Source organism: Lepisma saccharinum, chromosome 24 (assembly GCF_977018435.1).
Source record: "Lepisma saccharinum chromosome 24, izLepSacc3.1, whole genome shotgun sequence".
Lineage (NCBI taxonomy): Eukaryota > Metazoa > Arthropoda > Insecta > Zygentoma > Lepismatidae > Lepisma > Lepisma saccharinum.
This window is the reverse complement of record NC_139252.1, coordinates 27,991,387-28,056,952: the sequence shown is the minus strand read 5'-3', so window position 1 is coordinate 28,056,952 and position 65,566 is coordinate 27,991,387. Positions and strand designations below refer to the sequence as shown.

The 65,566-nt window shown below is 38.6% G+C and overlaps 1 protein-coding gene across 1 annotated transcript; it reads right to left on the bottom strand.

The window, feature by feature from the left end:
- Positions 1-5,511: 5,511 nt before the first annotated feature.
- LOC145977959 (protein CREG1-like) lies at positions 5,512-39,248 on the bottom strand. Its single transcript, XM_083110302.1, has 6 exons — positions 39,101-39,248; positions 35,108-35,373; positions 19,252-19,406; positions 14,437-14,553; positions 11,549-11,630; positions 5,512-6,181 (listed from the first exon to the last, which is right to left on the bottom strand). The coding sequence occupies exons 2-6, from the start codon at positions 35,364-35,366 to the stop codon at positions 6,072-6,074; spliced, it is 723 nt and encodes a 240-aa protein (XP_082966428.1). The 5' UTR covers positions 35,367-35,373; positions 39,101-39,248; the 3' UTR covers positions 5,512-6,071.
- Between the last annotated feature and the right edge of the window lie 26,318 nt (positions 39,249-65,566).

Here is a 65,566-nt window from a genome sequence, read left to right as displayed (position 1 = left end):
ATATGCATGTGTTCTCCTTCTTTCACAACGCACTCCTATATTTGTGACTGGTCGAACTTCATTGTCACTAAGGTTGTAACTTGCCAGTCCTAAATCCCATAGACTATTACGTGTGGCGCGTTGTTGAACAGGACGCTAATCAACATTCCCACAATACGACTGACTCCCCAAAAAAGCCGCCATTATCCCAATAATGACCTACCTATTTGATTCGTGCATGTCAATCAGGTCAGTACCCAGGATTTTTTTGAGGTGCGGGGGGAGGGGGGGCAAGCCCGAAACCTTGGTGTTTTATATATATATATATATATATATAAAATTGTTATGAAATATGTCAATTATAAATTAATTAATTAATGTATATCTATATAAAATATATAAAAGAATTAATTTGCTACATTTATAAACTAGCAAATTAATTCCTTTAACGACTGGTTCAAAATGTCAAGAAATTATAAGATAGGTGAAATGTTTTAATAAATTTTAGATATTATTTAATTATTGCTTTTTATTAAAAATGATAATTACATTTTCATAGTTTTATTGTGTTATCTTTTTATAATGGTGTAAATCTATTAATGGTCTCTCGGAAGAAAATATTTCCTTATCAGAGTTGTAGCTAGAGATTGCAGCGCCCTAGGACGAGAATGATTTTCGTACCCCCTGCACCAAATTTGCACCACCCCCTACCTAGATGTAGCTGGCATACTTAGACATTGTAGAAATTTTATGAAAAGAAAACAGCATTGAAGAAATGTGGCTAATGAAAATACAGTCGGTTGTGTATCCCACACCATCTTCATTGAAGCAGTGTGTGTTATTGTTCACATCTGCAAAATCGATTCAGGTACCCTGAATGTGAGTGAAGAACATGTATGAATGTGAATTAACCACAAAAAGAAGACAATTTATCATCAAGACTGCAGTTCGAAAAAAGTCAAAACAGGGAGTAAATATGATGAACTGTGAACTGTCCCGACCAAATTGGAACATTTAGTAGCTCCGCATAAATGGTTATAAAACTAAAATTACTACATATAGTAGACAGCAGACTTCTGGAGTCTGCCTCTCTCCAGAGACAACCCATTCATTTATACAAGAAGAAAATCTAAATTCTTGCAAAATCTTAAAAATTATCCATGTTATTTTTGTAGGTTTGCATCAAAATATTTCATGGTTCGATATCCTTCAAATATAAGGATATCCTTTATTAAAAATGACAACTTGAAACCAAACTGGATTATATATATATTCTTGTTACCATGCCCCCCCCCCTCCCGGGTACGGGCCTGGTCAAACAACTGTTTTTGACTCGTAAAAAAATTCAGACAATTTTTAAAATGTACACAGTATTCTACAGAAAGTCCTAAATAATCAGTACAATGTCTGCAGTGGCGCAAGGGTCTTGCTTTATTACAAGTAGTGTCAGAGCCAAGACGGGGAAAGTTAGGACATGGATTGAAAGGAATGGACTTTCCCAACTAAATCGGGATGTCTGATAGCCTTGCATCAATGTGGGTATAAAACCAAAATTGTCAAATATTGCAGACTGCAAAATTCTGGAGCCCATTAATTTGTGCAAGAACAAAATCGAAATTCTTGCAAAATTTGAAAAATCATCAATGTTATTTTCATAGGTTTTTGTACGTTCAAATTAAAAATGTTCATGGCTCGAGTGGACCATGGCCCCCGTGCCTCCCCCCTTGGGTACGGGCCTGATGTCAACACTTCCGGCCACGCATAGAAGCACTCATTGCGGTTGAAGGTGGTTGCATCGAATAAACCTGTACTCCAATCATTACTGCATCTGTATACCGAATTTTGCATACATTTCGTTGTTCGTCAGATATGGTTTTTATTCGTACTGCCTCCAATGTGTCCTCAAATATGTTATGCACAGTGATGTGCTGTAGACTATAAGTTTACGTCTACATACGTTGTCTACACTTAATCCACGCGTAGATTACATTGGGTTGTAGTTTACATAGACTACGTAGACAATCTAAAGTACATTAAAATTAATTTTCAAGGGTTTCATGAAAGAAAAGTGACATTTTCAACTATATTGGTTCCTAACGAAATGAAAGCATCCGATATACAACAAAATTTCTCTTCTCTTCTATCATCAACTATGGAAGAAGATAAATAGTATGCAAAAAACAACAACAGATGGCATTTGTGAGGCAATAGTGGTCTTTTCCCCATAAAACACTAGAATATTTCCTATATTAGGTTTCTTCCTAGGTGAGAAATTGTTCGAATTTTGAAGAAAGAGTATGAAAAGTTATCTGATACGCAGTATAATTGTCTTTTTATTTCACGGCGCCCTTTGCTAAGTTATCACCTTTCGCCATGTTGTTTACATAGATTACGTCATCTACTTATATAAAATAGTCTACGTGTAGAATGTAGACTATCGTTGTTTACGCGTAGACGCACATCACTGGTTATGCACAGTGTGCGAATTAACGGGGCGATACCAGGGTTCCCCCCCAAAAAACATTTTAACCCCTGCAAAACAAAATTATTTTTAACCCTGTCAGGGATGTTTTTATCCCCCCTCAAAGAAAATTGAATTGAAAGCATACAGTATACCATTTCTTAACTGTAAAAAACACAACTAAAAAATTATTCGTTTCCATTAATTGTCAAGTCATCAAAGATTTCCATGCCGAAAAGTATGCAGCCTTGTGGATTGAAGAAGGACCATTCTGTACCTGACCAACCTCACAGAATATGTAATCAAGTGTCCACAAGAAACTTGTAGGTGGTTAAATGGACATTAAGTTTGAACCTGCCAATGGAAATTTAGATAAGTTGTCGGTGTTACTAATTCGATAGATCTTTTTGTGCACGAGTTTGGGTTCTTAGAATGTAAAGCGGCTACACTGTTTCTATATTATGTCATAAACGTATTAAGTAAGATTGAATGACCTAGATTAGAAAAAATATTCAAAGCACTTAGAATCGCAGGGCAATATCTTATTTTACTAACTAGTACAGGCCCGTAACCAGGATTTTTTTGAGGGAGGAGCCAGATGGCAGTTGCCCCCTACTTTTTTGGCCACTCTTGCTCTGTACTATGGCCTCTTAATGCTTGGCTCCCAAGAGAAAATAAACCTTTCTTGCAACGACATTCTCCAACTTGTTTACATTACAATGCATTTTGCACGTTAAAAGCAAATTATTAATATTGTTCTTATTGATTGATTGAGTTGGCGTAAGTCCACTTTATGCACAGTAAGGCTAACCGGGACTGGACCTACAGTTTAAAGTGGGATCCGAACCCGGAACCCCTTGATTACAAGGCGACTACGTTACCACTGCGCAACCAGGGCCAATATTGTTCTTGTATTTTAGACAAAGGTATAAATCCATACGTCTTGTGGTAAGTTGGTACACCGACAAATATACTAAGCCGAAACCAACTTCTGACACCTAGAGCTCGTGGACTGGACATGACACTTTTACACGGCCATCCACCTTCCACCCAGCCATGAATATTCGTCCGCCATAACATTAATATTCCACCAAGCGGTTGTGATGTTGTGGCAACCCCTGAGATTCATTGCTTGCAATCCGTATCCCGTACGTGACCAGAAGCTAACCCCCAGAGCATTTCCTACCCTCAATTGCTTTTTTTGCATCCGAAAAGAAATGGAAAAATCTGCATTGCAGTATAACCTTGCTGGAAGCAGCGCCACCTGCAGGGATTCGCACGGAAACAATCTTCAGATTTTCTCTCTGCACTGCGTTTACAGCGTGCGTTCTGCTAGAGCCAGATGTACAAGCAACAATATTATCTTGGTTAAGCTCGTTTAATGGGTGCAGCGACAATTTTATCCCAGTGGCGACCTTAGTGGGTCTGCCCAGCAACTAAAACTTCCCATCAAATAATCAGTTTTGCTTTTAATTAAAACATAGTGTGATAGGTGATTTTATCAAGTAATTACTTGCTTTCCGAACTAATAACAATAATAGTTTAACATATAATATATAAAATACACCATCCAGCCAACTCAAATTTTCCATTAAACGAATGTTTTTACTTTTAATTAAAAAAATAGTGTAAATGTGACTTGATAAAGTAACATTTTTTTTCGAGAGTGGTAAAGTGGTAAAGGCCTCGTCCAGTTGTCTGAAGATCGCAGGTTCGAATCCCTCGATCTCGCTCAACGTCTTCATCGAATAAAAAACACCTGCGTACGCTTTATTTTCGATCTGAAATATAGGGGCCATTTATTCGTTTTCTGTACAAAACTAAATTGGCTCAAATTAATTGATAGGCGAAAGGAACACAACCTCACCCTTCTCTATAGGGCAATCAGTTCAAAAGAACCTGCGTTCGCCATGATAAATAAGACGTAATAAATAAATAATAATAATAATAGTTTTACATATAATGAACAAAATATACGACCTAGCTAAGTCAAATTGTAAATGAAACGAAATACCTTTCCTTGTAATTAAAAAAAGTGTAAATGTGACTTCATCAGGTAACTCATTGTGTTCCAAGTTAATAATAATAATAGTTTAGCATCTATTATACAAAATATACAAGCTAGCCAACTCAAATTGTCCATAAAACGAAATACTTTTCCTCCCCGATGGCGTAGTGGTAACGTCGTCGCTTGTAATCAAGGGTCCCGGGTTCGATTCCCGGTGGTGGCCCATTGCAAGTCGTTCGGATACCAGTTTAAACTGTATAGTGGAACCACAAGCGCCTGCGCAGACCCGCTACTCCTGTGCACCGTACTCCAGCGTGGAGGGGAGGAGCAGAGTGGAGCATGCTTCCTTATGGCCTGAGTTGAACGGAAGAAGGGGGAGGCGCGCGGAGACTTTTCGCCGAAGGTTCTCTTGTTTGTTGTCGCTCTATAGGTGCAGTCCCGATGAGCCTATTTGTGTACAAATCAATAAAACCAAAACAATAGTGAAATATGTAAATTGAGACTTAATCAAGTTGTTTTCCGAACTGATAATAATAGTTTAATGCATAATGTACAAAATGTACACCTGCCCATGAGTAATGAAAAGGGAAAAAGTAAAAATATAAATGGTAGTACTACCTGGGGCACATCGCAACTGCCATGATTGGAGAGATATGAAGGTTGGTCCCCACATTGCTGAAAAACTCCCACCAAATCACCCACTCCGAACATAGGACACAGGTCTTCTGTATGATTGATTGATTGGGTTTATTTCTCTTCGCTTTTATGCCACTTTTGGCTAATCGCGAAGATGAGGATGAGGGATGAAATTGATGAAATGACACTCACAGAGCAGCCCATGCCCGGGATTCGAACCCGGGACCCCTGGGGTCGTAGCGCGTTGTGCTAACCACTCCGCCACGGAGATTGGCGCAGGTGAGGCATTCAGACGTCTAACGACTGGTCCAGCAAGGTTCTCAAAACTAAAACATACCAATAACAAAACGAGGGCAAGATAATAATGATAATAAAAATAACTGAAATAATAAACATAAAATATAATATTAAAAAGAAGAAGAATATACACAATGAATCCCATGTATTTATTGCGTTACATTATAGTCGCACTCACATTAATATTACCTGAGCAGTAATAATTCCTTCGGTACCATCAATGTATTCTCATCTTTAGAAAAGCGATATTTGTGTCCATGGTGAAATAATTTGAGTGTAACTTCATTAATGTTCAAAGTTATACAAACTTTGACAATTTATATGAACCAATGTCGATGTTAAAGTTCACCAATGTTCAGCCGGTAAAAAAAAATCAAGCATTTGATTAATTTCCTTCGAAAAAAAATATGAAAAGAAATTGGTGTTAAAGAGTTTGTAACAATGTGATAAACTTTTATGTACTTTTCGTCGAATAATACTGCATGATATGTACAAATTAAGGAAAGCTTCTTGGTGAAAGGAGAAAAAGCAGTCCACGATACTCAATTCAAAAACTTCCTTTCGAGAACTTAGTGCAGGGAAGAATAACAAACATGACTTTCAACAACACCGTCTTCTCACGTTGCAGCAACTGTGTACGGCTTCCTCGGAAACTTTTCATTCTTTCCCTGGACTTCCAAATTCGTTGCCTTATGGAACAGCCGCGAAGTAGTCTGGAACTGTAATGGTCTTTGGTTGTCCGTAGTCGTCCAATAACAAGAGTTCTTTGATCTTGAGCTTTGCGAAGTACCAATTGTGCTCTGGAAAGAAAGAGAGAAAAAACTATTACTTTCACCATCAACGCAAAAACAAGTTGGTTCACGATCAAGACCCTGCTGAAAATTCTATCTACTGTTTTCAGTAGAGTGTGTTGGTGTTTTGAAACATGTACTGTGTTTAGATTTTCAAATAGATATAAAAACGAGTTGTAAATCAAGACACACACTACATACAATACAGTAAAATCTCGTTAATCGGGACTCCGATAAGCAGGACTTCGCTTAATAGGGACAGGCAAAAGGCGAAAACAGAAGAAGAAGCAGAATGCAAGGTTTTAAATGTGGCTAGAAGTCAACAAGAGAACTTCCCAAAGAAAAGGCAGTCAACCACTGATGAAATGCTGTTTCCCGCAGACTTTGTACTGTACTGTATAGTGTATTAGGCCTATGCCCTTTAAATACACCATAATAAACGTGTTTTGTTGGTATAACCTGAGTTTTAATGCACTTTCTAATGTTCTTTTAGGCTATTTAAGTTAATCCGGAGTTTCGTTAAACCGGTCAACTTATCCCCCTCCCATTAGTCCGGATTAACGATGTTTTACTGTATTACATGCAATACTAAAGAGAATATTTCACTTGCAGTTCCTCTATTGTACATGTACCTTAGGTCTTCTGAAGGTGTTCAGTGGAAACCACTGAGTTTCATTAGATTTCTGAGAACACACTAGAGTACAATTGATAAAAGTAGTTCTGTTTTCTGTAAACAGTAGAAATTTCAAGCAAGGGTGGTAAAGAGGTACCTTGCACGCTCTAAAAGTTTTAGTAGGGGGGTACAGTACTTTCTCTAAAGCCATCAATAGTTAACCTTTATTCGCCAGTGTTATCTTCAAAAGCATAACTAACTAACTCTCTAGCCTTCTTGAACCCGAAGATTCATGGCTGCAGCAACACAGGCCTTCCATCTGTCCCTATCCTGAGCAAGATCTATATACTCTTTTCCATCTCTACCAATTTCCTTTAAGTCCATCTCAACATTATCCCTCCATCTTCGTCTTGGCCTTCCTACAGGTCTCTTACCATCTGGTTTCCCAACAAGAATCCTGTAAACTCTTCTTTCCTCTCCCATTGTGCCACATGGCCTGCCTACCTAAGTCTTCTTGATTTAATCATTCTCATTATATCTTGACATGAATACAAATTATGTACTTCTAAATTATGTAACCTTCTCCACTCACCTGTCTCCTCATCCCTTTTAGGGCCAAATACTTTCCTAAGGATCTTATTTTCAAATACTCTCAATTTATGTTCCTCTTTCAATGTAAGGGACCAAGTTTCGCATCCATATAATATTACAGGCAAAATTACTGTTTTGTATATTATAACTTTTAGTTAAAAAGAATACACATCCTATTAGGAAATATCATTCACATTAAAGAGGAACACTGGCATGTTTTCAGTGTAGTAAATTTTGTGTAAGAGATTTCAAGAAATCTTGAAGCTGAAAACACGCTATTTACTCATTTAAAGAAATGACAAAGTCAAATGAGCAGAGAACTTTCTTCATTTTGTTCCGGGTTATACCAACAGTTTCATAAATGACAGTTTTTCAATTGTGCATAGTATTTTGCAAGTGGAAGCACAAAAGGTTTGGCAAATTTCATAAGAAAAGAACGACTTAGGTCCAACTATTTGCTGATTCCCCATTCACCCTCTAGCATTGATAGGATATGAGAACTTTTAAAGTTAACTTTATCCCCTGAAATCAAAAGCGCCCCTGACTTTGTACTTCGTCGTAAGCAATGACGCAATGCCGGTAATGTAATGTATCAATAGAAGGCGAAATGACAATGTTGCAGTATTCAATAAAATGAACAACTGAATGCATGAAACACACCAGTTAAATGGAATCAAATATTTTTTCAGTCAAGTTCTACTATGCACGTTCTGGAAATATCGGCGCAATGGGAGATAATATATTTTTGATTTCGAGTCCACGTTGTGTGCAAATAGGATGTGTACTGAATCTGAAGGAAAATTGATTAGTGATTTAATGTAAGCAAGGAAGGATGCGGGAATGTGCAAGTGTTGGCGAACCGTGCTCGAAAGGACTCACAGTCTGTGGTGCTGGTGCATGCAGTTGAAGATAAGATTAGAGAGACAGAGCACACCATTCGATCAACCCCCCCCCCTACATCCCAGACTTAGCGCAAAGTTTGTTAACGTGTTCCTGCATCTGAAATGTATTCTTCTTTGCTAACCGTCCGTTCCGCGACGACAAAGAGGGCCAAGAAACCGTTGCATCGCAGGCGGCATCATCCCAGGATGAAGGGATACAAAAACTGATGCCTACCATACTCAAACTGATGACTCAACCATGTTCAAAAGTAGCGTACAGCATGCACATCAAAGAGCAATATAAATAAAGCAATATATTTTTTGTTTACGCTTAATGGGCATCGGAACTTACTTTCTGTATAACCCTCGTATAATACTATTAATGAAGATGTATACTTCAGCTTCTTATCTTATTCTGAATCTAAGAAAATATTGATGTTTGAAATTTACGATTCAATACTCTTCAAAATGGAGTTATGAGTTTTACTCACCTCAAATTTCTTGCAATGGAATCCAGTCTGGGTGTGAATTTCATTCTATAGGGTAAGTTACTGTGTATAAAGCCACATCGAAATCTCTGTTTAAAGGTAAAACAATCTCAGGCACATGGCCATCAGGTTACAGATATATGGACATCAGGGTCAAGCACGTACCCAGGTAATGCCCCCTCGAGACATGAAATATTTTGATGCAAACCTACAAAAATAACATGGATAATTTTTTTTTAAGATTTTGCAAAATTTAGATTTTCTTCTTGCATAAATGAATGGGTTGCCTCTGAAGAGAGGCTGAATCCAGAAGTCTGCAGTCTACTATATTTAGTAATTCAGTTTTATAACCATTTAGGCGAAGCTACTAAATGTTCCAATTTGGTCGGGACAGTTCACCATATTAACTCCCTGTTTTGACTATTCTCGAACTGAAGTCTTGATGAGAAAATGTCATCTTTTTGTGGTTATTTTCAAATTCAGACATGCTCTTCATTATAAGGATAATTCCACAGCTTTGGTGGTCACATTTAGGCTACTAATTCCCATTGCGGAAGGGGTATCTCCCACTTTCCCACCTTCCCACCAATGATCTTCTTCTATTAAACTTTTTCCCCCCATTAAAATTTTCCGAGGGTAAGAGTTTGTGTTGCTAACAACAAAGATAAGCAATTAGTTTGGACTTCAAACATACTTTACTAAGAATAACATCATAAACACATAGCAAGAAGGAATACCAAAGAATGATGTCTGTCTGTGTGTGAATATTGCATACATCTCTTGTTCTCTCTCTCTCTCTCTCTTTAGGGGTGGTAACAGCATGGGGGTAAAAACGTACTTCTACAGTCATAGATAAAATTTTAAAATTATATGAAATTGGACTAGTAAGAAATGGAGCCGTAGCTGTGAAGATGATTGTCATTGTCACCCTAGGCCTCTGGAACATAGATATTAGACCGACCTGTCATTTCTCCTCCATTTCTCACATAGCACTTACATGTTAATTTAATAGGAAACTAATGTCTTCTTAAAGTTTCTCATTTTTTGTCCCTCCACCTAGTTATCTTTAATTTGGAATCGATTTTGCAGATGTGAACAATAACACACACTGCTTCAATGAAGATGGTGTGGGATGCACAGCCGACTGTCCTTTTATTAACCACATTTCTTGAATGCTACGTTTTGTTTTCATCGGATTCAGCGGAAAAGAGTAAGTACATAAAATGTCTACAATGTCTAAGTATGCCAGGTATGTACATCTAGGTAGGGGGGGGGGGCTAAAATCGGTGCGGTGTTGTTTCGCACGGTGATGTTTCGCTTGTTCTCATCGGAATCAGGTTGTTTCGCACGGCTGCACCAGGCGAACAGAAAGCATAGAGGAATTAAAGATTAATGGAATGAACAGTTAGTTGTTTGTTTGGTAGTGATGATGGTATAAATAGGAATACTGCTGTCCTCCTTGGTTATTCTGCTGTGAGAAGGAAATGTGAGAAGTTCTCGTCGTCGCAATGGACATTATAAAATCCAAGAGAGGCAGTCCTGTCTTAGTGTTTGAGGGATATCAGTACAACCTGCAAGGAAGAACCTCGTATGGGTACGTATAACTTTTTTATTATTATCATTATTATTGATCTTACGTTTTAAAGAAATGAACTTGGCATTAATGTTTTCTTTCTTTGCAGTTGTGTATAGACAGAAGAAAGACGGGTTGTCCAGGTAGACTAAAGACGGAAATGAAATCCCAACCTTGGAGAGAGATCACGACTTCATTCCAGATGTGGCAGCTTGTGTGATCAGAAAACGACTTGCAAACTGCAAAAAGAGAGCGCGGGAAGAAATATTAACGCCGGTATCAACCATTTTTAAGGAGGCAATGGCTGTGGCCGTTAACCAGGGACTTGACTGTGATCCCCGTTCTAGTATACAGTAACCGCAAAGGAGATCTGAAAGATGTCAGGGGGAAAAAACTGGGAATACACCAAGAAACGCCTACCTCGGCCAATGTATCTTTCCCTCCCGATGTTCTACGTCTCCAAGTCTTTTTCATTTCCAAATTGAATAACAGTATTCATTAATTCTTTGCATCAAAGGGCTTATTAGTGCCTTTTTTTTTCTTTTGTGGTTATTTTCGTTCCTCATTAATTTTGATTTTCATTCGATTAATCTTTAATTCCTCTATGCTTTCTGTTCGGCTGGTGCAGCCATGCGAAACAACACCCTGATTGGATTGCGATGAGATAAGAAACCGTGCGAAGAAACACGAAATCACAGTCATGCAAAACAACAGGCAATCCGAAAATCAATCTCGTTCTGGGCTCTGAAATCTCTAGCTACAACTCTGATAAGAAAAAATTTCCTTTCGAGAGAAAATTTATAGATTTACACTTTTATAAAAACATAACACAATAAAAGTATGAAAATTTAATTATAATTTTTAATAAAAAGCAATAATTAAATAATATCTAACACTTATTTAAAACATTTCACCTAACTTCTAATTTCTTTACATTTTGAACCAGTTGTTAAAGGAATTAATTTGCTAGTTTATAAATGTACAAATTAATTCGTTTATATATGTTTATAAATAAATAAATAAATTAATTAATATCTTAGTTAATTGACAAATATTTCATGACAATTATATATATGTAACTAAGGTTTCGGGCTTGGCTCTCCCCTCAAAAGAATCCTGGGTACGGGCCTCATCAGGGTTGCAAAGTACTTGACACAATTACTAAATCTTGTGACTAAATTTGAATTCTTATTATAATAGATTTTAAAAAAATGTAATTATATTTCTTACCTGGTGGATAGCTTTTCATCTCTGGGAATCTGCTAAACAAAGCCTCTTCAGCAAACATCCATTCCATTGATCCTTCCCTGATCTGAAATTTAAAATATGTACAATTTCGTAAATCTTGAATTCTACCTTATGAACTTTAATCAATTTGCATATACGTAGTACATATACCGTGAGAAATTTGCTAATAATAATTGACTGCAGCATTATAAAATGCTAGTTCAATCACTCTGTTTCTTATGCCAGTTAAGACATCTGCATATATCCGGGTATATACAGGATGTACCAAAAATAATACCATGACTTTCCAGTGTTACGTATGATTTCCGGTTGTGTGTTGCAGGTTATATTGTAGTTTGTTGTTGAAGTTCGTTGCGTCAGGGATTAGCAGTTCTACATTTGGCCACTAGGAGCGCTGTTGTTGCTGTGTGTGGAAATAATGTCAATGCATATGACGTGGATATGTCATGTGATAATGTCACACTTGTGTTGGATTTAGATACCTTGAGTCAACGTATCACCTAGCAATTGAAATATGAAATCTGTGGTGTGAGTCAGAATACCGGTTTGACATTTTGAGTGCATACAGTGATTTAAAAAGACATGTCCCTTGGATCTGACAGAAAAATTTCAATTTCTAAGTACCTGTGGACCTAAGCTTGTGTATGTGTTTCCATACAGTAAATACCTGAGAACGTATGAAGTCACGGAATTATTTTGGAACACCCTGTATACACACGTTATACACACAAACACACACACACACACACACAACATTGACAAACTTTCACACTATGTAGAGTACACAAAGGGGACCAACTTTTCGACGCTTCAAGCCCTCGAAGAAATTACAGTTTTTGACTTATGTGTATGCAACCGCGCAGCACAAATTTGTTAATTTGATAAGAGAACTCATATCAAGAGCTGTAGAAAATATAAACACTTCAACCACATTCGTATTGCAGGTTTATATTCTGTTAGATCGAATTTTATGGTTCAAACCTAAGTAGTTTCCAAGAAATCAATATTTATAGATTGGTTTGTTGACTAGAATATTGTAATGGTAAGGCCAATCAATACTATAAATATCGCACGAAGTTGGTATTTCCCAGGTTTTTTTTCAGCTTACCAAATTTCATATTTTTATATCTCGAGCAGTTTCTGGGACATCACAGCATTAAAAATTAAAAGATTGTTGGTTGTATTTCATAGTACGTTGCTTTTCTAGTTACTCGCTTACATATTTTCAATATGGTGAACTTAGCGGCAGGCTGGGAAATTTTGATATGTTGTTCTAATGTTTTAATGAAGCTGTGTACAAAATTTCAGCTTGTTATGAATTAGTTCCTTTATTTCGAGAACTTGAATTTGTCCGCCAGTTTTATAATATGGCGGCCTTACCGTGTGGCTGATCGACAAAACACGTTGTTGTTGATGTTACCAGTGTTTATAGGAAAGATACATACCGAAATCTAAGATATTGTCAATTAGTACTGTTATTTTGTGAAAACTTTCATTTGTCCGTCATCTTTTCAATATGGCGGCCAAGCGGAAAGGTGATCGTCGGGGACTTTTTATACATTGTTATTAGTGCTATAAGGAAGTTATGGACCAAATTTCAGCTTGTTATGAATTAGTTCCTTTTTCTCGAGAAAATGTGTCTAATTTGATTACACTAATTTGCCATTCTGCTATTTAAATTCAGAAATTTGGTACACTACTTGACAGGAGTCCCCCCATTTCCAGTGGGTGTAATATCAGCAGATCTAGGAGGGCAGGCAATTGGACCACCTCAACCAATCAATCGTGCTGGAAAGTTGTGCAGGACACAGTATATCACAATCCTGGGTAAATGTGCTGGTGCACAATCTTGCTGGAAAATCCGAGAAAAGAACTTTTTGAGCTAGTGAATGGCAATATGCTTTCATGTGTCAAACAAAATTCTTGTTATTGGGATGTGAACTTGTAAACAATTTTTATGGAACCAATACTTTGAATGGCATGCCTGCAATGTAAATAAATTAATTTAACATTCATTCTCTTTAATGCACTGTCTTTAATTAAGAACGCATATGTGATATTAATTCTGCAGGTTACACTAATAATACAAACTACATTTACATAAGTACATTCATAATCCCTCTCGAATTTCAACATTTTATTTCTGCAAATAACAACATTATAACCGTTTGAATATATTTTGATAGCATATTTCTTTGGAACATAAGTACTTCTTGAATCGTTTTACTTAACAATCGACATCTATTGTGCACTTAGTGAAGTACAGGGTTAGCCTAAAAGAAATAGTTTAAACGTTTTATAAATTGAAATTTGTTTGTTACATCAGAAAGCATTTAGTACTGTTGTATAGAGAAAGTCTTCAAGTTTACGACCTCCGATTTTCATTTGTCTTCGTGTGCACGTCAGCATCACGTGTGCACCCTTGACGCAAGTCGAGCAGTATGGCCGCTAGCCACGTGGAGAAGTCTTTGTGCGTGATTGAATTTGCAAAAACAAATTCTGTTACTATCGTGCAGCGTTGTTTTAGAACACGGTGTGGCAAGCAACCACCCACAAGGCAGTCAATCTACGATTGGCGCAAGACATTTCAGGAAACTGGTTGTCTGTGCAAGGGGAAAAGTCCTGGGAGATGAGAATCGGACTGTCGCATCGATATCTGTCGTGTTACAAGAGGGTCATACATAGAACACTTGTAACTTACCAATGTAAACTTCAGGGCGTACTCTTCAAACCATGTAAATATTTCAGCCCTATTATTAAAATTATTCTTTCTGTAAAACGTTGAAAGTGTCTATTCTTTTAGGCTAACCCTGTGGTTATTATGAATCAGGGGAACAAGAATGGCGAGATTCAGCGCGTAAACTACTCACCCTCTTCATTTTCCCAACCATAACCAACCGATTGCATTTCAAGCTGTCCTGGTTTCCTGCTTTCTCGCAGTAGTCATCGTCTTCAAGTGAGACGAGTATGGAACACTTGTTGTCATGCTGTAATTAATCACAAGAAGCAAAGTGAGAGTGCAAATACCACTAGTAACATAACTAGAGAACGGATTTTAAGGTACAGCACCTTTCAAAAAATATAGCTGTTTTCGTAATGAATTAGTTGTAGTAGTATTTTAGGACATGAGATCAAGTAAAATGAATACACTTTGTTGCACCTTTTCGTGAGATTAGCACATGTAACCTCTTTTTATCCCCTCTTTGATGCTTCAGCACCATTTTCCTTCCTTTTCTTTCATGTTTTGTTAAAAAAATCGACAGGAAAATAAATGATTTTCACCCTTCTTGAGCAGCTACATAAAATCCTATAGTCTCATTTTGTAGAGCAGAACGAGAGCTATAAAATAGTATAATATAACCATTACAGCCCCAATAGTTCCCAAGATAATGTAGCAAAAGCCGCGAGAGAAAACACAAACTTCAACAAAACCTAATCGGCAGAAACACAGTTCTCTACGCGGTCCGCGCGCATTTTATACACAAGGAGCAGAAAAAGAGAGCATTGAATGAAGACATTTTATCAGCACCTTTTTGAAAACATTTTCAGAACCTTCTTTTCAGTTCCCCGACCATAATTTTGCAACTTAAAATCCTTTCTCTAATCATAGCTGCTTCTACAACAACAAAAACTACTACTACTACTAATAATAACATATCTTTGTTCAGCTGATGAAGTTAAGCACATGCTGTTCTCCCACCGAACGTTTGTCAGGATACAGAATTACATAGGCGAAGGTCGGGGGGGGGGGGGGTGTATCGGACCCCTTAACATTTTCCAAGATTTCATTTTTCTGGACAGCTAAAATTAATTTTATTACACATGATATAAAACTTCATCCTTATACCAATCCCACCGCTGAAACATATTGTTCTAAAAATAAGAACAATAAATTTATTTTGCGGTTTCTAAGTCGTTGGTTTTGTGTACCTTTGATATTTAGAGCGTGGTATCGGACAGAAAGAGTATCCTATGTAAGGAAAAAGCTGTTTGTTGACTTGATAAACAAACTTTAATAATGAGAGAGACATAATATTGCACTCTTCTTCTTTATCCGATACCATCCGAACAACACGCCACAAAAAATCAACTACAAAACGAGCATTAGTAAAACTAGGGGAGGGGGATTTTAAACCTATCTTAAAGAGTAATAGGTAATGTTTGCAATGATGAACTAAAACCATAGTTACACTAATTTCAAATGAAGTTACTAGTGACTAGTAGTTATCTCCGTGCAGCCAGAAACACCACACTCTTAACAAAATGCACCATAGCTCATAGGCGAGGTCCCACTTCTCTTCACTCAGTGAACACGCCAGTTGCATGACAGGTGCTGCCTCAATCGACAAATGCTTGAAACGACTCTTGTCCGATACCAGCCGCTGTCCGATAGTCCCCGATCTTTCCCTATGTTTTTATTTACTACGAATAGAATATTGATCGAATATTGCACTCGAATTTATCCAAAAGAATAACTGACCTTAAGTTATTCGAATGCATATTGTTGTATTCTCTCTGTTTCTCCTGTAGTTTACAATGGAAAACAAACTTTTGTGGAGACTGCCATGGTCAATTCTGGAGTTGAACAATGCATCCATCTCGAGGAGTAGAACTCGGATACATTAACATTTTTGACAGTTTCAGCATTCTACAATTTGTAACATCTAGGCAAAACTCACAGCTTGTAATGTCTAGGAACAACGCACCGATTGTATTGTCTAGGAACAACGCACAGTTTGTAATATGTAGTAACGACTCAGTTTGTAACATCTAGGAACAGCACACAGTTTGTAATATTTATGCACATCTCGCAGTTTGTAGCATGTAGGAACCACGCACAGTTTGTAATATATAGGTACAATTCACAGTTTATAATTTCTAGGAACAACGCACAGTTTGAAACATCTAGGAACAACGTACACTTTAAACATCTAGAAACACCGCACAGTTTGAAATATTTTCATGCAACTCACAGTTCGTAACATGTAGGAACAACGCACAGTTTGTAATATCTAGGAATAATGCACACTTTGAAACATTTAGGAACAGTGCACAGTTTGTAATATCTAGGAACACCGCACAGTTTGTGATGTCTAGGAACAATACACATTTTGTAATATCTAGGAATAATGCACACTTTGAAACATTTAGGAACAGTGCACAGTTTGTAATATCTAGGAACACCGCACAGTTTGTGATGTCTAGGAACAATCTACATTTTGTAACATCTAGGAACAACGCACACTTTGAAACATTTAGGAACAGTGCACAGTTTGTAATATCTAGAAACAACGCACAGTTTGTGATGTCTAGGAACAACCCACAGTTTGTAACATCTAGGAATAATGCACACTTTGAAACATCTAGGAACGGCGCACAGTTTGTAATATCTAGGAACAACGCACAGTTTGTGATGTCTACGAACAATCTACATTTTGTAACATCTAGGAGCAACGCACACTTTGAAACATTTAGGAACAGTGCAGAGTTTGTAATATCTAGGAACAACGCACATTTTGTGATGTCTAGGAACAACGCACAATTTGTAACACCTAGGAACAACGCACACTTTGAAACATCTAGGAACAGTGCACAGTTTGTAATATCTAGGAACAACGCACACTTTGTGATGTCTAGGAACAACCCACAGTGTGTAACATCTAGGAACAACACACACTTTAAAACATCTAGGAACAACGCACACTTTGAAACATCTACGAACAGCGCGCAGTTTGTAATATTTACATGCAACTCACTGTTCGTAACATGTAGGAACAACGCACAGTTTGTGATGTCTAGGAACAACCAACAGTTTGTACCATCTAGGAACAACACACACTTTAAAACATCTAGGAACAACGCACACTTTGAAAGATCTAAGAACACCGCACAGTTTGTAATATCTAGGAACAATGCCCAATTTGGACATGCATTTTCGTTATTTAGCGTCGCTTCTCTTCTAATATTGGCTAATCACGACGATTAGTTATGATCAGATGAAACTGATAAAGGGGCACTCACAAGGAACAGCAATGCATAGACAGGAACTCGAACCTTGGAACTTCAGCGGCGAGTTATAAAGTCGACCAGTTATCACTCTCTGACATCGAGCAGGCTAAGCACACTTTATAGTATGTACCAACACATTGATTTACAATATCTAATAATAACGCTAATAATAAAATACGAGGGATGATCGGAAAAAAAGGTTACAAAGCATATAACTTTTGTTTTATTCACTGTAACGTAACGAAAATTTATTTGTAAATTAATAACATGTTTGTCTTGTTGCGAGTTTGAGGACTTCGGATTCTGACCATGTATACCCGGGAAGCGGACATTTAAAATGGTGACTCGTCTAGAAAATTGGTCAAGAGTAGAAGTGAGGGCAGTGGTGCGGTTCCTGTAGGCCAAAAACACTACTCCTGCTGACATTCATAGGTAGATTGTGGAGGTGTATGGGGAGGGGACAATTTCAAGGCAACATGTAGCGAAGTGGTGTCGTGCCTTCAAAGAAGGACGGACCAGTATTGTTAATGACAATCCTGGACACAGCGGTAGGCCCAGTACCTCAACCACTGACGTGAACTGTGCTCTTGTGGATGAGTGTATTCGTGTGGACAGAAGAAGAACATTACGCTCAATATCAGCTGAGCTGCGACTATCATTTGGTTGGCTGGCCACCATTATCTGACATGTGATGATGTCAAAAGAGCTACCTCACGGTGGCTACGAGAACTTGACGCGGATTTTTGTGCAACCGGTATGGAAAACCTCATCTACCGTTGTGACAAGTGCTTGAACAAAAAAGGTGATTACATCGAGGACTAGTGTTGAGTGCCCTCCATCATCAGGTGTGTTGATCTTCCAGCTATGTCTAACACATATGCCATAATAGGCTATGTAACCTTTTTTTCGATCATCCCTCGTATATAGTAACAATTTACAGCTTGTAATATCTAGTAAGATGTGTATACAGGGTGAGACAAATGTCTAGCACCACCCTTTTAATTTGAAAACAGCTTGACGGAGGAAGATGGAACTTTGGATATGGGTAATGCAGGTGGGGGCAGATCAGATGGAGTCAGTATTCACCATGGCGGCCATCTTGAAAGCCGCCATTTCGGAATTACATCCAGATTTTCAAATGGAAAGGGGGTCATGAGGCACATCATTTAAGATGTGCGTTTTCTCAGAAACAAGAATATGCAGTAATTGTTCCCCTAACTTTATTTGATGAGGATATTAGTTATATTTCCAAAATGGCGGCTTTCAAGATGGCCGCCATGATGCACATTGACCCGTCTGCGCTTTTTCTCTTTCCAGTCAACTTGTGAATGCGGGTTCATTTCTTGCTCTCTGATTGGCTGTTGGAAAGTTACGGTGCTCTGATTGTGAGAATATCTTATTTGCGCTGTACGTTAGGTTAGGTTAGGTTAGGTTAGATTAGAAAGCAGGAAATTTACGCTGAAAATAAGATATTCTCACAATCAGAGCACCGTAACTTTTCAACAGCCAATCAGAGAGCAAATGAACCCGCATTCACAAGCTGATTGGAAAGAAAATCGCGACCGGTCTTCCCCCACCTCCATTACCCATATCCAAAGTTTCGTCGTCCTCCGTCAAGCCGTTTTCAAATTAAATGGGTGGTGCTGGACGTTTGCCTCACCCTGTAGTTTACTTACTGAGAGATCCCTCGCTGAATAGTCCAATGGGGTGAAGTAGAAGTGAGGAATGCCTGTTGCATTGTTAACGGGGCCATCACTCATGTCAAATATGTTAGCGAAGGGATAGTTATCGAAGTATGGATGCGAGGATTCAGTGGCAAGAGCTGCCCAATCTGGAAAGGAAAAGAGAAGAGACATACTGTAATAAATGGAAACTTAAAAGAAGAAAAAAACAACATATTTTCAAGCATTGTACAGTCTCGTGCACGAAAAAAGTTGCAGGCAACTTGTACATGGGTGTCCGGAATGAGGCTATGTTTCAAAAAGTAACTGCGTTACAGTTCCTACTGGTTATAACACCATTAAGCCTTGTTTCTATGATATGAAAAACTCAATATACTGACCAAGGCAGAAATTTATTTTATTATAAAATATGCGAGAGAGAAATGCGATATTTAAACACACGAAAGAAACAGGACATGACATAGAGTGGGATGAGGCTAAGCAGATAGGAAGGGAGAAGAGAGTGCTAGTGAGAAAATGGAAGGAGGCCAAGGAAATAGAGAAGAAAGGTGAAGAAGACACAATGAACTGGAATGGGGGACTGAAGATAAACAAAGAATGGAAGAAGGTGTTAGAAAGAGTGGAAAGGACAAGAGAGAAAGAGGAGAGAAGAAGGAAGAAGAATGAAGGAAAAAGAGCGTGAGATAAAGAGTCCAACCACATTCTAGATGGGAGAAAATTAGTTTAGCCTTTTATGTGAAAGTACAGTTGACAAGAGAAAGCCACCTGCTAGAATATTCCAGAACAACTTTCTATTAGTCTGGAGGGGAGTAATGTTTGTGTATATATATCGTCCTATTTTGTACCTTGTTACATTTGTACTTGTTGCAGAGTCTGAAGAAGACCTTGCTAGAAGGTTGAAACGTTACGTTTAGTTTATGTTTTATAATAAAATAAATTTCTGCCTTGGTCAGCATATTGAGTTTTTCCTACTGGTGCATGAAAAGTACGTAATTGCAAGTACCTTTGCATTTACTTTTTGCTGCAAACTTTCTTGCAAGCAAATTACACAAATCAATTATCATTAATTGTAATCAAATAAATATACTAGCTCGTCTACCATAAATGCAACAATCATGGACGTGACTTGGGACCTAACTTTGGGGGGGGGGGGGCAAAATCAAATTAGAGACTTGACTTTGAGGTGCCGGGGTGGGGGAGAGCAGAATCAAACTTGGGACTTAACTTGGAGGGGGGCAGAATTAATAAGTTTTCCATCCCATATAAATAGCGTCCAGAACTAGTTTGCTGAATAGCTTACATTTGCACAATCATAAAAAAATACACTTGAATACTTGGCTACTCAGGTCTCAAGAGGTTAATAAAAGTATCATTAACTTTAAGTTTAGCAGCTTGGAATTTTGAGGTTGGCACCTGCCCCCCTTGCCCCCGCTAAGTTACGCCTATGGCAAAAAAAACACACAAAACACCTCGCAATGGTGAACGACGAATTGCAATAAAGTTTGATTGTTCTAAATTTGACACGCAACAAAGCCCAGCATCCTGCGCATGCGTCAATTGTGGGAAAAAGGACAACTTGCTCTGCGACGACATTCATGAGCATTTCTACATTCTAATTTCTTCATGAAGTATTTATTTTACACGAGAGCGCTCAACTAAGCTTATATTACATTTTTTGGATCTGAAGTGACGCATGCATCAATTGTGGGAAAATAATTATTACTTTGTTTCACTTCAGATCCAAGAAATGTAATATAAGCTTAGTTCAGCGCTCTCATGTAAAATAAATACTTCTCCTATATGAAGGAATTAGAATGTAGAAATGCTCATGAATGTCGTCGCAGAGCAATCTGTCCTTTTTCCCACAATTGACGCATGCGCAGCATGCACCGCTTGCGTTCACAAGACGCCTCTGCTTTCAAATGTAGATAGTTTCCGTTATAATTTCTCAACAAAGTAACTGGTTACTTGTAACTACTTACTTTCAAACGCTTGTCAAGAGGGGTCACTTGAAAAACCAAGGAAATGTAACATACTTATTCTTATCTTCTCCGTTATATTTCTTATTCTCTTTCTTCGTTTTTGTTTCCTCATTCTAGTGCTTTCCGCCTTTTGTCAGTGCTTTCCCAGGATGGAATCTGATCAGGGTGCGAAATCCTGGGAGGGGCAGGGGGTGATTTCCCCCCACGAACAATATTGACCTCAAAATATCCCCACCAAAAATTTCTCGGGGGGAATTTTTGTTATAAAAACAAAATATGAGCAATTAATTTTGACTTTTTATGAACATTACTAAGGATAATATCGAACACACACACACAAAATAGCGTGTTTGTGAGTGTAATGCTTTCTCTCCCTCTCCTTCAAGAGATAATTAATAAATGTACTTTACACCAATAACAACATGCGCACAAGGAATGTAAAAGATTGCAAGTTAAATATAATTTTAAATTCTAATAGTCTTATATTAATAGAGAGAAAAAAAACTAAACAAAAGCTTAGGTTACACATAATAAAACTATTTCGTAATTTATTGACATCTTCACGCAGTTAGTAAAGGAATTATTTTGCTACTTTCCAAATATCTGATATATAAGTAACGAATTAATTCCTTTATGCTTATATAATAATAATAATGTTTTTTAAAAAATAGTTAGTAATTAATTGACTTTTATATTTAATAACATTACAAATATCCATATATATATATTTGTGTGTAGATTAAGATCTTCCTCCCCCCACCAGTTTTCAATGATGTCGCCCCCTGAATCTGATGGAAAACTTGTGTGGATGGGAGGCGATATACTTTCGGGTTTAGGACTAGAGGAGAGTTAGCTTTCAGGTATTATTATCGCCATTTGAAGACCTTTCTTATAATAATCCGCTTTGGTAACACTGAATCTTGCATTGCCATTGAGTAATCATGGTGCAGACTTCCTTCCAAGAGCCAAGAAGAGCAAAACTGTCGCATACCTCAACAGCAGAAATGGTGACCAAGCGAAATAGAATTTCGGCGCTGCCACGACAGCTGAGCATGCGCACTGCAATCTGGATTTAGATGCAGTGCTCAGAATATAGACGCACGCATTCCATTCGAATTAAGCGAATGGAGACACTGAACTTACTTCTGAAGCGGATATGTTGGCAGGAAAGGACCTTTCAGACACTTCAAAACGAATCTAGCCCTTTGCGAAATGTTGGAAGCCAGTTGGTTGGAGCACGTTCGTAGCTACTTGGGACCAGGAGGATTGAGGCCCCTCTATGTAATATATGTTAGAATATGTAGATGAAGTGTAAAATTTCGTTTGGCTGTTAACCAACAATGTAAATTAGGATACATTTCATCGTCAATAATTGTAGTAATTGTGAAAACATTTCTAAATTTCATATAAGTTATTTTAGAGAATTTTGTGAAATATACCGGCAGAAAAATCTGACGGTTTTGAAATGTGTATATAAATAAAACAAATAATGTAATGCAAGGTTTAATAATCAAAATTGCTACAAAAATAATTGTCATTTACAGTGCTTACATTAATTTTTCTTTGTTTTGAAAATTGTGTCCGATAAATGATGAACCTCCATTCCTTACACATTCGAATAGCTAACTTGAGATCACCAATTGTATGAGGTTTTTCAACATACACTTTTGATTTGAGGTAGCCCCAGAGGAAATAATCACACATCGTTAGATCCGGGGAGCGAGGAGGCCAGGGAACGTCACCGTTAAGTTGGAAGTCGCCCTCACGAGCATTTCATTCGGAATTGTCGCTATTCCGTTGCGAATAGCTAACTTGAGCTCACCAATTGTGTGAGGTCTTTCAAGATACACCTTTGATTTGAGGTAGCCTCAGAGGAAATAATCACACATCGTCAGATCCGGGGAGCGAGGAGGCCAGGGAACGTCACCATTTCTTGACACAACACGTGCAGGAAACTTTTCCCGGACCATGCCCATTGAGATTCTTTTCCAGACATGACCCTGTCTCTCGAAAGGTTCTCACCCAAAGCAGTATCGTATTCTGACTGGTAGTGGCGGCGATTGGGTTCCAAAACCGGGGGGGGGGGGCAATGTGCCAAAACTGGGGGGGGGGGGCAAAGACAGTATATTTCCCCTTGTAGATAAGGTTTAGCATAGTGCGGGGGCAAAAATGGCGAAAAGTGGTGGGGGAAACTGCCCCCCTAAACGCCGCCACTGCTGACTGGGTATATAGCAGTGACGATCGACATGGAACTAACTCCCTTCGAAACCATCGTTGGGTTTGGAAAACGGACTCATCATTTTTAAAATATGCTTCTAACACAAAAGCACGGTGTCGCCCAATTCAGTGCTCAATCTTAACTGAAATGGCGTTGAGTGACGAAGCCAATGAGCCCTCCCCTCACTCTGTGGAAGTCACGTGCTCCTTTTGACCATTTACTAACATCAAGAGATTCTTTTTACAGGGGGTCAAGAAGATACGTTTTTTCAGGTAGCAACTACACATGTTAAAATAACAGTTAACATGATGCAGATACTTATATTGTAGTTGAAAATTAGAATATTTACTTCATGAGTCTTTTCCCACCATGATTCTAGCAATTTTATGAGAATTTTTCACATTACATAGAAGGGGGAGGGGGAATTGTCCTCAATTAAATTCTGAACAAATCTATGCCCACGCTATCCGACATAGGATCCTGCCAAAATGTTTTTGCAAAACTTGATAGTAAGGGACATTTGTTTATTTAGAAGGGTGGAGAGGTAATTTTTGTGTAAAAATGGGGGATGTCATGAGAAAATTGTGTTCTGCTTAGGAGGTGATTACTAGATCTGGGATTTTTAGGTTCTAAAAAGTGTGCTTTAAGGTTCCTAAAATAGGCTCTAAAAATCCGAAAATAGGTCCTAAAAATCCTAAAATAGGTTCTAAAAACCTTAAATTAGGTTCTAAAAAACTTAAATTAGGCTCGAAAAATCCTGAAAAAGGTTGCAAAAAGACTTAATTTGGTACAAAATTCCTGAAAAAAACTGATTAGATACAATCGTTAAAAACAAAATTTCACAAGAACCGTAATAACCAAATATTAATTTTCTAAACAAATTTTCATTTTTTATATCATTTTCAAAATTATCTACAAATTATTATAATGCTGCACTTGTGCTGTTAGAAAAAGTTACTTGTTTATATGAAAAATGAAATACGTATATATTGCTGCACAATATCAGGGTGGCTACTCACTTGGAATTCCTGGAATTCCGGAAATTACACATGAATTATTGGCACCGGAAATTATGCTTGATTTATTGGCTCTGGAAATTATTCATGAATTTTGGTAAGACATGAAATAAGGTACAACCTAAAAAAGGTTTAATTTAGGCACATTTCACTATTCCATTTTTTCTCCGTAAACGTGAAAAATTGCAACTGTTATTAATCCATATCCCATTAAATTTATACATGTTTATAAATGTCCTGAGGCAAGTTTCTCTCAGTTTAGCTTTTATTTCATTCATTTTTTTGAGGATGAAAAAGAAAGCTACACAGAAAATATAACAAAATTTTCTCAATCCGTTTACTTTGTTAGTGTCGTTTACAGAACAATCTATCTGACAAACGGAAGATTATTACAAAATAATATATCTTGAAGTTGATTAGGTAAATTTTTTGTTACATTGGAATCATACAAACCCTTTACATTGTCAATATTTTTGTGTATGGAAGGGAGGGTGAGAGTCGGTAATACGTAAGGTTGGAATAGAGAAAACATCTGCTTTTATCCTTGAATTTTTGGAAAGTTCACCTTGAAAACCAGGAATTATACTTGAATTTTATCATGGTCCTAGTGACCACCATGAATGCTTTTGCGTTAACCACACTCAAACTCCACCTTTTGTCTGTGAGGATCATTTCATGTGCTGAAAATTATCTTTCAACAGAAACATAGTCAGTAGTGCTAATTTGAATGCAAGGCGTGAATGCCAAAAAGGACCAAACTGAAGCGAAAGTGAGCAAGGCCACACCGATCAGAAGTTTGCACTTGGGACTGTGCAGGCAGTAGAGACGATTGGGTGCCAAAACTGAGAATGGGGAGGAGGGGGGGGGGGGCAAGGATATTTTACTTTATCTTAGTAGGCAAGGCTTAGCATTAAGAGTCTATAGTGCAGGGGTAAAAAGTAGGGGGGAACTGTCCCCTTTCGCCGCCACTGTCTGCAGGTAACAATGACGTCAGATATTTTTGTTTTGTTTAAAGCTTTGATAAACATCATATACTTGGAAGGAGGAAAATCGACAGAAAACATGTTTCAAACACGCCAGTCATTGAATTATTTCGCCACCAAACCTAGTAAATACCTCTGTGAGATATAAAAATCCTGTAAAACCTAAAAAAATATATAAAAACCTAAAAAAGGCTTAATTTAGGCACATAAATCTAAAATAGGTTCTAACAAGCAAAATAGGTTATTCTTAGGCACAGATAAAACTTAGTAAGTTGTTTCGTTTTTTTATGAAACGCCGATATAACTTGTTATTTCTTATTTACCTGCAAAGGGAAAAAATAGGTTAATAACCTCTAATCCGAAGTCACATACATTTCCGAAAGAGTTCCTTTATATTCACTCAAAATAAAACTAGCACAAAAGTTAAATTTGTTCATTCCTGAATGTTCCCCAAAATAAAGCAATATAATAAAGGGTTAAATGCATGACGTGACGTCGCATTCACGGAAGGTTACTTGTAACCGCACCTAGAAATGAATGACAGCAGACAGCATGGAAAACCTCTTGCACATGAGTGTAAGAATGAGTAGTAAAATACTCTTCAGCAATGCACACGCACGCCATGCTGAATCAATTAAAAAACAGGCACAGTAGCGGCGAAAGTGAGCGAAGAGAATTCAATGTAACCAGGTGCAGCCTAGGATTCTCTCAAAAAGTTCAATTTCGGCACAAAATCTTGATTTACGATTTTTCACGTAAATGTATAGCCAATACTTAGACACATGTTGCATGCGACTGTTGGCAATATTTCGACCTGCTTGTGTTGCCATATACGGAGATATGTCCCAAAATGGCACTTTTCACTTACCCATAAAATCGCCAGTGAAAAATTCATCAAATGTTGCACATGACCAATATTGGTCGCAAATGACAGACTGACATGGCATCAGTCATCAAATGTCTAATTATGACCCTTCGATAATTTCTTACATATTTTTCTTACTCAGAAGTTCATTTCTGAAAAAAATTGAATGTTTCTTTCCGTCAGTTATTAATTTATATAATTTTTTGTACGAAGTGAACTGATAATTTTAAGCGTTGACAAATATCTCAATGGATGAGGCTTTATAATGCAGAAAACCCGGTGTAAATATCTCTTACGGTTTTCATGATATACATTTTCAAAGTTTGGGTTGTGCGACTTTTGAAACACTCTGTATAAGATGCTGAGCATCACGGTATTCAAAACATCATTAAATTATTTGAGAAAGCAGGAAATGGGGTGTTGGGAGACAAAGGGTAAGAAATTGTTACTGACTCTATGGAATGTTCACAACGTTGATTAAAAAAAATCATTTGCTAACTTACGCTGTACTGAAATTTGAACTTAGAATCATCAACATTTCGTACATATTACAGCAAAAGATCACAGTCGCCAAGCTGAAATTTTTAGTCGCCATGGCGACCTGGATTTTTCGAGCCCTGTATATCTATCTATCTATCTATCTATCTATCTATCTATCTATCTATCTATCTATCTATCTACACCCTTGTGCAAATTAATTGAAACAAAGCATGTTTTCTACATTACTCGTAATCGTGTACTCAAAACAAACACGAAAGTCAGTTAGATCATTTGTTTGTTGGCTGATGCAATCATTACGTCAGGTTACTGTATTGCATCAGATTTAAGAATCCTGTCCAATCGCCGTAGTGTTCATTGACTGATGCAATCATGACGTAAGCAGCTGCAGGATTGCACCAGATTTTAGAAACCTTACCAGATGTGATTCTACCGCAGGTCGAGATGAATGTGACACCTAGGAAACGCACGAAGATCGTAACTTTGCACGAACATACAGCTAAAACGTATAGAGAGATCGCGTCAGTGGTTGGTGTGAGTTTGGCAACTGTCAGTCGTGCCATCAAGTTGCAGAAGGAAACCGGATCGGTTTCTCCTAAACGTAAAGGAAAGTGTGGGCGTAAGAAGAAAACAACTCTTAGAGATGATGCTTACTTGCTTCGACAAAGCAAAAAGGCTCCCCGCAAAACGAGTGACGCACTGAAAACGGATTTGCAGGAGAAAGGAATCAAAATTAGTGCCTCTTCAGTTCGCAGGTGCCTTATTGCAGTCGGACGAAAAGCCAGAAGACCTGTCAAGAAACAGCTTTTAACGACAACAATGAAACGAAATCGGTATAAATGGGCAAAAAGTATAAGCAATGGACGAAAGACCAGTGGCAAAAAGTCCTATTCACCGACGAAAGCCATTTCTTTGTACAGGGTCAGCGAAGTCAGCATGTTCGAAGGTCACAGAGAGAGAAGCTTCGTGATTGCCACATCGATCAGTCTGTCAAGCACCCACAAAAGAAGATGTTTTGGGGATGTTTCGGTTATTATGGTGATGGAAGCCTGCATCCAATACAAGGAATGATGTGCTCGCAACAATATATTGAGGTTCTAATAAAGTGTGCTATTCCAGAGCTGAAAACGAGGTATCCTGACGGTACTGGAATATTGCAGCAGGACCTAGCCCCCTGTCACACATCGAAAGTGGTGAAGAAATTCATGACAGAGCAGCAAATACAGGTACTTGATTGGCCAGGGAATTCTCCGGACGTAAATCCCATTGAGAATTTGTGGGCTATATGCAAAAGTCGCCTCCGTGCTGTGGACTGTACGACTATGGAGAAGCTCATTCAGGCGCTCATTCAAGTGTGGTACTGAGATCCAAAAATCAACAGTGACTGTTCGAAACTAGTAGACTCCATGCCAAACCGTGTTCAAATGTTGCTTAAAAATAGAGGTGGTCATATCCGTTACTAATGTATGTGTAGGTGAGTTTTGTACATATATATGCGAGTTTTGTACAATAAACTACTAAATTCATGCTTTGTTTCAATTAATTTGCACAAAGGTGTATCTATATATCTATCTATCTATCTATATATATATTTATATATTCATATTTGGGCCTCTCTATATAGTTACGGCCTTTTGTAGTTGAACTATAAAAACTTTTAACCCTTAAAGAAAAGGGAACAGGTAAACCCATATAACTTCGTATATGATACCTAGTACTTTTGTTAGAAAACAACCACAAAGGGTTTATAAACAAAGCATCTAAAATAGAAAGATTACTGTAACCTTGGAAACGTCTTTTGTTTACATGTAGGAGTAACAGGTCAAAAACTAAGGAATAGATTCTAAGAAGCGAATTTCCCAGCATCGAGGAGATGGAGTTTCGCTGTTACCAACCCCAACGTCGAGATGACGGGGTTTTATGAAAGGAAAAGGTCTGGTTACCTAAATATCTCTAGCCCGAAAGCGGAGTGGGTCCTCTCACACTAAAGTGGAGTAAATTTCTCTCACCAGAAAGTGGAGTGGGATATATTTTTCTCCCTCCTGTTAGGAGGAGTTTACCTCTTGCCAGTAGGCAGAGTCCGACTTCTCTCGTCCGCAGACGGAGTCAAACTCAACCCTGGCCCAAAACCATGGTAACGGTTGAAGTTTTTGCTTGCGATGACGTGTGACCGGCCAAGTGAATGCATCACTTCAATGTAAAGTCACGTGAAATGACAAAACGACAGTGTTGCAGTATGCATATATTAAACACCAGAACAAGAACAATGTCTAGATGAGGATGTGTACTACAGGCTGTGGAAAAGGAAATGCGATAGCCACTAACGCCGTCAAACGGTTGGGCGGGAACTTTACGTCACATACCATGAAGAAGTAATAGGATCTGAGCTGATTATGTCCTTTGCGATTAGTCACTTCATTAAATGATTTACTAAATCTCATCAATTTACATTGTCGAGTTTATTATTTGTGTTATTTTTGGTTTAGGTTCAATATCTTCTCCGTAGAGAAAATTATGCTCATTTCTTTGTTTTCCTTGACCCTGTACATCCAGGGTCAAGGAAGTCAGTAATAAGGTGTGTTACATACAGTGTACACCAGGGCCGGCGCTAGTAATTTTGCCGCCCTGGGAGGTGGCGGCAGATGCCGCTCCCTCTCGAAAGCCCCCCCCCCTCCCTCTCCCGTCATTACGTAGCAACGGGAAATTGAAAATTAATATATTCCTAAGTAAAACATCAAACTATAAAATAAATAATTTTATTATACTATTAATAAATCCGAAGTTATACACTCACATTAGGTTCAAAATCATGACTCTTTATCAGTTTAAAGTCTCCTTTCGTGTAATTGTTTTCTTATAGCCAAAAACGCTTTTCGTTCATCTTTTAATTCAGTAGCGTTCATGTGTTAACATTCCGGGAGTTTTCTACAATTTTCAAACAAAGATAAGATTGCATGTCTTTAAGCTTACTAATATCATAAAAGAAATGGAAAATTCACTATGATGTTTAAGCTCTAAAACCTTTCTCTTAGAGCTAAAGTAATCGTCTACGGCCTGGTAATAAAAACAACTTTGTACCGCTTTAGTGGATCTTCAACAGTTTCATCATACTGAAATTGCTTCTCCATTCGATTTCGGCCCTGTACAGTGTTGCCTATCTTTGGATCATCTATATCAAAATTCGATGTCAATTCATCAACATGGACTCAAAGGTCGCCCCCCCCCCCCCCGACGCCTCCACGAGTGGAGGGAGGGAAGTCCTACCAGGCTGCCAAGTGGCGTCTAAGAAACTTTGAAATTTTCATCACTCCTGCTTTTTTTCAAAACGTGGAATAAGAAGTCATACGTACCATATAACTAGTGAGCAAAGAAATGTAAAGCCACACAACTAGTTTGCAATACACCGAGCCTCATGTGCGACCATTTGGACAGTTTTATTGTCGCCAATTATTTGAAGGAGCGCATCCTAGACCTGTCCCATTTGACATCTCAACAAAGTTAAGGCATCGAATCTGCTTTCCCACCATGTGGCACTCAGTAGTTTTAAAGTGACTACTGAATTGTCTTAAAAATCACTTCCTGTGATGTAATAGGGTTTTTTATTAGACCATTTGTATAATTCATATCGTTGTTACGAACAATAAGTAGTTTCAGGTTCACCATACTCTTCGGTTGTTTAGAAATCGTAAGGAAGAAAGATCTATAAATTTCCGCTTTCACATGTCAATGAAAATTTAACATAAGTTCAGTGTAGGTCACAAAAGAGATTTACATATTGTTATGATATCTTTTAAACCACGGGGGGGGGGGGGGGGGGGAGAGAGAGACGATAACAGGGAGTGTATGATACAGGAAATGGTATCTTGGCTCTGTGTAGTCTGTTAAAAAAGGGCGTGTCTGTGTTTGTTCCTTAACGTGCAATGGAAGAATAGATAATTTGGCGTTTGTTTGATTACTCTGCAATCACATGCAGGAGATTCATAACGTGATGTTCTTTTGATTATATGAAAAAAAAATACTGGTGACATTTTGAAGGATTCTATAGAGCAGAAGTTTAAAATGTATTATACAAATTAGTAATAGTATTTTAAATATTTGTGGCAACGTGTTCAATTCAGTGAAGTATTCTTAAAAAATGTATACTAGTATGTAAGACCATTACAGACACATTAATATTTATTTCATAGAACGTATAAGAGATATTAAAAAATACAATACTTCTGTAACGCAGTAACGCAACTTAGCAACTTAGCTTTGAACAAAACTTGGTGTATATTTTGTGCTTATAAAATACCGACACGAAAGTTGTATTAATCATTTTACACATCGGTAAGAAGCCACACTTGGTTTCTACTGCAGAAATTAAAGACTACACATCGAAAGGTGGCAAAAATCTGCCCTTGCATGTTAACCTGAGACTGCAGTGGCGTGCCCAGGATTTTTGAAAGGGAGGGGTTACGTACACTATTTTTGGTAGTCATCCCTCATTTTGCCATCTTTTCCTACATTTGACGTTCTTTCTTTTTAGGAATACTGGGCTAACGGGAAGGGTTATAACCCCCACCAACTCCCGCTTGGGCACGCCACTGCCTGCGAGAATGAAATATTACTTTATGACAAGTTTGCGTGAAAGCAAAGTTATACAATATTACATTTCATGTTAGGCAGACTTTGATATATTCGCGGAAACATGTTGTGCACTGAAGAAAAAACAAGTACATAGCCTAGTGTAAATACAGTGTACATATATGCTCATTTGAACTTGTCTTTTCTGGTATACACAGTACATTATGTTCAACGTACTTGGAAGATGTATCTTGTAATAAATAATAATAATAACAAGTGGTGTGCGGTATCTAGAAAAGTCGGGACCGTAATCGGACAGAAAAATTCTGTCCCGATCCCGACTTCAGCAAATGACTTCCCTACTTTTCTGGATCCCGAGCAGTCGGGAAATTCCGAATGGTCATTTCAAAACGGTATTAATTCTTTTCTTTTCTACATTGCAAGTGCCTGGAACTTATCGAAAGTTGTTAGTTTTCATTCCAGAAATGCAAAGACAATCACTTAAGGTAAAAATGACGTGTAGAATTTGAAATTTCCAGAGCGTCGGAAAATTTCCCGACTAGTCGATAAATTGCGAATATTTCCCGTCCCGAATGACGGGATTAAAAAAAAAAATTCCGTTCCGATCAATAATATTCTGTCCCGCATAACAATAAGTACCTATCGATATTTATTTTCAATTTGTCTAAAGCCACAAAATGTAAATGGGTGAAAATGCTCATTTGTGTACTCGATTTCGTGTGCTCAGTTTCTGGCATGGTTTTCCTATCTGCATAGTGCAACACTAGCGCATAGATTTGGAATTCATTTCATTGATAAATTCACTTCTTACCGTCGTTTCGTCATCACGAGTAAACAACGGATTGGCCCAACCTATACTTCTAATAACCTTGGTCAAACTGAGATGCTAGCCCCGCTCTCGCCTTTATATTAGGTCGGCGACGCTAGCGTAAGCAAGTGGAAGAAATATAAACTATTAAAAGTATATTCTTACATTAAATATTAAGTTAGTTTACCAAATTAGAGGTGTAACCTGTTTTTCAATTGATACATTTCTAATTACATATTTTATCAGAAAGGTCACAAAAATAGAGGTGCGACTCGCACAAATTGTGACGAGACGGGTTCGTTACAAGATGATCTTAGGGAGCCTATTAAATGTTTTAAAGCTGTGATTCTGGTTAAACCTAACAGTACACATATTTTTAAGAAAGCTTATGAAGTACCTTATAGTTCAAGTGAACAGGTTAAAAGGATATAAGTGAATTGGTTTCCGATGGTATACTGTCAGAAGTAACTTATTCTAACTGGGCATCATCACCACTGGTAGTAGTTGTCAAGAAGTCAAATGATCTTATGTTATGTGCTGATTCTAAGACAGGACTGAATACTTTACTTGAGAAAGTAACTTATCCATTACCGAAAATAGATGATATTTTGAACACATTAGGTGATTCTGATACATATGTGGTTCTTGACATGAATAATGCATTTCTACAGTTGGAAGTAGATGAAGATTCGAAGAAACATTTGGTAATAAATACTAATTTTGGTTTATTTGATTACAACAGATTACCTTTTGGTTTGCAGTGTAGTCCTTTGATATTTCAGGATTTTGCATTTCTGGTGAAGGAATTGGACCATCTGTGAAGAACTTAGAAGCAATATTAAAATGTGCTGTACCTAGTAATGTCAGTCAACTAAAGTCATTTTTGGGAGATATTTCATTTTACCATAGGCATATACCCAACTTGTCAATGCATATACCTCATTTGCATGAATTGCTGAAGAAAGGACATAAATGGGAATGGACTGATGTTCATCAACAGGAATATGAATTAGTAAAGGAAATGGTGAAGAAAGCAGATGCCATTTTTCCTTTCGATCAGAATTTGCAAGTTGTACTAATTACAGATGCAAGTCCTGTAGGAATAGGTTGTCAATTATGTAATGTGTACAAAAGTAATTTACGCACAGTAGTTTGTTCAACAGCAACGTTAACTGACGCTCAGAAGAACTATTGTCAGTTTGAACGGAAAGCTTTAGCTCTTACACGTGGCGTGAAGAAATTTCACAAATATTTGTATGGAAGAACTTTTACTGTACATAACGATTCTCTTCCTCTGAAATATATTTTTGGAGAAAAAGCTAAAATTCCTTCAACGGGTAACAGTAGACTTCAAAGATGGGCTTTGCTTTTATCTACCTATGATTTTGAAATTGAGTACACTAAGCATGTGGAAGTAGCAGATCTGTTATCAAGATTACCCATAATGGAAGTACCTGAAGATGATGTTCCTAGCGATGAGTATGTATTTCACTTAGAATGTGAACCAGTCTTGTTACAAAGTATTAAGGAAGAAACAGCCAAAGACTTGTTATTGCAGCAGATAAAGTTGTATTTTCAATTTTGCCAAACAACTTTTTCTTGGTATTGGTTAGTCCTACAAATACAATATTGGTGTTGCTTTGAAGCTCTTTGCATCTGTTTTAAAAACGCATTATCACTGAAAAATATCAATATCAAAATTGAAAATAAAGTTTTTTTTTAGAAATTTTGAAAACGTGAAAATTAATAATTGTGCTTAAAGCCTTTCTGCCTGTACCCTACTAAAATTTCATAACGATCGGATAACCCGTTTTTGATTTACAGAATTTCAAAGATATCGATCGTTTGCGAAACTAAAAATAAACAAAATGGCCCTTTATTGTTCTCACGACGATAAAGAATAGAAGGTAAAAATCGAAAAAAAAAATGGCTAGCATAGATTAACACAGAATTGAATAAGCTAAATTTTGATGTAACTCGTTTTTATGTAAGGTCTAAGGTCTACTGGTTAATTTTTAATTGGAGTCCAAACCTGCGTATCTATAATTTTTAATCCGATAGTACAGCGTGTCCACAAGAACATTCCGTGATTATAAACTGCCACAAAATTTTAAATATGTATATTACGAAATTTATACCGATACCATTCAAAAGAACAGCTCAAAGAATTTTAGTGGATTGTAATTGTTGGTATCAACTACAACAATACATAACATAACAATACAATAATTTTAAAAAAGGGAAAAAATAGCCAAAAGTAACAGAAAAACACATTTTAGGATGTAAGAGAAAAATTAATGAAAATAGTCATGGAGAATTTTCACAGTAATACTTATGGATATCGCACTCTACAATTTTGTATGAACGAGTGTTGCAATGAAACTTCAAATAATAATAATAAGAAGAAACGTATTGGTGGACAAGAGAGAACACACCAAACGATCTTTCGATTGTTAATGTGTTATTGTAAATGGCATTGTTGTTAGAAGCAAATTGTGTTAGAGTTGCTGTTTACTGGATGTTTAGGTTTGTACAGTGGGATCCATGAGTATTACGGTGCAAATTGTCCATGACTATTTTCATTAATTTTCTCTTACATCCTAAAATGTGTTTTTCTGCTACTTTTGGCAATTTTTTTCCATTTTTTCATTCTTTTCAACAATTATACATCCGCTAAAATTCTTTGAACTGTTCTTCTGTTCTTTATAACGGTATAAATTTCGTAAACCATAATTAAAATTTTGTGGTCGTTTTAAATCACGGAATGTTTTTGTGGACACGCTGTAGTCTCGATTAACATATATGAGGTTAACCTAACCACTTAAAAACTGAACTTTCATTTTACCACTAGGGTCCTTCCCATGGAGAAAAACCAATATTTTTGGAAACGTACCTGCTTCATGCACAATGAACCTTGCAGCCTTAGCTTCCTCCGAGGCAGGGGTGGCACTGGCCTCCTGGGGAGGGTACTCGTACATCTCTCTGTCTCTGAACCGGTAAGGGTCCTGGGAGTATTCATTGACGACTGGGCGCTCGTAGTACCTCTGCCCGCCCCTGTACTCGTGAGCTTGATAGTGGGAAGGGTAGTAGTCTCGTTGGCCCTCTACACAGATAAATGCCAGGAGGAGGATGGCAATCTCTCGAGGTATCATGGTGGACCTGAAAGTAGAAGCGGAGAATCATGTAGTTTGAACCAAAGTATAACATGAATTTGTATTCAAATAATTATAAAACAAAGTACAATTGGTATTAAAATAATCATGAAAAAACTATAACATGTATTTATATTCTAAGAATTATGATAGAAGGGACAGCAAGTACGTATTTGTATTCTAATAATTATGAAACAAGGGACAACATGTATTTGTATTCCAAGAATTATGAAATAAGGTATATCATGTATTTACATGCTAATAATAATGATATAAGATACAGCATGTAATTGTATTCTAATAATTAGGGGGGTAGGCTAGGGGAGTTGAGCCCGAGGGGCCCACCATTCAAAAATTTAATAAAAAAAAAGAAAAAGGAAACAACAGAGTCAGAATATACGACGGAGAAATTTACACTTGGCAGAGCCATATTATGGTAACAAAACGCTGGAATTTTCTGTTTCCCAAAGTACGTAGTAGGAATAGTACGTTTTTAAAGATTTTCTTCAGACCGTTGGGGGGGGGGGGGTAAAACCACAATCCTGCCTAGGGGGCTAATATACAGTAGTGGCATTAATTCTGGACACTTTTAGTAAAATGTTATTTTTTAAAAAATCTCGAATGTAAAAACTATATTCTGTATAGAAATATTAAACAAGTTTAGATGACATTGTTCAGTAACTTCAATAATTGCATCTGAGTGCAGCATTGTAGTCTATTATTTTTATTGTTATTTTCAACCAACAGAACGCTTGTGTGCGATTGTTGTATAGTAGGTCAACTGGGAGCATCATTGTTGTACATTGTTCAGTAGCTTCAAGAATTTCATCTTACTGAAGCACTGTTCTCTGATTATTGGTATTTTCTTTATTGTACTGTGGGTTAAGTGTGAGCTTCATTGTTTGCTGCAGTTGGGAAGTTGACCTACTATACAACAATCGCACACAAGCGTTCTGTTGGTTGAAAATAACAATAACAATTATAATCAGACTACAAGTTTGAGTGTTCGAAGCCATTTCATCAGTTCATTTTTCATCATCATCGCCTTGGTTAACTCAAGAGGTAGAAAAACGACTCAAAATAAACGAAATGAAAAGACTTTAATTCGAATTTAGAATTTAGAACAAGAAAACGCAATCTTGCGAGTTGCATGTGAATTCAATTAACGTGTCGGAGAGGGTTAAAGGAAGATTGCAATCAGTGTTTCTACACCCAATATTAGAAAGGGGGCGGGTCCCTTTGGCCCCTGTCAAGGCTCTCCAGGGGTGCGTGCATCCAAGGTTAGAAACCGCTGACGTTAGGCATTACGTCAATGCCAAATTAGTTACGCATCCCCCTCCCCTCTTCTGTCCGGGGCCAGTCCTAACCGCGCCTACCTCCGGGTTACTGGGCACGGTACAAAAATCACCAATGACACCATTTTGCACTCGTTCTTCGTTTGAGCACTTTTGAAGTATTTTGTGATCTCGTACAAACCGCCATCCTCCATTTGAGAAGAAACTTCCATTTAAATACGCTGTAAAGCAATGGCGCCATTTTGAAGAGCCTAGGTTTCCCAACAGCCCACCTGCTGCAACGCTATACCTCAGGACGAAAAATACTTAATTTTTCAATAGCAGTGTTAAAATATTTACACCTAAAAGGGATGAGGAGACAGGTGAGTGGAGAAGGTTGCATAATGTAGAGCTGGACAATTTGTATTCATGCCCACCAGATATTATTAGAATAATTAAATCAAGAAGACCTAGGTGGGCAGGCCAAGTGGAACGAATGGGAGATGAAAGAAGAGTTTACAGGATTCTTGTTGGGAAACCTGATGGTAAGAGACCTGCAGGAAGGCCAATACGAAGTTGGAGGGATAATGTTGAAATGGACCTAAAGGAAATCGGTATGGATGGAAAATATTGGATTAATCTTGCCCAGGATAGGGACAGATGGAAGGCTTGTGTTGCTGCAGACATAAACTTAGGGTTTAAGGAGGCTAGAGAGTTAGTTAGTGTTTGATTGTTCAATGACGGCTTCACAAGATTGATCAACTTGCTTAAATCTTGAAAAAAGCATTGGCCATAAATTTTGATACGTGTAAAAACGTACATTGTTTTATTCTGGTTCACATACATTATGAAATCTGTAGCTTCAAACAGGTGTATAAATCTAACCAGAGCAAAACCAATCCTATGTAAGTTATTGAAATGTATTAATAAGTTATTTTTCCATATATATAATTGTACTTTAAGTAGTTCACGAACGAATCTTTAGTTCAGTGAGACAAAAACTCTAATTTTATGTATCGTAAGAAAATACCTATACGAAACGTTCCTTTCTGTCACTTCATACATGTGAATAATTTATTTAGAAGCAGTACAACACATCATCAACTTTAGTTAATTCTGAACTTAATCATCAACATAAAACAAATATAATATTTGTATCAATAATAGCTACATTTTCGTCATTTAAGACATATTCATATATCAAGATTCCAGATATGATCAACCAATAGCACTTGTGATCCATATCTGCAATTCAATTTCTCTTTAAGCGTTCATGACTTAAAATAACATTCATTTTTACTACACAGAGTGACATCTGTACATTTGATTCCATTTAGTTGCGTGTCCAGGATATTTTTAGTAGTCAGTCTTCATTTTACCTTCTTTTCCTACCTTTAACGTTTATTTTTTAAATTTTTTTAGAAATATTGTGCCAAAAGGGGGTTATGACCCCTCCCGCTTGGGCACGCCTCTGATTCCATTGACTAATATACACTGAGAACACAGAGAGAATACTAGTTTCGGTCTACTCGAAGTATAAACGTTCATGATTTTGAAGTTCTGTCAGACAAAAACATTCATTATTCTTTCTAATTTATAAACATGATTGATGTGGTTTATTTTACTTCTCTTATCTGCCACTTTGGCTAATTGCGAAGATGGGGATGAATGATGATGACATGATTAAATTGATGAGGAAGACACTCACAAAGAGCACCCAAGCCTAGGTTGGGATTCGAACACGGGACCCCTGGCGTCCTAGCGTGCTGTGCTAACCACTCCGTTTCATTCATAAAACTCTTGGAAAAAAATTAACTGGCAACAGTTCCTCTAATATCTAAATTTACTTTGAAAGGAAAAAATAACATATTCCAGGGTCGTAGGTTAATTATTTGAGTCACTATAATGCAGAATCTGTTTTGGAGTAAGGCTGCTTCGTTTCATGGACTTTCGAAAGGAGGACAAGTGGGGTCACGGCCCTCCCCTGGAAAATTAATGTCAACATAAAAGTATATTTTTTTATACATATCATGTCATTATATTCACAGTAATGTATGTCAGTTATTATGAGCGCTTTGCAGAAACATGACAACCTCAAACCGAAGAATTGTTTATTGAGGGCGTAACACTATTATGGGGATAATAACTTCACTTGCTCCCTTTGGAAAAAAAAAATTGTTTGCCCCTCCACGAAAAAATCCCAGGACGTCTATGGTTCGTTTCAGTATTAATTTGTATGACTTATTTTTGTGATGCACATGCAAGAACATGATATTGAACAAAGTGTAAATTAGTACATTTTAGTACACAAAAACAAAATGATAACACCAGCAGGAACACATAGATGGACAAACATATACATCAATTTCTAAACTTGAAACTGAGTTTAAAAATAAACAGTCAGTAATTGTCCTTGCACATGCATCCTCAAGTAAAAGAATGCACATTTGATTCTCATACCTGGTATTAAAATCCGAATACAATAGCTTCTATACCAGACCACCAGACAGACTCAAATCACAGCACATTAGCTAAATACACACTTCAGCGCGCGCAAGAAAGCTAGGGGTTCTTTTCGGAAATCCTGGCCTTGGACAGAGACACGTTGAGGCAAGTCCCAGCACTCTAAAAATACCACAGCTCTGGGCAATTCGTACTATCTCTTTATTTTAATGCTCGAATTTCTTCCTTGGGTAAAGCATCTCAGGTGTCTGATAGGATTTACTTTTGTTTTCTAAAACGTCTTTTTGAGAAACTCTACTTGGCAACAGGCATTTTGGCAACCTCGAGCCCGGAGATTTGGCAACGCGCCAGACCTAGGCATACGTGGAGTTTCTCGTTGTGCCTGCCCTTATACGCTAAATTGAACAGAATGTTTCTTTCCGTGCTCGCTACATTCTTCGCGGCGCTGTCTTTATGCACTCTTTCAGTGATATTTATGAGCTAATGATTCTTTGGCAAGCATTTTCGCTTACCATGCGTGCAGAATGGATGGTGGTAGGTTGAAAACTTCACAGTTCTGGACTTCGGACGCATTTATCTACTGAAAAACCACAACAACTGAAGCTACTTGTGGTTCAAGGTTTGAATCAGCTGTTCAAGACGGGATAGAGTTACTATTAGCGTAGGACATTCCTTCCTCATTTCAGGAAACGCAGTCGAGCTGTGTTTATGGCAACTAGTGTGTAACCGTTCGTTGTGTATGGATTTTGGTGAATGGCTAACGGTTTAATATCCTTTCATTGCTGTCGACGAAATGTACGTACAGTTGCAAAAGAAAGTTACAGAGGATGGAAAGTTGGAACCCCAGTCATTCCGACCAACTTTATTACCCAGGATACCTTGCAGGTGCCCATTGAGAGGCTACGAGAGCTCCAGAGCAGTGATGTGCGTCTACGCGTAAACAACGCTAGTCTACATTCTACACGTAGACAATTTTATACACGTAGATGACGTAATCTACGTAAACAAATGGCGAAAGGTGATAACTTAGCAAAGGGTGCCGTGGAATTAAAAGAAAATTATACTTTGTATCAGTTGCTGATGTATCAGGAGAACTTTTCATACTCTTTCTTCCAAATTCGAACAATTTCTCACCTAGGAAAAAACCTAACATAGGGAATATTCTAGTGTTTTATGGGGAAAAGACTAATGTTGCCTCATGACTGCCATCTGTTATTTTCTTGCATACTATTTATCTTCTTCCATAGTTGATGATAGAAGAGAAGAGATATTTTGTTGTAAATAGGATTCTTTTCAGTTCGTTAGGAACCAATATAGTTGAAAATGTCACTTTCTTCTCACGAAACCCGTGAAAATTAATTTTAATGCACTTTAGATTGTCTACGTAGTCTATGTAAACTACAACCCAATGTAATCTACGCGTAGATTACGTGTAGACAACGCATGTAGACGTAAACTTATAGTCTACGGCACATCACTGCTCCAGAGGCACGAGTGAAATTTTCTACAAGAGATCATCTACACAGAAATCGAACTCAATGAAACTCATGTAGAACTTTCACGTCTTACGGACTGGACCTGCCATACCCAATTCAAAGTTACATGATATTTTAAAAATATTTTAAAAGAATTTCCAGGATTTACGAAAACATATACAGTCAACAAATGACAAGTAGTTTTTACATATCTTTCTTATACTTGTCAGTATATTTAGATCACTTTTTTTTGCACTGTATATAAATAGGCTTTCTAAGGCATATTTCAAAACACACCTTAAATATATACGTATATATATAACGAAATAATATACATGAGTTAGCGCAAATAATGGAAGACACAATAAACTGTGAAATATATATTTTATTTGTGGGATAGGTCGTTACACAGGAGAGAGAAGAGAGATATACTCTGTCCCAGCTAAGTGTGGAGCAGGCGAACGAAAGCAAGTCTCTGCGCAAGTAGTGACACGAGATGGCTCCACCAATGAAAACGCGAGAGGAAACGGTGTTGCGAGAAGGAGGGGAAATTGACTGCAGTTACCAGCCTTTGAGCAGCGTGTACAGCTCCGTTCTGGCCACTTGATTTCCCCCCGCTTTTCTGGCGCTATGCACTGCCTTGCTCCACAGTTAGCTGGGACAGGGTATACATTGCCAGTTATAACAAGACCATTTTTTAGCTAAATTATTCATTTGTGACAAATAAAAGTTACATTTTGGCATAATATGACATGTGTAAAGAAAACAGAACAAAACTAGTTGGATTAGTTGGTACATGCGCAGCATGTGCCGCATGCTTTCACGAGACGCCTCTGAATGTAATACTTGGCAAATGAACATCTTCGAGAGTTTAGTCCACTTATGGTGGCTAGATTGGTGACTGAAATTAATGTATCATTTGGCTAAGGAACCCTCTTCGAAAGTTTAGTCCACTTATGGTACTAAACGAATGATGGAAAATATAAGTAGCATTGGGTAAAGCCAACCCCATGTTTGAAATCCACAAAGTTTCCCAATTAGCAAAGATTTGCATTTGTACGATATTGCCGAGTAGCATCAGAATGCCTAGCGGGCTGAATGAGGATGCTGCGTAAGGAAACGCAAGACTGGTCGGAATATCAATTAAGTCGAGGGTAGGCCACAGAGATAGTTAGGCTAACTCTGTGTTGATGAAAGTACCAATGGTTAGGCCATAGGTAGGCCTTTGCTTGAATTAAGGAAATTGGTTGATTATGTAAATGCACATATGCAAAACACTTTGTAAATATGTAAATAATAGCAACGTATAATAAATCCATATAATCCTACTAGAAATGTTATGATTTGCTGAATTAACTCCAAGAATTACAGTTCTGTCCATTTTAAACCAAATATTTATTCACTTTTCTGTACATGTGTAACGAACCCGGGACTTAAAATATATATGTTACGTATGTGAAACCCCCTTTCGTAATTCCGGCGCAAATATAATCTGCTCGCATGGCACCCAGGGTGAGGTGGAAGGAGAGATTGAAAGGATCAAGGAAGTAATCCAGAGGGTCGGATTTAAACCAGGGAGTGGGGGGCCGAACTTTCACAAATGCTGGGATTGTACCTTCATTGAAGGAACGGACGCTTGCTCCTTTGCCTTTGATTGTCCTCTTAGCTCCCTGTCCCAGTTGAACTATTTGGAAAAATAACAGCCCTTGAAGTGGAAATTGGTATTGGGGGGGAGGTTTGATTCAGTCTTGGGAATAGCATGAAGACAAAGATAGTAAGGGGTGTGTAATTCTTTCTAGCTGATGGGATACCATCCTACAGGTAGGAAATTAACAACTTGCATGCTAAAGTATGCAATAATAAATTATTTGTTTCAATCGTAAACAACGAGCGCTGCTCGTGGACAAAAATCGCGAATACCAATCGGAATGTTACATAAAATGCTTCAACGTATAGTGGAACCACAAGGAAAGAAACCTGCGCAGACTCCATCGCGCTGGCGGGTGGGGGAAAAGACAGGGAGAAGGAGACTTCAGCCCGGCTCACGTTAGTGTTGCCAGACCTATTGATTTCTCGGGAGAATTCCTTAATAAACTATTGCTATGGAACCTCCAACGGCCTGCTGAAAAACACGTTTCCTGCTCATCTTACTTGAACATGGAGGGGAGAGATAGAGTGGAACTCCACTCAGCCATGAAAAGTGCTGTTTGAACTGTGAAATTATGCGAAACGATACTCAATTGTGCTAGGACATTATTATTATTTTATTACTATTACTACATTAACATTACTATTTTTAGATGGTTGTATTTTATCCCACCCGAAAATCTATTTCTATTTTAGTTATTTTACGTCGCTTTTGTGCCTCTACGGGTAAGTACGACAACATGGATGAATGAAAAACTGATGAAATGGATGGAGTGACACAAACACAGTGAAACGTCCTTGCCTTACTAGGTAGAAACACTGACTTCGTAGCGTGGGCAAATTATTTTATACATGTATGTGTGTGTGTGTGTGTCTATTATATATTAAATGCAGCAACATGGAGGCAGCATAATGACGAATAAAGCATGTGAGTGTTAATAACAAGAAATTTGCTACAGAACGAAGCGGCATAGTTAAATTACAAAGGAAATAATGCACCCCCTCGGCCGTAGTTGCTTGAAAATACTTAATTTTCTATCCTTAATATACTATTCTATACTTAAATACTTAATTTTCTACAAAATTATAAAGCGGCATGGACGTCCAGAAGGAAGTGCAAGGATGGTCGCCACCCCCTCCCCTTCTGGAAAATGAATGTTGACATAAAAGTACCTATTATTTCAGACGTATGAGTTGATTTCAGTCGCAGTAATTTACATCCATTTTTATAATAGGGATGTAGGAACGTGATAATTTCAAACTCAAGTAGTGTTTTCTGAGAGGGCAACATTATTACGGGGTAATATGCCTCGTTTACCCGCCTGATAAAAATATATTGTTTCCCCCTCGCTGGAAAAAAATCTGCAGACATCCCCTTGCCCCCCCCCCCAGTGCGCACGCCTATGCCGCCCCCAGAAGGTCGTTCATCCGCTACTTTTAGATCATCGGATTTTGTAGCAGATCTTCTGGTTTCCCAAGGAACAATCTCCCGATTTTTTTAAGTCTGACCTGGCAACACTGCACCGAGCACCGATAACGGCAGGGAAGATGCGCGAACGCTTTTGAGGGAAGGTTTTTTTCCTTGTGGTCGAGCTATACAAGTACACTCTGCTGTAAAATGTAAGATTTTTTGGAACATTTACGTTGTGTTTATAGTAACAAAATGCTAAAGAATATGCTTCCGTGTAAAGCTGGTCTTACTAATGTGTCAATTTATGCACCAAAAGTGCATCAAACTAGACTCAATGCATTTTGAGTTTTGTGTGAACCAATCTAGACATTACTTACACTCCTTACCACTAATTGAGGACTAAAAGTGGTAAACGTTGTAAGTTCCAAAAGCGAAAGTGTTGGGAAATCGCATTGTTCCGCACATCAGCCCGTAAGAACGTGCACACTAGTGACCTCTTTACACGCCCTTTGAACTACTTAGAGGGCTACCAGCCACATTTCACGTTTACCACATTATAAAGCATGGCACATTTCACAGTTTAACGTGGAAAATGGTGTTTGAATTCTTGTGGCACTTACAGCGTTTACCAATGTTAGTCCTCAATTAGTAGGACACGCTTGTTAAAAGTACTTTATGGGCAATTACCATATTAATTTTAAACAAATTCCAAAATAACAAATTTAAAGCGAATCTAGTCTTTCGAGTTGTAAATACCTCCTTCTCTGTTTCGTCTCGGTGTAGAAGGGCACATTTCAGACTCAAAAGTCAAGACGTTTGTTTTAAGTCCACTTTATGTATGCCCAGATGGCTAATAGGGAATGGATCTACAGCAGTGGTTCTCAAACTGTGGACCGCGTATCCCAGTGATGTGCCGTAGACTATAAGTTTACGTCTACATGCGTTGTCTACACGTAATCTACGCGTAGATTACATTGGGTTGTAGTTTACATAGACTACGTAGACAATCTAAAGTGCATTAAAATTAATTTTCAAGGATTTCATGAAAGGAAAGTGAAATTTTCAACTACACTGGTTCCTAATTAAAAGAAACGAATCCTATTTACAACAAAATTTATCTTCTCTTCTATTATCAACTATGGATGAAGATAAATAGTATGCAAAAAACAACAACAGATGGCAGTCGTGAGGCAAGAGTGGTCTTTTCCCCATAAAGCACTAGAATATTTCCTATATTAGGTTTCTTCCTAGGTGAGGAATTGTTCGAATTTGGAAGAAAGAATATGAAAAGTTCTCCTCACACATCAGCAACTGATACACAGTATAATTCTCTTTTAATTCCACGGCGCCCTTTGCTAAGTTATCATCTTTTGTCATGTTGTTTACATAGATTACGTAATCTACGTGTATAAAATAGTCTACATGTAGAATGTAGACTATCGTTCTGTACGCGTAGACGCACATCACTGGCGTATCCCCTGGGGTACATGAACTACTTGAATGAGTTACGCAATCAGCTCGTTTTTCATCCCTGGTGTACCTAAAACAAACAAGTACCGAAATAGACTAAATTCGGAGCCGAATCCCCGCTTGAAAGTTATGAAAGTTATAAAAACCAGACATAAAGAAACTGTGTCAGGCTATGCAGGCACATCTTTCTCACTACAAACTCTGAGGATTTACAATAGAAACTCTAAAATTGTGCTTGGCAGTTTTTTTCAATAACTCGGGAAAAATATTTGAAAATTAAAGTTTTTTTTATATATTTCTTACCATACATGTGTTTCATATTGCAAACATAGGAACACCCAATGAAATAATAAACGTAGGATTCTAATGTTCATTTGTTTACCATCTTTTCACATACAGCCAGTGATGTGCGTCTACGCCTAAACAACGATAGTCTACATTCTACACGTAGACTATTTTATACACGTAGATTACGTGATCTATGTAAACAACATGGCGAAAGATGATAACTTAGGAAAGGGCGCCGTGGAATTAAAACAAAATTATACTGCGTATCAGTAGCTGAAGTGTAAGGATAACTTTTCATCCTCTTTCTTCCAAATTCGAACAATTTGTCACCTAGGAAGAAACCTAATATAGGAAATATTCTAGTGCTTTATGGGAAAATGACCACTCTTGGCTCACGACTGCCATCTGTTGTTGTTTTTTGCATACTATTTTTCTTCTTCCATAGTTGATGATAGAAGAGAAGAGAAATTTTGTTGTAAATAGGATTCTTTTAATTTCGTTAGGAACCAATAATAGTTGAAAATGTCACTTTCCTTTCATGAAACCCTTGAAAATTAATTTTAATGCACTTTAGATTGTCTACGTAGTCTATGTAAACTACAACCCAATGTAATCTACGCGTAGATTACGTGTAGACAACGCATGTAGACGTAAAATTATAGTCTACGGCACATCGCTGCATACAGCTAGTCTCATCTCGTTTTTACATGTCTCTCTCCCGTTCTCGGTCTCGTTTCAACAAATCACATAGACTCTCGATATTGTTCAACTTTTTAAAATGTAGTTTTGGTACCACCTTTGCAATTATATTTTTTATTCATTGAAATTTAATTTTATATTATAACGAAAAACTGTTAAATAAGAGCACACACCGTTATGCTAAATAGCACATCGACCAGTTCGGTGTCCGACTACGTCGGATCCGAACCGAAGTTCCTGAGCTCGAGTCCCGACCGGGGCGTGGGTGCTTATCGTGAGTGTTACTTCATCCATTTAACGTAATCATCACACATCCTCGTCGTCGAGATTAGCCATAAGTGGCACAAAAGCGACGCTAAATAATAAAATACATAATAGTACACCATAAAATCTCACATTACACACACACACCGAGGCGCAACCACGAATTTTTGTCCGGGGGGGAGCAAGTACCAGGATAAACGTACCAACAACAACAACAATAATAATAACAATAATAATGGCATCATTATTATTATTACTAGTATTAATATTACTAGTGGTAGTAGTAGTACCAAAGACGTTATTATCCTCATAAATTACGCAAAGAGGGGTGAGAAGTTGGTACTAAAGCATTTGTTTGGAACAAACTAGTTGCAATATTTTTTCAACACCGTCAATTTCCCATTAGCTAATAATGGAAAACAAGCACACAAACTGTATTTTTGAATGGCAGAAAATGAATGATAAATGCATTCTGAAGATAATTCTTTTTGTACATATAACATGTATAACTTTCATTTAAAACATACATTTACACATATGCAACATGGAGCGACATGAAATAAGAAAATACATATGCAACATGGTAACATTAATTGTGTACGTATTCAAAGTTTATTCAACACATATATACAACACCTATTATTAAAAGGGCCTCCCTGAAGGCGCAGTGGTAACGTCGTCGCCTTGTAATCAAGGGATTCCGGGTTCGATACCTGGTGGTTCGGATCCCACTTTAAACCGTAGGTCTAGGCTCGATTAGCCTATCTGTGCATAAAGTGAACTTAAAACACGAAATCAAACCAAACCAAACATATTATTAAAATACTTTAGATTACAGAAAACGATCACATTGCGAGCGAAGCGAGCAAGTCAATTTTGAGATTAAATTTTTGCAATTGAAAACCATATTGATTTAATAGGGCACAAATAATTCCACTGGACGCCATGGCATTCTCTCTTTTTCATTTTTTTTTTCATTTAGATCGCTCAGCATCCAAGCCGACTCCCACCGCCCCCTAGCTACGGCTCTGAACCTGACGATAAAGAGATAAGCAGGTTTTGTGAGCGAAGCAAGCAATAACATTTCGCGAAATGTATTTTAATATGCATAAGATTTGAAATCGAAGGGGGCAATTGCTCCTATGTGCACCCCCTGCAGGTGCCCTTGTCCGTCAATGTTTGCCCCCCTATTTGCCCCTATACGCCTTCATGGCGTGGTGCTAAGCACAGGGGAACACTTTACCTTTACCTTTATATTTGCCCCTAATAGGGCGCAAATAATATCACGGGGAGCCAAGGCATTCTCTCTTTCACAACTTTTTTTTTTATTTAGATCATTCGGCACCCATGGCCGACTCGCGCCGCCACCTAGCTACAGCTCTGAACTTAACGAAACTGAAAAAAGCAGGCTTTGCGAGCGAAGCGAGCAACAAAATTTTATGAAATATACTTTTATTTGCATAAAATTTGAAATCGAATGGGGTAATTCTCCTTCGTGCCCTCCTGCAGGTGCCCTTGGCCGTCAATGTTTGCCCCCTAGAATTAATTGCCTTCCGTCAAAGGTTGGGTGAGGGGGCAATGCCCTCTGCTCCCCTCTGGTTTCGCCAATGACATACACACACGGACACACACACGTGTGTGTGTGTGTGTGTCATCACGTAGGCTTACATTTAACATCATTTCGAAACCTTTTTTTTTTTTGCTGTTTGCCTTTTCACTGAAAACACCGTAAAAGAGAGAAGTTTCTGTTTCTTTTATCAAAGACAACGCGAAACTTAAAGCAAGAGTTGACTTGCAGAAGTTTAATCTGAGTGATCGTAGCTCCTCTAGCGAACAGCAAAGTACTAAATGTGCAAACTTGCTGCAAGTTAAAGAAATGTCATGCTATTTTATGTCGTGAACCTTGAGCGAATTTTGGTTGACTTGTAACATCTGGCAATTCGAAATAAACTGGGAAAACTCCTGTAACATATTTCTTCTAGTTTATCCTTCACAATATGGCGATGCAAAGTAGTTCACAGAAACTATTCAGGCAATAGCCTGCGGAACGTAATTCTTTCTTGTCTGCATCGAAGTTCGTTGATTTGACACCAGGTGGTGAGAAGATATTTCTATCTGATTTTTGAGTGGGAAAGAACTCCATGCGTAAAGTAGTAGTAGATATGAATAGGAATTGCAAGGGAAAAATGAAATGCACTTTCTGCATTTCTTCTGCTTTTCATTTTACTGTTTTAAAGGAGAAAGAAGTGTAATATTTTTATTTTCCGCGATTATATTGTAGGCTTGTATGAATAGATATTCCAATATGAATTCATTTAACATCTATTTGTGGCTAAAGCAATATTTCAATTTAAATCACTTATTTGCAAACAAAAAAAACAAAGATCCAACTCAAATTGAGTTGAGTTGAGTTGGTGTTTTAAGTCCACTTTATACACAGAAACGCTAATCGGGACAGGACCTACAGTTTAAAGTGGGATCTGAACCACTATGTGCCTCCACCGGGTATCGAACCCAGGACCGATGCAACACAAATTAACATCGACTTGCAGCCAAGCTGAGATAGTCACAGCAAACTGTCGTTTTTTGATTCCATGTCGTTAATTCTGAAGCTGCTACAATGTTTCAAGTGATGTCTATGCAGTGCTCGAATTTAAGGGGGAAGCCAGGGAATGTCGCTCCAGTCGAATCTGATCGTGCTTGCATTTGTAAAACAGCACTGCAGAATCTGCGCATGCATTAATCTGTGCCATGCACGAAATTCGAACGTTCTGGAATGAATCTGGAATTGTTTTAGATACCTTGGTATATCGCCAACAACTTTTCTGCATAAAAAGGGATCAAATTCTGTACTTTTCGGCCTTCTTCATCCGGTTGCCGTAAGGCTGGTATCACAGGCGGATCGGCTTTTGCCTGGTTTGGCTATCCTTGCCACCCCTTCTTCCAGACGTTCAAGTTCTTAGAAATCGAATGTCCACCTAAAAATTATATATTTCACACGTATAATTTGATTTCAGCCACAGTTTTTTACATTAATGCGATAGTTTCAAATTCAAGTGGTGTTTTTTGATTGGGCAGCATGGGTAATATGCCCCATGGAAATATACCTTGCTTGTCCCTCCGTGAAAAAATCTGCGGACGTCCATGATTAGGGGGGCAATTACCATCCATTGCCCTCCTCTTCTCCCTCCCCCCCGTGCGCACGCTTATGAGTATTAGAGGGTAAAATGGCCATAGACCAGGCGTTCCCAAACTTTAAAACAACACAACAAAGCATGTTTCGTACGGTGCTGAATTTATCAAGGTAAGTTGGTAACGCAAACAAACAAGGAACCGTTTTGAGTTCTGTCCTGTCGTTAAACGTGCTTTTTGCATAAAGTCGAGTTCACTAATTTTCGTACGATTTCCGGCTGATTCCCGTGCCAGCGGAGTTTACAGATCAACTGGAGGTCGCCGGTGTTCTATGCTTGTAAGAAGCTACTTCCAGCGCTTTAGCCAGACCTCTTGGAGAACAGATTAGTCTATCGAGTTATGACGCCACGAGTTCGAGTCAAGCCTTCGGCGTGATACGCATGTTACTAATGAAATGATTGAAAATGCTACGTTTTGTGTGTCAGGCAGAGTTATGGTGCCCTTAACTCTTTGTGACGCACGAAAATTTCATTCTCAACGTCACCCAGTGCCCGATGCCTAAACTTGGGCTCTTATACATGATGTAAATAATGACGTTCATTCTTCTTCGGAAACAGGTGATCCCCACATCATCTTAATCAAAACAAAAACATTGCACTTTCCTAATTTCACTGCAACTAAGAACAACTTGCCATGAAAGCTACCGTATTTCACAGCATATTCGTCCCATCCTGCTTTTTGAATCTAAAAATCGTCGCATCGGCGCGTCAGATAACGAAACCAGTGATAGCGGTGCAGATTTTTTGGAAACAAAAGATTGAATTTTGTAAGTGCGTGCTTGGTAACACTGTAATAAATACAGTAAACCCTCGTTAACACAAACTCCTTAAGACGAACACTCGGTTAACGTGAACGAAATGTTGGTCCCGGCAGAGATGTATTATATCTTACAGAAAGTTTTATCGGTTAACGCGAATTTCGGTTACCACGAATTACGAACTGTTTTTTAGTCTGTTACGTCATTAGATCTCATTTAACACGAACTTTCTATCATCTTGTCAACAATCAACTTATACAGTATTCATGGACGTCCGCAGGATTTTTTCCAGGGAGGGGCAAGGAAGGTATTTTTTTTCCAGGGGGGTAAACGAAGGCAAAATTTCCCCCAAAATAGTGTTGTTCCCTAAAAAACATTGCTTAAATATGAATTTATGGTGTTCATGCAATAATTAACACAAATTATTGTGGGTAAAATGAAATTATATGTGTGAAATACATATTTTTTGGTTGACTTTTCCCCCAAAATAGGGTTGTTCCCTAAAAAACATTGTTTAAATATGAATTTATGGTGTTCATGCAATAATTAACACAAATTATTGTGGCTAAAATGAAATTATATGTGTGAAATAAATATTTTTTGGTTGACTTTCATTTTCCAGGGGGGGGGGGCACGGCCCCCCCTTGCCCCCCTTCCGGACGCCCATGACAGTATTGTAACCAACAGATTCAGATCACAATGTGCTCAAATTTGTTTTTCTATTATTTTAAACGTAGCCAGTACGAGTAACATAATGGGTGCAATTGCTTGACAATCGCCATCATTGCGTCAACAATGAGCTTAAACGTATTTAACCAACAAATTCAGTTGTGTGTTCAGATGTGTTTTTCTATTCTTTAAAACGCAGAAGACTCAAACCCCAAGTAGGAGTGTGCTTGATACAATAAAAGCTATCGCCGCATCCTGGGAATCTTTCATCACAACACATACTGAACTGTTTTTCACCAGAAAATGATCTGTGAGTACTTTTTTAAAAAGTTAATTACTGTAGTACTGTTTTCTATGATGATATACATAATACGTATTGTAAATGGTTAATGTGTAAAAAGAACTGTAGATATTGCAACAATAAAATTTGAGTCCCCTGTTACCACAATTTTTTCTAACAAGATTTTTTTTCGGTCCCTTGGGATTCGTGTTAACGAGGGTTTACTGTATTCCCAAGCGTAATATTTCGTCAATAATGCATAAATCGATAACAACAAATGTCTTAACATTTTTTCAGGCCGGAAGAATATTCCCTAAACTGTTATTACATGAAATTATGTGCATCGATTTAGACTATAATCAGCTTAACACATATTCACAAGTATCCGTTCATTCTAATGTTATACGAGGGTCACTATTTATATTTTGAGTCTAACAATGAAAAAACAGGAATTTGGCATTGAAAACTGCTTTATTGTTTTTCGAAGTATTCTCCTTTATGGTCAATACACTTTTGCATTCGTTCGAACCATTTGTCAAAGCAGTTTTTCCAATCTTCTTGAGACACCTCCATAATATGGTTTTTGAACGCATCAACGGCGTCTTCCGCCGACGAAAATCGTTGTCCACGCAATTTATTCTTGACATTCGGGAACAAGAAGAAGTCATTGGGTGCCAAATGAGGACTGTACGGCAGATGACCCATCAATTCGATTTTTTGACTTCATAAAGTCGGTTGTTAGACGAGATGTGTCACAGCTGGCATTATCTTGATGAAGAATGATCCGACGGCGTTTGTTTGTTTTCCGTATTTGACCGAAGACCTCTGGCAAACAAATTGTTGTGTACCATTCAGAGTTGACCGTTCTACGTTCCTCTAAAGGCACAGTTGCCACATGACCAGTTTTCCCGAAAAAACAGGCGACCATTTGTTTCGATGTGCTTGGAGCGCCAACAACTTTTGTTGGATTGGGTTCATCTTGAAACACCCATACAGTCGACTGCTGTTTACGTTCCGGCTCATATGCATATATCCATGATTCGTCACCTGTTACAATCTTATATACGTCTTTTGAAGCACCACGATTGTATTTATTGAGCATTTGTTTGCACCAATTGACGCGAGCGTCTTTTTGAGTTTTTGTCAAATTGTGTGGGATCCAACGAGAACATACCTTTCTCACAGCTAAATGATCATGTAATATTTTATATATGCTGGTGGAACTAACGCCTATGGTTGCCTCAATCTCACAGTATGTCACATGACGATCTTGCAGTATTAGGTTTTGCACAGCATCAATGTTTTCATGAACAACAACTGATTTTGGACGACCTTCGCGAATCTCATCGGTGAGCGAATGGCGGCCACGATTAAATTCGTTATACCAGCGTTTCAGTGGCAAAGGATGGGGCTTCATCGCCAAATGTGGAAGTAAGTTGATCGATGCACTCTTGTCTTGATAATCCACGTCGAAAATCGTAAAAGATCATCGCACGAAAATGTTCACGAGTTAATTCCATTTTATTGTTGTCGCGCAATCTCCAAGGCAACATAAACAACACAAATGAAGCTATTGACAAAACATTTGAAGTACGTTATGGTCAATAATGCCAGACGATTCCGTGCAAACGTCAAATCGCGCCTAACTTCAATCAGTGTTGCCAAGGCTCAAAATATAAATAGTGACCCTCGTACCAAAGACAGTTCAGTAATAAATGATTTTTAAGTATCCGTAATACCGGAACAATTAAAAAATAATAAAATAAGCTTCATATAATGGACGCATCGTACTTTCTTGAAAATAAATACTGACATCAAATTTGCGACGATTATGCGGTGAAATATGGTATTGAACTATGGTAATAAAATGTCCGACATCACGAGAAATGCGTAAGCTGTCTTCCGAATATCACGTTTCCAAGCGATTGGCGACAGCTTCTAAAATTCTGTGGGATGCACAAGAATTGCTCGGCAAATTGTCCACGACTATATTCACTAGTTTTTCTCTTGCATTCTACATGTTTTTGCGGAATCTATTTTTACTTATCCTGGTGCAGAGGTTGTTTACTGCTTGTTTAGCCTTTGAAGCTGTTATTGCGTAAACAGCAGAGAATAAACACGGCGATGGACAATTTGCTTGATAACACTTGTGTATCGCGCACTACACGATTGCTCGCCTGCCCTAACACAGTCTCTTGATAGTCTGTTGCTCCGGTGGTTGACGACACAGCGAAGTATTTAGATCAGGGTGGGCCGTCTCGCTTTCTTTCCGTCCAATTGAATTTCAAATGTTGGCAGAACTTCTGAATGTTATCCCACAAAGTGTGATTTCACTAGTGAACTGTAGTGGTCACTATAATTTAATAAAACGATTATGCGTGATTTAATTGCTTCTACACGATTGCAACGTATTTACTTACATTCATGCGATTTCAGGCGTACAGTTCTGCATGTCCCATATGCAATATACAGGGTGAGCATAAAGTATTTCCCTGATTACAAACTTTTATTGCTCAAGAATTATGCTAGATACATATATGCGGTTTGTTGGAAATGGTAGCTTAACTCATAAAGTTTTTTATCAGTACACTTCGACATTTGCTCCCTTTGCTGCCCTTAGAACGTCTAGGCGATACTCAATTTCTCTCCATGTCTTTGCCAACATCTCTTCCGTCACCGTCTCTATAGCATCCCGTATTCGTGTCTGAAGAGTTTGCATATCAGGAACTGGCGAATTAAACACTGTGTCCTTAATGTAACCAACCCCATAAACGAAGTCAAGAGGGGTTATGTCCGGCGAACGCGGTGGCCATGATATGGGACCGTCTCTACGAATCAAACAAAACAAAGAAATGGAAAAAGCTTGATTTATTGCACTACTTATTGCCATAAGTTTTATTTGCCTATCTACCGTGAAAGTAAAGATATATATATTCATAATCAGGTAAAGGCTTTATGCTCACCCTGTACATACAAAGAAACTATCGTTACTACTTTGTTCTGACGCCTTTCCCCCACCAAAACTGCTATTCCACTCAAGTCTCTACAATGACAGGTAATCAGGGGTCCCAGGTTCGATGCCACGATGTGGTTCGGATCCCACTTTAAAAACTGTACTGTAGGTCCAGTTTCGATTAGCCTTTCTGTGCATAAAGTGAACCTAAAGACAAAATCTAACTCATTCAAACAACGACAGCTTGTGTTTTTATTGTATGGAAAAACAATATGTTGGAATTCGTTGTTATATGTATATTTTATTTAGAAACCTTGTCCGGAACATGTGGTTTCCATAAAATGCACATCCACTTTAGCTTTTATGAAGAATAAAATAAACTATCATAAAAGTAATGTTTATTAATATGTTAACTAAATGCTGTTAAATAATCCTGAAACATATCGCCATAATTTAATGTAGTTGATAGCAGTGCCGATTGTGTGTAAAAACCGCGGAGAATGGGTGCCTGTATGGTTATTAATTAAACAATACAGTTTACATACTCAATGAGTGGGAAATAATTATCCCTGGTTAGGATCAGTCATCCGTAACCATACAACCAGAGTGGAATGGTGCAAAACAGAGGGAAATTGCACCCTGAACCTATCTTCTGTTGTATTCGGCATCAGTCATAATTCGAACTTCTTTCCTTAAGTGTGACTGACACAACACAAGCCTAAGATATGAAAGATTCAAGAATTTTCCAATTTTCTGTACAGTTTCTCTTTCCTTAATTATTTTTCGTATATGTCGCATGTGTTGGGGGGAGGCTAATGTCTGATATTGGGGGGGGGCTTAGCCTCTCCTATCCCCTACCCAACTACGCCCATGCCGTGCAACCAACCAAACCCCGTACCAGCTAACTGTAGACCAGGCGAACAAGAACAAGTCTCTGCGCAAGTAGTGACGCGAGACGGCTCCACCAATGAACAGTGAGAGAAACGGGATTGCGTAATGGGCGTGGGGAGTTACCCGCTTTCCCTGCCCTGTTCTGTCAGCGTTGCAATCTTTTGAAAATGATAATTCCGTACGCACATGGCAAACGGACCGTATTTTTGTATCCAGGTCCGTACGATTGGTCTTAGGGAAATATTAGGGATACAACAGTAAGTGCAAATTTTCACAAGCCGTACATTTACCGTAAGTACTAAGGTCTGGACCGTACGTCCGTACATGCCATTAAAATTTCCGTGCTTGTACGGTCAGGACCATACGGTTGGCAACGCTGCGCTTTCACCACTCGATTTCCCTCCTGCTCCTCTTAGCTATGCGTGGCCCTGCTCTAAAGTTACCTGGGACACGGTATAGACACGTGAGTGAAGAGAAAGTAAAAAACTGCAGCGAACCAGATGAGGCTAAAGTAAGAAGAAGCAGTAGTAGAAGGTAAAGTTATGTTTTGTAATGAAAAGAACGAAAAACATATTTCTCAAGAACCAAAATAAATATCGCCAATATATTTTGAACGTCTCATTTTAGTATCATTATCCGTACAATGAATTGCTTTAAATCGTATTTCGTAGCGTTCCAGCCTTTGGAACGCAGGGATCAAACCTAGGGATGTAACTCACCCCCACTAATGATGTAACACTCGATGGTAGAGACGGCCCTGAAGGGGCCAGGTGTGAAATACATAGATTATCATTTAGTAATAAATTATAAAACCCATGTTATTGTAAGATTGAAGTTCATCACTAGATAATGGAAGCATTGATTTCGATTGGCATAAGAGGCTGCCAATGTTCTCAACCTCCTCCACCATCTTTTTAAAAAAGAGTCCAATAACATTCGGTCCGCGATATATATATATATATATATGGTTTATCTATCCTATCCTGCCAAACAACAACATATCCAAAACTATTTGGATCATGAAGCTGGTACGGTGTTGTGGAAGAAAATTCGGGATCCGGATCGCAATAAGACAATGGTTTGAGAAAAGCCTCAAAGTCTGCGATGATAATGGCCGGATGTTCCAACAAGGTCTTGTGCATTTTAAATTCTTCGAATTCATTTGCTTTGGGCATCAACATGCGAGCCGGTCTGTTGACTTCACAGTAGACTTTATGTTCAGCAAGTTTTTGTTTGGCAATTTCTTGATTTTGGAAATGTTGGTAATTACGTCGGTCACGATCGTCGAATACGGTTAAACACCTTGGACAAACTTCGATGTGTGCACGAAACTTGGTTGTTTGGCTTCTGACTAAGCGGGAGAGTGAACGAATTAGCGTGTAATGATGAACATCATTGTCAGCAATAAGAAGCAGATTGATTTCCACGGCTTCGTCATCAACAATATTAGTTATCCTAACGGGATGCACAAAATGCTTAACTGAAGTATACGAATATACATTTATAGCTAATCGTTTTCCTTCTCCATCTCGTGCCCTGTTTTCAAACTTTGTTATGTCAGAAATAGCAACAGGGTATTCCATGCCTGTCATAGCATATTCAATCTCATCGATATATTTCTTATAGTGACTAACCTGTTCCGGATGATTTGAACAATGAACCGGGTGAAGCACCGCTAAAATGCACCACATAAAACACTTATTGTCAGTGTTATGAATGTTCAACATAGCTCTCTTATGCTGAATTTCTACCGGAAGTGGAACGTAGCTCGAAGCAGAAAAAGGTGTACATTTGTTTACATAAGCGATTAATCTGTGAGGACTTCTACATAAAGACCAACCTGATCCCTTAGCCTCGAATTCATCATGTTTCCTAATCAATTCACTAGTAAGATTAGAATAAAAAAACATTCAAATTATCAATGTCTGCCAAATAAAGAACTTGGTTTTTCGTTTTGTGAAAAAAAATATTTCTTGTACCATTGGTTTTCTCATATTTACAGATTAGATCAATATATACTTTTATGGAGTTGTTTTCCAGTTTATTTTTCAAAATATTTATGATAGATGTTTTAATTTCACTCAAGAAACTAGAAATATCACAGCCTGGTTTCGAAGTAAAAAGAAAATCCAGGAGTTGGTTGTTGAATGCAGATCTAATCGGCTTTTGGTCATTAGACATCTTAATTTGTTTGGAAGTAGAAGCTTCAGTTTCAGGATGATAAATTTTTCTTTCAATGTTCCATGTCCGGTTGATGCCTTGCAAATTTTCAGGTGTTTACTTAAATGTGCAATGCTAATTATTTTTTCGCATTGAGGACAAGGCTTAGTAGGTAACAAACGATTTATTTTCGAACCTGTTTCGCTACATCTTGCCCTATGCTTGCTAATATTAGTTTTGGAGATTAATTTCCCACAAATAACACATTTGATGAAATTGGTAGATGACATTTTTTAATATGCTTTAAGTAAATAACAATAAGACGCACAATCAACTCAAAATTCAATAAGATTCTATTTACTAGAAAAAAAAACAGTTTTAAACTTACGATAATTGATAGAATGTAACTAAAAAAACAATAGTTATAATTATAATATTTTTTTTCAGCTCTGGTATTTATATATAAATTTTCTCGGGAAAAAATACAAAATTCAATGCAAATACAAATTTATACAAATTCAATCTGTGTGAAAAACGACTTGAACCACCTTCAAAATAAAATAATTTTAGCTATTACGATAAAATTTTCAGCAATGTTATTTATACAGAATTTCCGGAGACAACAAGTAACATCTGATCACATCAAAACTCAATCTGATCGAAATTACTATGAAAAAAATCACTTGATACACTTGTTTAAACTTAAAATAATAAATTGTATGTAGCTTTAAAGTAAATTAAATACTTAACTTCTATCACTGCAACAACACATCCGTACTCTTCAAACACTCTCACGATACTGACTGATCTGTAATGCGAAAACCCTTTAAGTAACCTAAGCGCGGATGAAAACATCCGAAACAGTAAGTCAATCAGAAGACACCCATTACGCCATAACCAACAACACGCTAGATACGGGTCTGCGTAATAACTTGTTGCGTAAACATTGCGCAATAGTTTACCTTACGAGCCATCGCAATGTTGCGTAATTTAACTCGTAAGAAATTTTGACACTCGCACCAAGTATGAGGTGAAAAAACCCAGATTTGCAATAGTATAAAATCGACAAAAACATCATCAAAATAGGTTTTCCATTGTGGTTAAATTAATAAAAACAATAGGCCTCGTACCATGTGTTACTTTGAACCCCTAAAATATATGTACTTATATACTTAGAAAAACTGGAAAAAACCCACAGGTGTCTGTCAAGTGGACCGGAAGTAGACCGGAAGTGGACCGGAAGTAAATGGGTGTAGGTGGGTGTAGGTGTGGGTGGGTGTGGGTGGGTGTGGGTGTTACGTAATTTAACTCGTAAGAATTTATGACACTCGTACGAAGTGTGAGGTGAAAAAACACAGATTTGCAATAGTATAAATTCGACAAAAACATCATCAAAATAGGTTTTCCATTGTGGTTAAATTAATAAAAATATTAGGCCTCGTACCAAGTGTTGGTTTAAAGATACACAATCCCTCTACTCCCAGAACCCCCAGAATTGTATTTTATAAGTCTGCTTGAAAATTTAGTTATTCATCTAATTGATTAATTAATTAAAATAGCTTAAAAAGTGTCTTTTATTTCAGTAACCTAGACTCTTCAAGCTTCATTATAACTTAAAAATAAGGAATATAAAACATGATTACAGTACTTGAAATTATTGTCAAAAGAACAAATTCGAAGTTCTGCTGAGAAAATTTTAATAAATCAAAACTGTTATTAGTAACTTTAGAATGTTATGAATATCCTATAGAAAAGAAATATACAATCTAAATAGAAAATATTGCAGTATTATTGGCTTTTACGTAACAATGAACTGTCGCCATGGTTGTAATTATAATCTATCGCATAAACGATACAACTGTAATTACCGCTACTACATTTTTCTTTCAAGTTTTAGTGAAAATTCAAAACAACCACGAATAAACGAATTTAAGAATGCTTCAGAAAAGAGGTGATGATATAGGGGAAACTGTTGTGTGGATAGTAAAGGCGCTACTGAAAGGTAAGGTCTCTAGATGGGCAGCATTTTTTCCATTTATTGTTTCCCTATCTACCGATATTAAACCAACCCAAGAGCAAATATTTAAGTTCCAAACTTGAACGTTAAATTCAACTTCTTCATTAGGTTACGTCACTTAAAGCAAATAGGGCCACGTGCTGAAGGGTTTACTGTTACGAAAAGGTACTGCATGAAAACGAGTTCTATGCGAGTTGAAGTGGGAGAACTATTTTTTTTCATTGAGAACTACTTATTCAATATTAATTAAATTCTCACTGAGCAAAGGTTCATGTTTCAGCTACACACGTAATTTTTCTACAGACTATGGCACTTGGACCTCGTGAAATGAGGGCATGTATGCTATTCCGTACGAGGTCCTATTTCGTTTCCGTTGCCATATCTTGACATAAGCGGTTTCGTCGCCTTCAAACCTTGTTTCGTGCATTACGCCCTTCATTGGACCAAAGAGATAGAAATCTGATGGACAAGATTCGGGTTGTAGGGTGGATGGGGAAGCACAGACCAACCAAATTTAGCTATTGTCTCCATTGTCCTCAGGTTTGTGTGAGAGCGAGCGTTATCGTGGAGGAGCAAGATGTCTCCGTGATCGCCGTTACGCTGCATTCCTTGTAGTTTGTGGAGGCTGCTCACGTAAAGGCCAGAGTTAACCGTCTCACTCACGACAGCACATCCACAACAACAACTCCGAGGATATCCCCAAAATGGTTACTCCAATGGCGCCATCCATCTCCACTTCTCCCCATTTTGTCATTCCATTCACTAAATCCAGCGTGCGACTGTACTCCTATCGAGTGCACCACTTCCTTACACAGAACACAATCGCTTGTGAATATTTGCCACGCCTTTATTTCCTGCCGCTAAAAATTCAATGATGGCTCGATAGCTGTGTCGGGAGAATCTCACTTCCGCCATTTTAGCTACCTGCTTTAATGGTACCTCCTGTCGGACAAGCATGAAATTATGCACATGTGTGCGCAAGATGTCCAACTTGCTGGATACAAATTCCTCCCTTGATAACTTGCTTCGGGAGTGAGTAAGAACAAGAGGGGTATTACTTTTTGAACAACCTGTTTATTACACACAGAGAAAATAATTCTACACTTTAGTTCTTTCTTTTAATACTCCGATTTCTTTCCTGGCACAGTATTTTTTTCCATTCTGTGTTGACAACCCCAAGCAGTTGGTAGCATAGTATCGTCTCAAGGTTCTTCCAAATATAATAATCTTGTTATACAACGAAGGAGTCAATGTGCTACGTTAGGCTTTGTTTAGACAGACATAACAAATTTATGTTAACTAAAGGAAATTTAACATCTAAATATTTACTGCACCATTTTGTGAGTCAGGGCACACCCTAACAAGATTCTGTTTAGAAACACATTACAACCAGGGATAATTATTTCCCACCGACTGGATATGGAAACGATATTACTTAAATTATCATACTTACTGAGATCCAGGCCCTTCCCGATGGCGTAGTGTTAAGGTCGTCGCATTGTAATCAAGAGGTCCCTGGTTCGATACCCGGTAGAGGCACATAGTGGTTCGGATTCCTCTTTAAACTGTAGACCCGATTATCCTTACTGTATAAGGTGGCCTTAAACACCTTGTCAATCAATCAATCAATACAACAATTCCACGATAAGTAGGCAATCTTTGAATTATATCATTCAGTTCTATGGTGCCTACATCAATTTCTTAATATCTATTAAGTTATGTTCGGGCTGTTTCTTAACGAAAACTACACTATGAGACTTTTGCACTGCAGACACTTGTGCAACAATGGTCTCCACAATTCCTTTTCATGTGAAATCTCTCGGCAAATGTCGAACACATCTTACAGGGTAAATGCAATTGAAACCCTAAGCGAAGCGAGAAAGAACAGCCCTGACAACAATCTGAATCTTCATTCATGTGATTTCTTCATTTTGATTCTTGTAATTTATCGTCGCTTTTCTTACACACTTGGCTAATCGCGACCATGAGAACGAGTGATGACATAACGAAATTAATGAAGAGACATTTATAAACAATACTCATGCATATGCAGTTATTTGAACGCGGAACCTTGGCTTCGTAGAGCGCTGTGCTAACTACTACGCCACAGAGGTCGGTTTGGTTTTAACCTTCCAAGAATTGAGTGCAGAGTGGCATGCCCCATCCAGCATCCTGGTATATGAGGTCATAAGGCATTTCTTGAAGTAGATGGATACACTAATATTCACAGCGATTAGAATCGGATATCAAGTGACAATGATTGAATTACACATCTAAAAAATGTAGAGACCAGGTAGCATCCAAGTTGGTCGTCGGAACCATCTTTAATTCCGGACGACCAGGAGAGGTCCAACTTGTTCATTGGAGCCATTTTTAAAGTCGGACGACGAGGAGACATCCAACTTGGTCGTTGGAGCCATGTGTAATGTCGGACGACGAGGAGACGTCCAACTTGGTCGTTGGAGCCATGTGTAATGTCGGACGACGAGGAGACGTCCAACTTGGTCGTTGGAGCCATGTTTAAAGTCGGACGACGAGGAGACGTCCAACTTGGTCGTTGGAACCATCTTTAACGTCGGACGACCAGGGCAGGTCCAACTTGGTCGTTGGAACCATGTTTAATGTCGGACGACGAGGAGACGTCCAACTTCGTCGTTGGAGCCATGTTTAACGTCGGACGACGAAGAGACGTCCAACTTGGTCGTTGGAACCATGTTTAATGTCGGACGACGAGGAGACGTCCAACTTCGTCGTTGGAGCCATGTTTAACGTCGGACGACGAAGAGACGTCCAACTTGGTCGTTGGAACCATGTTTAATGTCGGACGACGAGGAGACGTCCAACTTCGTCGTTGGAGCCATGTTTAACGTCGGACGACGAAGAGACGTCCAACTTGGTCGTTGGAACCAGTTTAACGCCGGACGACCAACAAAGGTCCAACTTGGTTCTTGTTACCATGTTTAACGTCGGACGACGAGGAGACGTCCAACTTGGTCGTTGAAACCATCTTTAACGTCGAACGACGTGCAGAGGTCCAACTGGGTCGTTGGAACCATGTTTAACGCCGAACGACGAGGAGACGTCCAACTTGGTCGTTGAAACTATCTTCAACGTCGGACGACGAGCAGAGGTCCAACTTGGTCGTTGGAACCATGTTTAACGCCGAACGACGAGCATAGGTCCAACTTGGTCGTTGGAACCATGTTTAACGCCGAACGACGAGGAGACGTCCAACCTGGTCGTTGGAACCATCTTTAACGTCGGACGACGAGGAGACGTCCAACTTTGTCGTTGGAACCATGTTTAATGTCGGACGACGAGGAGACGTCGAACTTCGTCGTTGGAGCCATGTTTAACGTCGGACGACGAGGAGACGTCCAACTTGGTCATTGGAATCAGTTTAACGCCGGACGACCAGGAAAGGTCCAACTTGGTTGTTGGAACCATGTTTAACATCGGACGGCGAGGAGACGTCCAACTTGGTTGTTGGAACCTTGTTTAACACCGGGCGACGGGGAGAGGTCCAACTTGCTCGTTGGAACCATGTTTAACACCGGGCGACGGGGAGAGGTCCAACTTTGTCGTTGGAACCATGTTTAACGTCCGACGACGAGCAGAGGTCCAACTTGGTCGTTGGAACCATGTTTAACACCGGGCGACGGGGAGAGGTCCAACTTTGTTGTTGGAACCATGTTTAACGTCGGACGACGAGCAGAGGTCCAACTTGGTCGTTGGAACCATGTTTAACACCGGGCGACGGGGAGATGTCCAACTTTGTTGTTGGAACCATATTTAACGTCGGACGACGAGCAGAGGTCCAACTTGGTCGTTGGAACAATGTTTAACGTCGGACGACGGGCAGAGGTCCAACTTGGTTGTTGGAACCATGTTTAACGTCGGACGACGAGCAGAGGTCCAACTTAGTCGTTGGAACCATGTTTAACACCGGGCGACGGGGAGAGGTCCAACTTGGTTGTTGGAACCTTGTTTAACACCGGGCGACGGGGAGAGGTCCAACTTGGTCGTTGGAGCCATGTTTAACGTCGGACGACGAGCAGAGGTCCAACTTGGTCGTTGGAACCATGTTTAACGTCGGACGACGAGCAGAGGTCCAACTTGGTCGTTGGAACCATGTTTAACACCGGGCGACGGGGAGTGGTCCAACTTGGTCGTTGGAACCATGTTTAACACCTGGCGACTGGGAGAGGTCCAACTTGGTCGTTGGAACCATGTTTAACGTCGGACGACGAGCAGAGGTCCAACTTGGTCGTTGGAACCATGTTTAACGTCGGACGACGAGCAGAGGTCCAACTTGGTCGTTGGAACCATGTTTAACACCGGGCGACGGGGAGATGTCCAACTTTGTTGTTGGAACCATGTTTAACATCGGACGGCGAGGAGACGTCCAACTTTGTCGTTGGAACCATATTTAACGTCGGACGACGAGCAGAGGTCCAACTTGGTCGTTGGAACCATGTTTAACACCGGGCGACGGGGAGATGTCCAACTTTGTTGTTGGAACCATATTTAACGTCGGACGACGAGCAGAGGTCCAACTTGGTCGTTGGAACAATGTTTAACGTCGGACGACGAGCAGAGGTCCAACTTGGTCGTTGGAACCATGTTTAACACCGGGCGACGGGGAGAGGTCCAACTTGGTCGTTGGAACCATGTTTAACACCGGGCGACGGGGAGTGGTCCAACTTGGTCGTTGGAACCATGTTTAACACCGGGCGACGGGGAGAGGTCCAACTTGGTCGTTGGAACCATGTTTAACACCGGGCGACGGGGAGAGGTCCCACTTGGTTGTTGAAACCTTGTTTAACACCGGGCGACGGGGAGAGGTCCAACTTGGTTGTTGGAACCATGTTTATCACTGGGCGACGGGGAGAGGTCCAACTTGGTCGTTGGAACCATGTTTAACGTCGGACGACGAGCAGAGGTCCAACTTGGTCGTTGGAACCATGTTTAACACCGGGCGACGGGGAGTGGTCCAACTTGGTCGTTGGAACCATGTTTAACACCGGGCGACAGGGAGTGGTCCAACTTGGTCGTTGGAACCATGTTTAACACCGGGCGACGGGGAGAGGTCCAACTTGGTCGTTGGAACCATGTTTAACACCGGGCGACGGGGAGTGGTCCAACTTGGACGTTGGAACCATGTTTAACACCGGTCGACGGGGAGTGGTCCAACTTGGTCGTTGGAACCATGTTTAACATCGGTCGACGGGGAGAGGTCCAACTTGGTCGTTGGAACCATGTTTAACACCGGTCGACGGGGAGTGGTCCAACTTGGTCGTTGGAACCATGTTTAACGTCGGACGACGAGGAGACAGCGAACTTGGTAATTGAATATTTGCTTGACATCTGACAACTGGAAGGCTACCAAATTGTTGATCAGGTTTAGACATTTTTCTACCTAGTTTTGTGTAATTTCAAGATCGGAGAATAGTTGTAGATGCGTGGATAAAACTGAATTTATTGATTGATTCAAGTGTTTGGAGACTTTTGAACTATGTAATTTTGTTATAATCAATTTAGGGTATTTCTATTCCTAATAATTTCGTTAATGTCTGATCCAAGTAGAATTTAGTGAAAACTTATTTTTGTTGTTTTATTTATATTGTTTTTGTGACGAAATCACGATTGATATAAGTTAAGGTTCGAAATTAGTTTCTCTCATCTATGTCCAATACTAATTATTTTCCCAATTTTTATCTGTACGCATTCTGTTTCTACTTGTGCTTCTGGACACTTATAACGATGATGTTTTTCATTGAATATTTTAAGTTAAGGATATGATCATCATTTTACTTTTGATAAGTTTTACTCTTTTCTGCTTTTTAAATTTGCGCCTCCACGTTAAATATACGTATAACATTCTTTGTACCGCCATCTTTTACCTCGCTTCTCATCATCTCGTTCATTTGTTGTTGCTCTATGAGAGATAGTTTAATAATGTTAAAGAAAATTAACGCACGACCTTGCAAATAGGCGGCTGGGCAGAAATTCGCTGGTGCCACCACATATGGGTAAAGCAATGCGACAGCGGGACAAAAGTCGCTGGTTCCCGCGCACTTTGCGGCAACGACAACCGGGCAGCGTTGATTAGTTCGATTGTCAGATCGACCTCTCTCCGGGGCATACGGCATGACGTAGTTAGGTAGGGGCAAGGGGGCTAAGCCCTTCAGAACCCGACATTAGCGCCCCCCCAAAAAAACGCATGCGTCATATGAAGAAAATAATTAAAGAAAGGGGAAATTGCCAGAAAAATCAGAAAATTCATCATG

Coding starts and splice junctions, on each gene's coding strand:
- LOC145977959 (XM_083110302.1), bottom strand. CDS start 35,366: ATGATACCTCGAGAGATTGCCATCCTCCTCCTGGCATTTATCTGTGTA. Junction 14,554..19,251: donor ATTCAGCGAGGGATCTCTCA/GTAAGTAAACTA, acceptor GATTAATTACAG/CATGACAACAAGTGTTCCAT. Junction 11,631..14,436: donor TGGTTGGGAAAATGAAGAGG/GTGAGTAGTTTA, acceptor TTTAAATTTCAG/ATCAGGGAAGGATCAATGGA.